The 60,948-nt window shown below is 39.8% G+C and overlaps 4 protein-coding genes and 1 pseudogene across 4 annotated transcripts; all 5 read right to left on the bottom strand.

Moving 5' to 3' along the window:
- Nucleotides 1-2,740: 2,740 nt before the first annotated feature.
- LOC110123542 (olfactory receptor 4D10-like) lies at nt 2,741-3,676 on the bottom strand. The gene has a single exon (XM_070472815.1). It carries the CDS (start codon nt 3,674-3,676, stop codon nt 2,741-2,743), a length of 936 nt encoding a protein of 311 aa, XP_070328916.1.
- Nucleotides 3,677-28,187: 24,511 nt separating this feature from the next.
- On the bottom strand, nt 28,188-31,719 carry LOC110123543 (hyaluronan mediated motility receptor pseudogene; annotated as a pseudogene).
- A 2,901-nt stretch (nt 31,720-34,620) lies between these two features.
- Nucleotides 34,621-35,556, bottom strand: LOC139036967 (olfactory receptor 4D10-like). Its single transcript, XM_070472814.1, has one exon. It carries the CDS (start codon nt 35,554-35,556, stop codon nt 34,621-34,623), a length of 936 nt encoding a protein of 311 aa, XP_070328915.1.
- Nucleotides 35,557-46,189: 10,633 nt separating this feature from the next.
- Nucleotides 46,190-47,251, bottom strand: LOC110122142 (olfactory receptor 4D9-like). Its single transcript, XM_020869542.2, has one exon. It carries the CDS (start codon nt 47,249-47,251, stop codon nt 46,316-46,318), a length of 936 nt encoding a protein of 311 aa, XP_020725201.2. The 3' UTR covers nt 46,190-46,315.
- An 8,437-nt stretch (nt 47,252-55,688) lies between these two features.
- Nucleotides 55,689-56,633, bottom strand: OR4D6 (olfactory receptor family 4 subfamily D member 6). Its single transcript, XM_020869543.2, has one exon. It carries the CDS (start codon nt 56,631-56,633, stop codon nt 55,689-55,691), a length of 945 nt encoding a protein of 314 aa, XP_020725202.2.
- Nucleotides 56,634-60,948: the final 4,315 nt, after the last annotated feature.

The following is a 60,948-nucleotide window of genomic DNA, read 5'->3' as shown; positions in this document are numbered from 1 at the left end:
GATAAATCCACGCACCTATGGACAGCTTATCTTTGACAAAGGAGGCAAAATACATAATGGAGAAAAGCCAATCTCTTTAACAAGTGGTGCTGGGAAAACTGGTCAACCACTTGTAAAAGAATGAAACTAGAACACTTTTTAACACCATACACAAAAATAAGCTCAAAATGGATTAAAAATCTAAATGTAAGACCAGAAATTACAAAACTCCTAGAGGAAAACATAGGCAAAACACTCTCTGACATAAATCACAGAAGGATCTTCTATGACCCACCTCCCAGAGTAATGGAAATAAAGCAAAAATAAACAAATAGAACCTAATTAAACTTAAAAGCTTTTGCACAATGAAGGAACCAAAAGCAAGGTGAAAAGACAGCCTTTGGGATGGGAGAAAATAATAGCAAATTAAGCAACTGACAAAGAATTAATCTCAAAAATATACAAGCAGGTCCTGCAGCTCAATTCCAGAAAAATAAATGACCCAACCAAAAAATGGGCTAAAGAAATAAACAGACATTTATCCAAAGAAGACATACAGATGGCTAACAAACACATGAAAAGATGCTCAACATCACTCATTATCAGAGAAACGCAAATCAAAACCACAATGAGGTACCATCTCACACCATTCAGAATGGCTGCTATCAAAAAGTCTACAAACAATAAATGCTGGAGAGGGTGTGGAAAAAAGGGAACCCTCTTACACTTTTGGTGGGAATGCAAACTAGTATAGCCACTAGGGAGAACAGTGTGGAGATTCCTTAAAAAACTGGAAATAGAACTGCCATTTGACCCAGCCATCCCACTGCTGGGCATACACACTGAGGAAACCAGAATTGAAAGAGACTTGTGTACCCCAATGTTCATTGCAGCATTTTTTACAATAGCCAGGACATGGAAGCAACCCAGATGTCTGTTGGCAGATGAATGGATAAGAAAGCTATGGTACATATACACAATGGACTATTACTTAGCTATTAAGAAGAATGCATTTGAATCAGTTCTAATGAGGTGGTTGAAGCTGGAGCCTATTATACAGAGTGAAGTAAGTCAGAAAGAAAAACACCAATACGGTATACTAACACATATATATGGAATTTAGAAAGATAATAATGATGACCTATATGTGAGACAGCAAAAGAGACATAGATGTAAAGAACAGACTTTTGGACTCTGTGGGAGAAGGTGAGGGTGGGATGATTTGAGAAAGTAGCATTGAATCATGTATTTTATCATATGTGAAATAGATCATCAGTCCAGGTTCATGCATGAGACAGGGTACTCAGGGCTGGTGCACTGGGATGACCCTGAGGGATGGAATGGGGAGGGAGGTGAGATGGGTTTCAGGATGGGGAACTAATGTACATCCACGGCTGATTCATGTCAATGTATGGCAAAAACCACTACAATATTGTAAAGTAATTAGCCTCCAATTACAATAAATAAATTTAAAAAAGACAATGTTCAATCATTCTCCCATTAATTCAATAAGTTTTTGTTGAAGTGGTAGTATGTTTTTGTTGCTGTGCAAGGAAGTAAAGCATAACCTCTCTCCATGAGAAATTCACAGCCCAGTGAGAGAGAGAGAGAGAGAGAGAGAGAGAGAGAGAGAGAGAGAGAGAGCGCGTGAGAGCTTACTTTCTTTTTCTGTAATATGAGCAGAAATGTAAAAATAATGTCTGAGTAAACCTTGATTAAGCATCTTTAAAAGTTGCACTGCAAATCCATATACATTTGCTAGCAGTTTTCCTTCTGTTTCTCCTTTGATGCGTGAAATCTGTTTAAATTATTATTATTTATATCAACTAAATGCTGATAGGAAGTTTGTTACACACACACACATATAATATAAATCTAATGTGGCATATCTAATGATGCTGGGAAAAACTGAGGGTGGGAGGAGAAGGGGATGACAGAGGATGAGATGGTTGGATGGCATCACTGACTCGATGGACAGGAGTTTGAGTAAACTCTGGGAATTGGTGATGGAGAGGGAGGCCTGGTGTGTTGCAGCCCATGGGGTCAGAGTCTGACATGACTGAGCAACTGAACTGAACTGAACTGAATGTTGCATATATTATTCAAGAAAATGAAACATATTTAGCAATCATTTAGTAAGTATATTTAATTAAAAGTGTTTTTAGCTTTTTAAAAAAATCTGATTTAATTAATTAATTGATTCTTGGCTGCACTGGGTTTTCATTGCTGTGTGTAGGCTTTCTCTAGTTGCGGCTAGTGAGGGTGACTCTTCAGCTGCAGTGAGCAGGCTTCTCCTTGTGGTGGCATCTCTTTTTGGGGAGCATAGGCTCTAGGCATGCAGGCTTCAGTAGTTGTGGTCCATGGGCTTAGCTGCTCTGAGGCGTGTGGAAATCTTCCCAAACCAGAGGTGGAACTCATGTCCGCTGCTTTAGTAGGTAGACTCTTAACCACTGGCCCACGAGGGAAGTCGAATATTTAATTTTATAGGCAACATTTTCAAAATGGGAAGGCTTGGGTATAAATATCACAAAATGAATTGTAGGTAGTGTATTAGAAGAGCATCAGTGATCTAGCGCATCAAGATGTCTGGGTACTTTTCTGACCAGAAGCTTGAGCTATCAGTAACCTACTGACTTAAAAAGGAAAAGAAAGGATTACTTAGTAAAGGCACTGGGTTCTTGGACAATGTATTTGAGTCTATGAATAAGAATCTATGAGGAAAATAATAGGAGTCTTTGGTTCTGAGGAGTTGGCAGATTGTCTATTCCCTGTCAGAAGGCCAGAGTCTTGCCCTCAGCCTCTGCATGGCCGCCTTCATCTCCTGGTTCCTCAGGGTGTAGATCAGGGGGTTCAGCAGAGGGGAGATGACAGTGAAGGTCACAGAGACGGCCTTATCGGTGGGGAGGGCGGAGAAGGGCCGGGCGTAGACGTAGATGCAGGGCACAAAGTGGAGGGTGACCACCGTGATGTGGGCAGTGCAGGTGGAGACGGCTTTCCCCCGGCCCTCCCTGGCCTGAGACCTTATTAGTAATAATAGGATCATGTACGATACAAGGAGGAAGACAAACCACAGGGTGGTGAGCAGGCCGCTGTTGGAAATCATCAGGAGCTCAAGGATAAAGATGTCAGTGCAGGCGAGTGTGAGGACCTGGGGGACGTCGCAGTAGAAAGTGTCCAGGACGTTGGGTCCGCAGAAGGGGAGGGGCAGGAGGAGGGAGATCTGCACGATGGAGTGGACGAAGCCCCCCGCCCAGGAGGCCACTATCAACCCAATGCACCGGCCTCTACTCATGACGGTCACATAGTGCAGGGGCCGAGTGATGGCCACGTAGCGGTCAAAGGCCATCACCGACAAAGAAAATACATCTACTCCTCCAATAAGATGGAAGAAAAACATCTGGGTGAAGCAGCCGTTGAAGGAGATGGCCTTTCTCTGGGCCAGAAGGTCCGCTAGGGCCTTGGGGGCTGTGATGGAGGAAAAGCAGATGTCGGCAACAGATAAATTGCGGAGCAAAAAGTACATGGGGGTGTGAAGGCGGGTGTCCCAGGTCACCGTGACCATGATGAGGAGGTTTCCCAGCAGAGTGGTGACGTACACCAAAAGCAGGAGGAGAAATAAGACCAGGCTCAGTTCTCGATTCTGGGTCAGGCCAAGGAAAATAAATTCTTTCACGGTGGTGCCATTTCCCAGCTCCATGGACTCATCCTCTTTTCCTCTGTCTTATTGGAAGCTATTTCCCATGAAAGTGCTCAGCTACTAATTCTGTTTTCCTCTTACACACTATCAGCGTAATTCAGGTGTTCTTCATCTGGCCGCAGTGTTTTCAGTATGTTGAATTATTGAATTGTCCAGGTTTTTAGTATTACCATCAGTATGGTGATGCAACCAAAGCATCGTCTGAAAAATCATTCAATAATATGTTTCCTATTAAACTATTTTTGGAAAGAATAAAAGTTTGTGTTAAGTAGTGACACTTTATATTTACAGCCTATTTTATTCATTTTGTTTTTAAAATATTATTATTTGTAATTTCTCACAAATTTATTGATGTCAGGAGTTGTCTGAAGCATTTCTTATATTCAAACCATACCTGTGTATTTGAAGATAAGCAAGACATAGCCCAGCCTTTGTGTACTTGTAGTCTACAAGTTTAATATTTTTATTAGCAATATTCTGTTGATTTGCTAAAAAAAATGATATCACCTGTTTCTGATTACAGTGTTGATGTGCATGGGTCAATTTTCTTTGCATTGGCTGTTTTATGCTGCATTTCTTAAAATTACACAGTATAATTTTGTGGTGGTAACTTGTCATTGTGGTTACTTTATACTAATGGGATGATTTGTTTAATAATTCTATAAAATATTTAAAATTTGGTATCAGAAAACATTGAAATAGTGTGTAAATCCAGATATGAAATGATATCATAATTTTTAAAATTTTCATGAAAATTCAAACATAAAAACTACCCTCTTAACAAAAATTTAAAGTGCACAATATAGTATTATTAACTGTGACCATGGTCTTGTACAGCAGATCTCTAGAACATATTCATCTTGTATAACTAATGTGAGCTTTGTTTGAGTCTGGGGGGCAATAATAAAAATAGTGGCCCACTTGTGAGCGGTGGTCCAGACTATATCAGGCATGCTCTCCTCTGCCTCTTTCCTTATGTGGATCAAAGATTAAGAGTGGAGGGATCACGGCAGGGAGAGACACTGGTATCATTAGATTAATGCCCAGTTTTTATTTACAAAAGACTCTTGCCCCTTGGAAGGAAAACTATGACAAACCAAGACAAACCAGACTATGTGTGTACCAGCAGAGACATCAAAGTTCATATAGTCAAAGCTATGGTTATTCCAGTAGTCATGTACGATGTGAAAGTTGTACTGTAAAGAAGGCTGGGTGTCAAAGAATTGATGCTTTCAAATTGTGTTTCTGGAGAAAGGGACTCTTGAGAGTCCCTTGGACAGCAAGGAGATCAAATCAGTCAATCCTAAAGGAAATCAATCTTGAATATTCATTGGAAGGGCTAGTGCTAAAGCTGAAGTTCCAATACTTTGGCCACCTGATGCAAAGAGCTGACTCACTGGAAAAGACTCTGACGCTGGAAAGATTGAAGGCAAAAGAGAAGGGGGAAAGAGAGGATGAGGTGGTTAGAGAGCATGGTTGACTCAATGGACAGAAATTTGAGCAAACTCCGGGAGATAGTGGCGAACAGAGGAGCCTGGTATGATGTAGTCCATGGGGTTGCAAAGTGTCAGTCACAACTGAGCCACTGAATAACAAGCTGTTATCAACCATTCTTAAGAGATTTTGTAATTATTATTCGTTCCTTCTTAAACTCAGCAAGTGACCATTTATTTCAATCTTCAAATGCATATAGATAGATTGAACCATTTCATTAGGTTTATAGCCTAATGAAATAAATGAGTTGTATAAATTGATCAATGTAACACATGATGAAATGTGAAATGTATTATGAAAAGAGAAGGAGTAAAATTGGGTGGAACAGGACATATGATAAGTGATGTCATGATTTTCAGCAGGAACAAAATCTGCTTTTTTTAAGGCCAAAATAATTTTTAATGGTTAAAAAAAAATTTTTTTTTAAAGAACATTTAAAATTTTAATTAGTGACTGCAACTCATGGTGGGGGAAGATCTCCTGGTTCTTCAATTAAGGTAAAATTTATATAGAACAAAATGTTCAGATTTTAATGAGTTTTGACAAGAATACAGGTCCATATCATCATTACAATCACAATAGCAAACATTTCCATTGAAGAATGTTCCTTTGTGCACTGTTCCAGCCATCCTCCTGATTTTACCCAAGAGGTAATCACTGCTCTCACTTCTATTGCCTTAAAAAACTACTATTTTTTGAGTTTACTATAAGTGAAGAAATGTTAAAAGTATTTAATTTTACCATAATCACTTAGTAAGTATTAATGTTATTCTTAATTTTCACATGGAATATATTATGAATTTATGTATGGTTGAAAGGAAGGTAGAGATGGAAATAGGATGGGAAGAAACAAACAAACAAACAAAAAACAACAAAAAATCTCTTTTAAAAAAACTTTTAATGATACCTAATCTAATTTTGTATAACAGAAGTGTTTGATAAAATGTCAGAAGATAAACTGTAGGCAGAAAGTAGTTCTGAAAATCACAATGAATGAACCCCATTTCCCCACTCCGCTTAGCACAACATCCCTCTTCCAAACGGTTAAGACCCATCTTTGTTGTCTCTGTCACTGAGAAGACCGTCTTGGCATTGAAACACCTAATATAACTGAGAAATATTAAAGTCAAGCTATTTTTACAAAACCAATAGCAACATCTCAGTTTCACTATGCATGACCTTAAACTTAGCTAGAAGTTTAATGTCTTTACCTAATTCCTTTGATCCTGAAACTCCAAGTGTGAATTGTATGCCATCGGGTTGAATGCGGATCAAAACATGGTGATCTTAGTTCTTGAAAATCTTGTTTCTGAAGGAAAAACTTTTTGGAGACTAAACATCTTTCTCCCTTTTCAGGAGAGAAAGGGCAGTTTCAAAGAATCACATCTAAAAAAAAAAATCATATCTTCAAGGTCCTTTCACTGTCTTACCCCCAAACCCCTCAGCCTATATCCTTGTATAAGAATGGAAAAGGGAATACTATTGGACAAGAAAGGGGGAAGTCAAGTGCCTGATTGTGGTGTTGGTGATGAATTTTCAATGGGATTTACTAAAAAGTCACCAAGATACACAAAGTATGGTAGATGAAACCTAGGCTTTTATCCACAATACATGCCAGTTGCTATCCTCAAGGGACTTAAAGGTCCAATTTTGCTGGGGTGCAAGCTCAGAGGCCACCACAGACAATTGAGTTTTAATTATATTGCCAAAAAAATAGAAAAAATGAACTGGATCTCAAATCCTTTGCTATTAGTCCAGTTTCTGAGTCTACTCAGAATGGTTATAGTCTCATGAGTCTCCTCAGGGAGAGAAACATGACTTAGATAGTGTTTGGGGAACACACAATTTTCTTCTTTCCCCAAACTCTACTCACATGGAATCTCTTATTTCCATACAACATGATAAGTACCTTAGTAAAGCTGTCCACACAACTATAGTAATTTAGGATTAATTCAATGTATTAAATGGTTTCATCTCATGTAGAATATACTTTGTTTACAGAATGCTGATGGATTTGAATTTACCTGCTCTTTGATTTTGTTTCAGTATATTAAGCTACATATGCAATATGTACATTTAGTATATTAACCTACAAAACCGCCTGATACAGGTTGTATGTTTGAGATGGGTATTTTCCCCCACCTTTTTTGAGATATAGAGAATTGATGTCTTCGAACTGTGGTGATGGAGAAGACTCTTGAGAGTCCCTTGGACAGCAAGGGAGGTCAAACCAGTTAATCCTAAAGGAAATGAACCCTCAATATTCATCGATAGGACTGATGCTGAAGCTGAAGCTCCAATAATTTGGCCACCTGATGCAAAGAGCTGACTCACTGGAAAAGACCCTGATGGTGGGAAAGATTGAAGGCAAAGGAGAAGATGGTAGCAGAGGATACTTTGGACGCCTTATGAGAAGAGCTGACTCATTGGAAAAGACACTGCTGGGAAAGATTGAAAGCAGGAGGAGAATGGAACAACAGAGATTGAGATAGTTGGATGGCATCACAGACTCAATGGACATGAGTTTGAGGAAACTCCAGGAGATGGTGAAGGACAGGGAAGCATGGTGTGCTGCAGTCCATGGGGTCTCAAAGAGTCAGACATGACTGAGTGACTGAACAAAACAACGACAAGTGGACAGATGCATTGTGTGTATTTAAGGCCATATACAAGGTTTTGATTGATATCTTTGTACACTGCAAAATGGTTATCCTGGTAGTATTAACTGAAAATTCCATCATCTCACATATATACCAATTCTTTATTGAAGTGAGATCATTTAAGCTGTGGGCTTCCTTGGTGGCTCAGTGGTAAAGAATCCGTCTGCCAGTGCAAGAATTGCAAGTTCAATATCTGGATCTGGAAGATCCCCTGGAGAAGGAAATGGCAACCAACTCCAGTATTCTTGCCTAGAGAAATGCATGGATGGAGGAGTCTGGCAGGCTACAGTCCATGGGATCACAAAAGAGTCAGACATGACTTAATGACTCAACAACAACAACAACATTTAAGATGTACTCCCTTAGAAACTTTGAAGCAAACAATACAATATTGTGAATAGCATCACCTCACTGGGTATTAGATCTCACAAACTTTATTATATTCTAAGAGGAACTTTATGCCCATTGGGGCTTGCCTGGTGGCTCAGATGGTAAAGACTCTGTCTGCAATGCAGGAGACCTGGGTTCAACCCCAATTTGGGAAGATCCCCTGGAGAAGGGAATGGTTATCCACTCCAGTATTCTTGCTTGGAGAACTTCATGGATGGAGGAGCCTGGCAGGCTGCAGTCCATGGGGTCCAAAGAGTCAGACACAACTGAGGGACTAACACTACACTTTATGCATGTTGGCCAACATCTCCTCATTTCTTTCACCCTCCCCACACCTGGCAATCAACTCTGTTTAAATTCAGGTTTTTAGATTCCACATATAAATGAGATCATGCAGTCTTTGTCTTTCTCTGGCTGATTTATTTCATTAGGACTTATTTCACAAGGTCCATCCATATTATTGTAAATGGTAGGATTTCCTTTTTTTTTTAAATGGCTGATCATATATGTATTTATCCACACCTATATCTGTTCATCTGTTGATGGACAATTAGATTATTTCCATATCTTGGATATTATGAAGAATGCTACCATAACCATGGATTTCTGATACCTCTTCTAGATCCTGATTTCTTTTCCTTTGGATGTATACCTAGAGGTGAAATTGCTAGATCATTTGTAGTTCTACCTTTCAATTTATTGAAGAACTTTTATATCATTTTCGATAGTGGCTGAACCAACTTATATTTCCACCAAAAGTGTACAAAGATTTCTTCTTCACCTGTTTCAGGTTTTTCAGTTTTATAGCCTTCATATCTAAGAGTTCTGTTTCATTCTTTTTACAAATCTACTTTTTTCTTTTGTTATCTTTTTAGCTCCTTATTTACATTACATCCTTTAAAAAAATTATCATTTATTTTTTGGCTGTATTGGGTCTTCATTCCAGTGCACAGGCTTCTCTAGCTTCAGCGTGCAGGCTCTCTAGTTGTGGTGCACCAGCCTAAATACACACTGGCTAGGTCCCATTAGCCTATTTTTGTTTTTCATTACTCTTGGAGGTTGGAGAAGGAAATGGCAACCCACTCCATATTCTTGCCTGGAGAATCCCACGTATGGAGGAGCTTGGTAGCTACAGTCAGTCCGTGGGGTCGCTGAGAGTTGGACATGACTGAGTGACTTCACTTCACTCTTGAAGGTGGGTCAAAGCAATCTTGCTATCATTTATGTCAGACTGCTCTGCTTATGTTTCCTATTGGAGTTTTATAGCAGCTAGTCTTGCATTTAGGTCTTTAATTCATTTTGAACTTATTTTTGTGTATGATGTGAGAGAATGCTCTCACTTCAAGGCACATGAAAACATGCTTGACATCATTATTATCAGGGAAATGCAAATCAAAAGTACAATGTGGTATCACCTCACACTGGTTAGAATGGCCATCATCAAAAAGCCTAGAAACAGTAAATGCTGGAAGAGGATGTAGAGAAAAGGGATATGGAGAAAAGTATGGAGATCCTTAAAAAACTAAGAATGGAGCTACCATATGATCCAGTAATCCCACTCCTGGCATATATTCAGAGAAAATCATAACTGTAAAGGATACGTGCACCCCTGTTCATTGCAACACTCTTTACAATAGCCGGGATGTGGACACCAGCCGAATGTTCACTGACAGAAGAATGGATAAAGAAGATGTACATATATGCAATGGAATGTTCCTCAGCCATAAGACAGAATGAAATAATGCCATTTCCAGTGACACGCATGGACCTAGAGAGTGTGACTCTGAGTTATTAAATGACATCACTTACATGTGGAATTGAGAGAAATGGTACAAATCACCCTATTTACAAAATAGAAGTTGAGTCACAGATGTAGACAACACACGTGGTTACCGGGGGCGGGGGCGGGGGGCGCGGGTGGGGGAAGGTTGGGGAGGGATAAATTGGAAGGTTAGGACTGACATACACACTACTATATTCAGTGCCTGCTAAGTGCGATTCATGGGGTCGCAAAGAGTCGGACGCGACTGAGCGACTGAACTGAACTGAGGTCGTTTCAGTCGCATTCGACTCTTTGTGACCCCATAGAGCAGAGAGCCAATGAGAACCTACTGAGGCGCGCTCGGGCCTCAGCTCGTCACGCGCCACACTCGCAACCTCACGTCCCGTGCCACCGGGAGGCCTGGCGGTCAGCGCTGTCCATGAGCCCAGGCAGGAGCCGGAGGAGGAGCATGCGGGTGCTGAGTTGTTCAGGAAAACAAACAACGGTTTAAAAAAGTCAACCCTTAAGGAGAACAAGGCGGCGGAGGAGTAGGTGGACACGGAGTCCACCTCTCTCCAAGGATACATCGGGAATACACCTTCAGACACAGAAGTGCGTGCAGCACCCCCGCTGAGAGCAGACGGAAGGACCTGACCAGTGAAGAAGAATATGTAGAACCACACAAAACTTGGTAGGACAAAGGAACTAGGGGGAAAAACAGGAGTGTTAGTAGGACTGGACCCGCCATTGGTGGGTGGGGCAACTGAAGCAGGGGTCTGATCCCCACATTGGGGCAATTGTCTGAGTCAGAGGAGAAACATTTAAGGCTGAGAGTGAAACAGCTGATCTGTGGCAGCCTGAATGCAATGAGAACTGGACAGTCCTTGCCACAGCCGGGCAGGAATGCAGGTCCGCTGGAAGGCGCAGCAGCTGGGAGCTGGAGTTTAGGGGATTGTGGAGCAATCCCAGGGCGAGGGTTGCTGTTGACTGTGGAGAGACGGATCGAGGGGATGTGAGAGAGGAGATCGTGGTGGGAAATGCTGGTGGAGGAAAGCCGGGCAGCCATGGAAGCAAGGTGATACCGCTGAGTCATGCGTAGCGGGTGGAGCCATCACCATGGCCTCTCTCCCCACAAGCCAGCATTGGCAGCTGAACAATAGAGAGGCTGGCCCATCAAACACTGACTCACTGAACTACGGAGCAGGACCCCACCCAGGGGGCCCCTTTCAGTGACTGATGTGCTGAACAACAGAGGAGGACCCCAGCCAGGATGCCCCTCTAAGTGCCTGACACCCTGGTCTACAGAGTAGGACCCCAGGCAAGGGATCCCTCTAAGTGCCTGAGTGGGTGGAGCTACGGAGAAAGACTGGCCCAAGAGGCCTCTGAGAGCCAGCTACAGGAGGTTTGAAAGAAGACTCTGATGGGGCCCTAACTCCTGCCACGGAGGCGGTCCATGTCCCTGCACACCTGGCGCCACCAGGGTCCCCGCGAGTCAAGCAGCTGTGCCACCTTCATGCTCAGCCCTCACTGGGGCAGAGCTGACACAGGCAGGAAAAAAAAAAAAAAAATTCTTGCGTCTATGCACGCAGGATCGCTTCGGTCGGGTCCGAGTCTTTGCGACCGTGTGGACTGTGGCTTGCCAGACTTCTCTGTCAAGGAGGGGGTTTCTGCAGGCAAGAATACTGGACAGGATTGGCCAATACTGGTTGCCATACCTTTCTAGAGCACTGTATTTCCTGCTGCCCTAGGCGCCAACCGCCCTGAGTACCTGGTGCTGCCGGAACCCCTGCGACCCAAGCGGCTGCAGCACCTCCACACCTGGCCCTCACGGGGCAAACCCGAGTCCTCCAGGGCAGCCTCAGGAGCAAACCCCAGTGGACGACCCACGTGCAGAGGTGGACATAAAACCACACTTGAAACCCAGGGCCAGTGTGGCTAAGGAAGAAGACCCAAAGTCTTCCCACCGGCTGTACAAACTGCAGGTTAAGTCCACACGATCGACTAGGCAGACTGTGTGCCTATGGACTATATAAGAGGACACTGAGAGCTCCCACAAAGGAAAGTGTACCAGTTCTGATAGCTGTGGGCATCAGAGGCAAGAACGCAGGGAGTAGGACCAGACTGGAATCTGAGCTGCCCCCACAGCAGGTCCAGAGACCAGCACAGTGGTGGAGGGCTCCTGAGGAGGCCAGGTGGACTGAGACTCCCAGCGAGGGAGAGGGCTCCGACAGCAGCGACTCGAGAAAAATATCCATTATTAAGCTTTGACTTGTTCTGTAGATTCTTTTAGATATTTTTTCTTTTTTTTCCTCCCCATCCCCCCACTGTTGTAGTTGTCAATTTTATTGGCATTATGAAATTTATTTGAACTTTCGAGCTTTTGTTTTTCCTTCTCAGTCACATTTTTTTTTTTTATTACTGTTTTAAACCTCTGCCTCTATATTGGACTTTTGCATTTCTGTGGAGTTTTCTTTTCTTTTTGTTTTAATTTTAATTTTTAAAAGCTCATTGTTATTTTTTCTACATTATTCCTTTCTTTGCTTTTCCTACTATTTTTCTCCTTGCAGTTAATCTTTAATGTATACAAGTCTTATTTATCTACCTCTATTTAACTTTACCTATCTATTCTTTCTTTCTTTTCCTCAATATATTTGTTAATTTTATTTTCATTGCTTTATTCCTCACTTGGCGCCTTGCTTTAGTTTTGTTTTCCAGTTTGTGTTTTAGTTAGGTTTTTTTCTTAACTGGTAGATATAATTTTTGTTTACCTTTGTTTGCTGGGTCAATCTATTGTACTTTATTTTTGTTGAACTGTTTTGATTTTCCTTATGGGTGTATATATATATGTGTGTATATTCAGTCACACTTTTTACTGTTGTAAAAAGTAAACAACCTCTGCCTCTACTTTGGGTTTTGCAGTTCTATGGAGTGTTCCTTTTATTCTTTCTTCTTTTTTCTTTTCCCTTTTTTAATTTTTTAAAACCTACTATATTTTTTCTACATTTATTCCTCTGTTTGCCTTTCATATTCTTATTTTCCCCTTGCAGTTAATCTTTAATGTATATAAATCTTCTTCATTTACCTTTATTTAAATTTGCATATATATTCTTTCTTTACTTCGTTCCCTTTCAGTATATTTGTTAGCTTTGCTTTCATTGCTTTATTCCCCACTTTGAACCTTGCTTTTTGTTTTCCAGTTTGTGCTTTAGTTAGTTTTGTTCTTAACTGGTAAATATAATTTTTGATTTCCTTTGTGTGCCAGGTCAATCTACCGTACTTTGTTTCTGTTGAACTGTTTTGATTTTGCTTATGAGTGTATATGTATATGTGTATATTCCATTATTTTAATTGTTATTTGCTTGATTTTGTAACTGCCATTTGTCTGGGGTTCATCTTTGGTTTCTCGTTTTTGGTATTTGTTATTTCTTTTAATCTCACTTAATGCCATAACAAACTACTTGTGGAATCTTTGTTCCTGACCAGAGATCAAGCCCTGAGCCTTTGAAGTGGGAACACTGACTCCAAGACCCTAGACTCAGAGAACTCACCCCAGGGAGCATCAGACAGTGAGACTCACACAGAGGAAACCACTTGAGTACAAGATCGCCCAACCACCAGCAGCACCCTGTGCAGGACGCCTCATCTAAACAACAAACAAAAGAAATACAAACCCAGTCATCAGCCGACAGGAGGACCACCTCACTCAGCCTTGCCCATCAGAGGAAAAATAAACAAATAAAAAAAAACTCAGCACAAATCTCACCATATACAAAGTTTACACAAACCACTGGACCAACCTTAGGAGGGCAGAAACCAAAAGGAAGAAAGAATTCAACCTTTAAGCCTGGGAAAAGGAGACCTCAAACACAATAAGTTAAAAAAAAAAAAAAAGAAAGGGCAGAGAAATGCTACACAAATGAAGGAACGAACCAGAAACATAGAAGTCCGAATAAATGAAGAGGAAATAGGCAAACTACCTGAAAAAGAATTCAGAACAATGATAGAAAAGATGATCAAGAACCTTGAAAACAAAATGGAGAAAATGCAAGACTCAATTAACAAACACTGAGAAGAATTAAAGAACATACAGAGACAAACAACACAATTATTGAAATTAAAATACTCTAGAAAGAATCAATAGCAGAATATCTGAAACAGAGGAATGAATCAGTGAGCTGGAAGATAAAATGGTGGAAATAACTTCTGAAGAGCAGAATAAAGTAAAAAGAATGAGAACTGAGGATAGGCTCAGAGACCTCTGTGACAATATCAAACGCAATATCCCTATATTCAAATTATAGGGAACCACTAACACTGAAGAAGCTGAAGTTGAATGGTTCTATGAAGACCTACAAGACCTTTTAGAACTAACATCCAAAAAAGATGTCCTTTTCATTATAGGGGACTGGAATGCAAAAATAGGAATTCAAGAAACACCTGGAGTAACAGGAAAATTTGGGCTCGGAGTGCAGAATGAAGCAGGGCAAAGGCTAATAGAGCTCTGCCAAGAGAACGCACTGGTCATAGCAAACACCAACAAGAGAAGAGAAGACTCTACACATGGACATCACTAGATGGTCAAAACCGAAATCAGATTGATTATACTCTTTGCAGCCAAAGATGGAGAAGCTCTATACAGTCAGCAAAAGCAAGACCAGGAGCTGACTGTGGCTCAGATCATGAACTCCTTATTGCCAAATTCAGACTTAAATTGAAGAAAGTATGGAAAACCACTAAACCATTGAGGTATGACCTAAATCAAATTCCTTATGACTATACAGTGGAAATTAGAAACAGACTTAAGGGACTAGATCTGATAGACAGAGTGCCCGATGACCTATGGATGGAGGTTCGTGACATTGTACAGGAGACAGTAATCAAGACCATCCCCATGGAAAAGAAAGCAAAAAAGCAAAATGGCTGTCGGAGGAGGGCTTACAATAGCTGTGAAAAGAAGAGAAGCAAAAAGCAAAGGAGAAAAGGAAAGATATTCCCATTTGAATGCAGAGTTCCAAAGAATGGCAAGGAGAGATAAGAAAGACTTCCTCAGTGATCAATGCAAAGAAATAGAGGAAAACAATAGAATGGGAAAGACTAGAGATCTCTTCAAGAAAATTAGAGATACCAATGGAATATTTTATGCAAAGATGGACTCAATAAAGGACAGGAATGGTATGGACCTAACAGATGCAGGAGATATTAAGAAGAGGTGGCCAAATACACAGAAGAACTGTACAAAAAAGATCTTCATGACCCAGATAATCACGATGGTGTGATCACTCACCTAGAGCCTGACATCCTGGAATGTGAAGTCAAGTGGGCCTTAGAAAGCATCACTAGGAACAAAGCTAGTGGAAGTGATGGAATTCCAGTTGAGCTGTTTCAAATCCTGAAAGATGATGCTGGGAACGTGCTGTACTGAATATGCCAGCAAATTTGGAAATCTCAGCAGTGGCCACAGGACTGGAAAAGGTCAGTTTTCATTCAAATCCCAAAGAAAGGCAATGCCAAAGAATGCTCAAACTACCGCACAGTTGCACTCATCTCACACGCTAGTAAAGTAATGCTCAAAATTCTCCAAGCCAGGCTTCAGCAATACGTGAACCGTGAACTTCCAGATGTTCAAGCTGGTTTTAGAAAAGGCAGAGGAATGAGACATCAAATTGCCAATATCTGCTGGATCATCAAAAAAGCAAGAGAGTTCCAGAAAAACATCTATTTCTGCTTTATTGACTATGCCAAAGACTTTGTGTGGATCACAATAAACTGTGGAAAATTATGAAAAAAGATGGGAATACCATACCACCTGACCTGGCTCTTGAGAAACCTGTACGCAGGTCAGGAAGCAACAGTTAGAACTGGACATGGGACAACAGACTGGTTCCAAATAGGAAAAGGAGTATGTCGAGGCTGTATATTGTCACCCTGCTTATTTAACTTATATGCAGAGTATATCATGAGAAACGCTGGGCTGGAAGAAGCACAAGCTGGAATAAAGATTGCTGGGAGAAATATCAATAACCTCAGATATGGAGATGATACCACCCTTATGGCAGAAAGAGAAGAAGAACTAAAGAGCCTCTTGATGAAGGTGAAAGAGGAGAGTGAAAAAGTTGGCTTAAAACTCAACATTCGGAAAACTAAGATTGCGCATCTGATTCCATCACTTCATGGCAAATAGATGGGGAAACAATGGAAACAGTGACAAACTTTATTTTTTTGAGCTCCAAAATAACTGTAGATGGTGATTGCAGCCATGAAATTAAAAGACACTTACTCCTTGGAAGGAAAGTTATGACCTACCTAGATAGCATATTAAAAAGCAGAGACATTACTTTGCCAACAAAGGTCCATCTAGTTAAGGCTATGGTTTTTCCAGTGGTCATGTATGGATGTGAGAGTTGGACTATAAAGAAAGCAGAGCACCAAAGAATTGATGGTTTTGAACTGTGGTGTTGGAGAAGACTCTTGAGAATCCCTTGGACTGCAAGGAGATCCAACCAGTCCATCCTAAAGCCAATCAGTCCTGGATATTCATTGGAAGAACTGATGTTGAAGCTGAAACCCCAATACTTTGGCCACCTGATGCAAAGAACTGACTCACCTGTAAAGACTCTGATGCTGGGAAAGATTGAAGGCAGGAGGAGAAGGGGATGACAGAGGATGAGATGGTTGGATGGCGTTACTGACTCGATGGATATGACTTTGAGCAAGCTCTGGGAGTTGGTGATGGACAGGGAGGCCTTGCGTGCTGCTGTCCATGTAGCTGCAGAGTTGGACATGACTGAGTGACTGAACTGAGTGACATTTATATTTACAGAAAATTTTATTTATTTTGGTTTTAAAATATTATTATTTTTTAAAATTTCACACCAATATTTTTTCATTAGATGTTCTTTTTTCATTTGCATAATGCTTTTCTTTATTTTTAAAAAACATTTTATTTTATATTGGAGTTTAGCCCAATTAACAATGTGATTATTTCAGGTGGACAGCAAAGGGACTCAGCCATAAATATACATGTAACCATTCTCCCTTAAACTCCTCTCCCATCTGACAGCCGGGTGGCTGCCCAGTAACACTGAGCAGAGTCTCCTGTGCTATACAGTAGGACTTTGTTGGTTATCCACTTTATATATAGCAGAGTATACATGTCAGTCCTAAACTCCCTAACTATCTCTCCCGCCATCCCTCCCAGCAATCCTAAATTCATTCTCTAAGTTGGCTTTACACAAATGTATTGATGTTAGGAGATGTCTGAAGCATATTTGTATTCAAACTGTATCTTTGTATGAAAAGATAAGTAACACAGCTCCAGGCACTGTGGAGTGATAGTCTACAAGTTTAGTAATCTTTTTGCAAATGTTCTGTTGATCTGCTGAGGGAAAGATATCATTTGTTTCTGATTACAATGTGGCTGTACATGAGTCAGTTTCCTTTCTCTTAGCTGCTTGATGTAGAATTTCTTAAAATTACAGCCTGTTACCTTGTGCAGGTAACTTGTCACTGTGATTACTTACACTAATGACATAATTTACAATTCTTAAAAATATTTAAAATTTGCTATTGGAAAGCAGCTTGAAACAATGTGTAGATCCAAATCTCATAGAGTATCATAATTCTTTTATTGCAATAAAAAACATAAACATGAGAGCTACTGTCTTAACAAAAATTATAAATGCACGATACAGTATTGTTAACTGTGGCCAGTCTTGCACAGTAAATCTCAAGGACGTATTCTTCTTGTATACTGATGTGACCCTTGCTTGAGTCTGGTGGAGACATTAAAGATAGTGGCCCCTTCTGAAAGGTGGTCCAGACTGTATCAGTCAGGCTCTCCTCTGCCTCTTTCCCTTTGTGGATGAAAGATAAGAGTGGAGGGTTCATACAGTAGGGAGAGACATTTGTACCATCAGAATGATGCCCATTTTTACATAAGCTGCTGTTAACTAATCTTAGGAGATTTTATAATTATTACTTGCTCCTCCTTATATTCAACAAATGACAATTTACTGCAGTCTTCAAATGCATGTAGATTAATTGGGCCGCATTGTCAAAGTGTTTACACCCTAATAAAATGAATGATTTGTGTCAACTGATGAATGTAATGCATGATGAAATGTGAAATGTGTTATGAGAAGAGAAGATGTAGAATTGTGTGGAATGGACATATGATAAGAGATATCATGATTTTCAGCAGTAACAAAAGGTACTATTTTTTTTAAAGCTTACTCTATGGGGAGAAGTATTAAAAATATGTAATATTACCACTATCCATTGGTAAGTATTAATGTTATTCTTGGTTTTCATATGGAATCTATTATGAATCTATGGTTGAAAGGAAAGAAGACATGGAAATAGGATGGAAAGAAGCAATAAATAATTATCAATGTCTTTTTTAAAAACCTTCAATCATAAATATATATACTATATTCATATATGTAGTCTAATTTTGTATAACAAAAGTGTTTGGTATAGTCTGTCTGGCAGTAAGGGGCTCTGAAAATCACACTAAATGAACCACATTTCTTCTTTCCTGTTTACACAACGTATTTCTTCCCAATGGTTAACACCCACTTTGTTGTCTCTGTCACTTAAAAGACCATCTTGTCTTTGAAACATTTAATATAATTAAGAAATATTAAAGCCCAGCTGTTAATACAAAATTGATAACGATGTTTCAATTTCACTATGCATGACCTTAACCTTAACTAGAAGTTGAACGTCTTTACCTAATTTCTTTGATCCTGAAACTCTAAGTGTGAATTGTATGCCATTGGGTAAGTGCAGAAAAAAAATGCTGGTGATATTAATTCTTGAAAATTTTGTTTCTGAATATGAAGCCCTTTGGAGGACTAAACATCTTAGTGTCTTTTCTCCCCCTTCAGGAGACAAGGGGCAGTTTCAAAGAGTCACATCTGCAAGGCTCTTTCACTGTGACTTATGCACAAATTCCTCAGCCTCTGATCTCATATAAGACTTGAAAAGGTAATATTATTGGACAAAGAAGGGAAGTCAAGTGCCTGAGTGTGCTGTTGGTGATGAATTTTCAATGGGAGTAATTAAAAAGTCACCAACACACACACACACACACACACACAGAAACATACTCACATACAGATGAACACATTTTAATTGGTGTCCAGATTATTTAGAGGCAGTAGATGAAATCTGTGCCTTGGCCACAGCTCAGTCAGAGCTTTGTTAACACACGGCAGTTACTGTTCCCAAGAGACTTTAAAGGTCCAATTATGCTGGCATGCAAGCTTCAGAGGACACCACAGACAAGCGAGTTTTAATTATGTTGCCAAAAACTAGAAAAAGAAAATGACCTCAAATCATTAGTCCAGTTTCTGAGTATACACAGGATAGTTATAATCTCGTGAGTCTTCAGGTAGAGAAACATGACTTAGATGGTGTTTGGGGAACACATAATTTTCTTGTTTTCCAACACTCTACTCACTTGGAATCTCTCAATTTTCATACAGCTAGAGTAATATGTTAGTAACGCTGTCCACAGAATTAGAGTAATTATGTAGGATTACTTCAATTTATTGGATGGTTTTATCTCATTAGAATGTGCTTTGTTTCCAGAATGATGATACCTGCTTTCAGTTTTGCTTCAGTATATTAAACTAGTCTACAAAAAGAGAAACTGTATGATACAGGTTTTGTGTTTGAGATGGGCATTTTCTCCCACTGTTATTGAGATATAATGGGCACATTCATTGTGTGTGTTAAAGGTATATACACTGTGTTGATTCATACATTTTAATACTGCAAAATGGTTGTCCTAGTAGTATTAAATAGAACTTCCATCTCTCATATATACAAATTCTTTTTTGAGGTGAGATCATTTAAGATGTACTCTCTTAGAAACTTTGAAGTATATAATACAGTATTGTGAACTAGCATCACCACACTGGGTATTAGACCCCCAATCTTATATATATTTTAACTGAAAATCTATACCCTTTGATCAACATCTCTCCATTTCTTTCAACCCCAGCATCCAGCCACCAACTCTGCTTAAATTCAGATCTTCAGATTCCACATATAAATAAGATTGTGCAGTACTTGTCTTTCTCTGTCCAACTTATTTATTTCATTAGGACTTATTTCACAAAGTCCACCCATGTTGTTGCAAATGGCAGGGTTTCCTTCTTTTTTATGGCTGATGATATTTATGTATTTATCCACATCTTTATCTGTTCATCCATTGATGGACACTTTGTTTGCATATCTTGGATGTTATGAAGAATGCTACCATGACCATGGGATTTCTGATACCTTCTCTAGATCCTGATTTCATTTCCTTTGGATATATATGCAGAGGAGGAATTGCTAGATCATTTGTAGTTCTACTTTTAATTTCTTGAACAACCTCTATTTTGTTTTCTGTAGTGGCAGTACTGATTTGTATTTCCACTAAGAGTGTACTCCACATCCTTGCTGACACTTGTTATCTTTTGTCTTTTTGGTTATAGCCATTCTTTATTTTGTCTTTTTAGTTATAGTCATTCTAATAGATGTTGAGTGCTATCTCATTGTCATTTTGATTTGCGTTTCTCTGATGCTTAGTGATATTGCTCACCTTTTCAGGTACCCATTGACCATTTGTATGCCCTTTTGGAAAAATATCTATTCATTTCCTCTGCTTTTTTTTAAGTTGAAATTTTTTTTCTGCTATTGAGTTGTATGAGTTCTTATACATATTGGATATTAGCTCATCTGTTTATGACTTACAAATATCTTCTTCCTTTCTGTAAGTTGTACTTTCATTTGTTGATTATGTCTTGGTGCAGAAGTTTTTTTAGTGTGATGTAGCTTTTTTCTGTTTTTAGTGTCAGATCCAAAACAACATTGCGGAGACCAAAGTCAAGGAGCTTTCTCCTGATGTTTTTCTTCTAGATGTTTCATGACTTCAGGTCTTATGCTTAAATAGTTGATCCATTTATGTGAATGTTTGTGATTGGTGTATGATATGGGTCCAATTTCATTATTTTGTAAGTGGTTATCCAGTTTTCCAGACAACAGTGAAGGGAATATCCTTTTACTATCCTGTATTCTTGGCTTTTTCCTCATAAACTGATCGGTTGTAATTGTGTGGTTTTATTGCTGGGCTCTTGTTTCTGTCCATTGGTCTCCATGCTTGTTTACGTGCTATTACTGTGCTGTTTTGATGACTATAGCTCTGCAGTATAGTTTGAAGTAGCGAGTGTGATGCCTCTAGCTTTGTCTTCGCTCAGGATACTTTGGTTCTGTAGGGTCTTTTGTGGTAGCACACAAATTTAAAGATTGTTTTACTATTTCATTATTTTTGGAATTTTGATGGGAATTGCATGAAATCTGTAGCTGTCTGAGTTGAACGGAAATTCTGTAATATTAATTCTTACAACCCATGATCATGGACTATCTTCCCATTTATTTTGTATTTCCTTCAATTTCCTTCATATTATATAGTTTCCAGTGAACAGAACTTTCACCTCCTTAAATTTTTTCCTAAGTATTTTAGTCTTTTGATATGATTGTAACAGTATTGTTTTCTTAATGTATCTTCTGATAGTTTGTCATTAGTGTATCAGTTCAGTTCAGTTCTGTTCAGCCGCTCAGTTGTGTCCGACTCTTTGAGACCCCATGGACTGCAGCACGCCAGACTTCCCTGCCCATCACCAACTCCCAGAGTTTACTCAAACTCATGTCCACTGAGTCAGTGATGCCATTCAACCATCTCATCCTCTGTCATCCCCTTCTCCTCCCGCCTTCAATCTTTCTGAGCATCAGAGTCTTTTCCAATGAGTCAGTTCTTCACATCAGGTGGCCAAAGTATTGGAGTTTCAGCTTCAACATCAGTTCTTCCAATGAATATTGGCTTTAGGATGGACTGGTTGGATCTCCTTGCAGTCCAAGGGACTCAAGAGTCTTCTCCAACACCACAGTTCAAAAGCATCAATTCTTTGGTGCTCAGCTCTCTTTATAGTCCAACTCTCACCTCCATACATGATCACTGGAAAAACCACAGCTTTGACAAGACGGGCACTTGTTGGCAAAGTAATGTTTCTGCTTTTTATTTATTTTTTTTATTATTTTTTTTTGTTGACATCATAATCTTTCTGCCTTTTAATATTCTGTCGAGGTTAGTCATCACTTTTCTTCCAAGGAGTAAGCATCTTTTAATTTCATGGCTGCAGTCACCATCTGCAGTGATTTTGGAGCCCAAAAAAGTAAAGTCTGTCACTGTTCCACTGTTTCCCCATCTGTTTGCCATGGAATGATGGGACCAGATGCCATGGTCTTAGTTTACTGAATTCTGAATTTTAAGCCTGCTTTTTCACTCTCCTCTTTCACTTTCATCAACAGACTCTTTAGTTCTTCTTCACTTTCTGCTATAAGTGTGGTGTCATCTGCATATCTGAGGTTATTGATATTTTTTCAGGCAATTGTGACTCCAGCTTATGCTTCATCCAGTCCAGCATTTCTCATGATGTACTTTGTATATAAGTTAAATAAGCAGGGTGACAATATACAGCCTTGATGTACTCCTTTTCCTATTTGGAACCAGTCTGTTGCTCCACGTCCAGTTCTAACTGTTGCTTCCTGACCTGCATACAGGTTTCTCAAGAGGCAGGTCAGGTGGTGTGGTAGTACCATCTCTTTCAGAATTTTCCACAGTTTATTACAGTCAAAGGCTTTGGCATAGTCAATAAAGCAGAGATGTTTTTCTGGAACTCTCTCACTTTTTTGATGATCCAGTGGATGCTGGCAATTTGTTCTCTGGTTCCTCTGCCTTTTCTAAATCTAGCTTGAACATATGAATACCTTTGTCTTTAGCTTCTGTTCTTTTCTCAGCTATTTGTAAGGCCTCCTGAGACAACCATTTTTCCTTTTTGCATTTCTTTTTCTTGCAGATGGTCTTGATCACTGCCTCCTGTACAATGTCACGAACCTCTGTCCATAGTTCTTCAGGCACTCTGTCTATCAGATCTAATCACTTGAATATATTTGTCACTTTGACTGTATAGTTGTAAGGGATTTGACTTAGGTCATACATGAATGATCTAGTGGTTTTCCCTACTTTCTTCAATTTGGCAATAAGGAGTTCATGATCTGAGCCACAGTCAGCTCCTGGTCTTGTTTTTGCTGTATAGTGTTTCTCCGTGTTTGACTGAAAGAATATAATCAATCTGATTTTGCTATTGACAATCTGGTGATATCCATGTGTAGTTTTCTCTTGTGTTGTTGGAAGAGGGTGTTTGCTATGACCATTGTGTTCTCTTGGCAAAATTCTGTTAGCCTTTGCCCTGTTTCATTTTGTACTCCAAGGCCATATTGGCTGTTACTCCAGGGATCCCTTGACTTCCTACTTTTGCATTCCAGTCCCCTATGATGAAAAGGACATCTTTTTGGTGGTTTATAGTTTTGCCACAATATGACTATATGTGATCTATTTCTGATGTCTTATAGGATGACATAAGATGGTTCAGATGGTAAAGAACCTGCCTGCAATATGGGAGACTGTTTGATCCCTGGGTCAGGAAGATCCCCTGGAGCAGGACATGGCAACCTGCTCCAGTATTCTTGCCTGGACAATTCCATGGACAGAGGAACCTGGTAGGATTGCAGAGTTGGGCACCACTGAGCAACTAACACTTTCACTTTCTTTTCTAGGATGACATATTATGAATCTGAGAACTTATAGTTTTCATGAGTTGTGGAAATTTCCCCATTATATCCAGTAAAATATCAACCCTTCCTCCTTCATATTATTTTTTCATTCCCATGGGTCACATACAAACAAAGAGATAGAATACTCAAGAAGAATGGTTAAGAGACTTAGAAAAGAAATGAACAAATCTAATAAAATCAACATGACCAACCTAGACAGCATATTAAAAAGCAGAGACATTACTTTGCCAACAAAGGTCTGTCTAGTTAAGGCAATGGTTTTTCCAGCAGTCATGTATGGATGTGAGAGTTGGAGTCTAAAGAAAGCTGAGTGCCAAAGAATTGATGCTTTTGAACTGTGGTGTTGGAGAAGACTCTTGAGAATCCCTTGGATTGCAAGGAGATCCAACCCATCCATCCTAAAGGAAATCAGTCCTGAATGTTCATTGGAAGGACTGATATTGAAGCTGAAACTCCAATACTTTGGCCACCTGATGTGAAGAACTGAGTCATTGGAAAAGACCCTGATAGTTGGAAAGATTGAATGCGGGAGGAGAAGGGGATGACAGAGGATGAGATGGTTGGATGGCATCACTGACTCAGTGGACATGAGTTTGAGTAAACTCTGGGAGTTGGTGATGGGCAGGGAGGCCTGGCGTGCTGCGGTCCATGGAGTCACAAAGAGTCAGACACAACTGAGTGACTGAACTGAAACTGATAACTGTCATATCTAGAATTTGTTTCATTCTTTTTACAAATGTACTGGTTTTGCTTTTTCTTGATCATTTAAAAATCTGTTTTGTAGCTTCTTGTTTACATTACATTCTTTTTAAGAAAATTATTATTTACTTTTTCGCTTCCTAGGGTCTTCACTGTGTTGCATGGGCCCCTCTAGTCCCAGCATATGGGCTCTTTAGTTGTGACCCACAGGCCTTGCTGTGGCATGTGGGAGCTTAATTTCCTGACTCGGGATTGAACCTGGACCCCCTGCAGTGGGAACTCAGAGTCTTATCCAGTGATCCACCAGGGAAAAACCCACTTTATAATCTGTATCTTATTAGCCCAGGATTCAAAGTCCTTGAAAATCTGTTGTGCTTTGGTTGTTTCTGTTGATTCTTGCTAATAATGGCTTGTGCATGCATTTTAAATTTTGAATTATGAATTTATGCTCAGTTATTTGTGTTGAGATCTTGGAAGACTCAACTTCAGTGTGATTTCCTTCAGGGAATGTAATTACTTATTTCTTCCAGGTATCATAAGACATTATTATCCCCGCATTACTCTCAGTTCATTTTTCCTTTTTGTAGTCTCCTATTTCATCTAGGCAGTGCAAAATGGAATCCCAGATTCATGTCAGGGTTTTGAGGTCTCAGAAGAGATGACTTTTTTCTCACTCAAAGCTCAGGTTGAGGCACACAGGTTTCATTGTGATCTTTGCTGGTGGGCTGATTTTTATCCAGTTTGCCCTTTCACTGATGGAGGAGTATTCAATTTGCTGGTTTTCTGCTTTACATTTATTTTTGGTCCTGAGCCTTTCCCTTCTCTTTTGTGAATTCTGATATGCACTTAAGTGGATGTTTGCAAGAAGTAAGGTGTATGCATCTGTTCATGTTTAAATCAGGACTTTATTTCAAGCCATGTGGTCTTTCATTTTGCCTAAAACAGCTCTTATTACATTTTTGCCACGGATATTGGTGGTGCATAGGAAAACAATGATATGTAGAATTTGATTTCGCATGTTGTCACTCAGCTGAAATCATTTATTGATTCCAATGCTGTATCAGTGGATATGTTACAGCATTTTGGGCGTGTCGTCTCACTGTCTGAGAATAGTGGCTTTTGTTTCTCCAACTTTCCCACTGGTGTACACCTTCTCGTTGTTCTTGCATTAATGAATTGAAGTATGATAATTAATATTAGTGGTGATAGTGGACATTATTATCTATGGACAGTAATAAACACTTTTAATGTTTAATCATTAAGTACACTGTTTGCTATATAGTTCTTGTTGATAATCTTTATTGAGGTGGTCATTGTTTTCCTCAGTTCCTGGTTTCTCTTTTTTTTTTTCTTGAATGATTCCATTTTATTAGATAGTTTTTCTAATTTCTACATTTCCTTTGAACTTAACTATATATTAAGATCTAATTAAATAATTAAGACAAGTTATCCTGATTAAAATAGTCTCTGTTGGTCCATCAATGGAGAAACATGACAAAAAGTTGGCTTGTAATATACCAACTGTGTAGATCAGGTATTTTAGGTGGAGAATGACCACTTTCTAAGTAGTATACTATTAATACCATTAGTGATTTTGGAGACAATATAGGGAGAGGAGGGCAGAGACAATAAATGCGTCTTACCAGAAACTATAAAACTCCTAGAGGAGAACGTAGGCAAAACACTCTCCGACATAAATCACAGCAGGATCCTCTATGACCCACATCCCAGAATTTTAGAAACAAAAGCAAAAATAAACAAATGGGACCTAATGAAACTTAAAAGCTTTTGCACAACAAAGGAAACTATAAGCAAGGTGAAAAGACAGCCCTCAGATTGGGAGAAAATAATAGCAAATGAAGCAACAGACAAAGGATTAATCTCAAAAATATACAAGCAACTCCTGAAGCTCAATTCCAGAAAAATAAATGACCCAATCAAAAAATGGGCCAAAGAACTAAACAGACATTTCTCCAAGGAAGACATACAGATGGCTAACAAACACATGAAAAGATGCCCAACATCACTCATTATCAGAGAAATGCAAATCAAAACCACAATGAGGTACCATTACACGCCAGTCAGGATGGCTGCTATCCAAAAGTCTACAAGCAATAAATGCTGGAGAGGGTGTGGAGAAAAGGGAACCCTCTTACACTGTTGGTGGGAATGCAAATTAGTACAGCCACTATGGAAAACAGTGTGGAGATTTCTTAAAAAGCTGGAAATAGAACTGCCATATGACCCAGCAATCCCACTTCTGGGCTTACACACTGAGGAAACCAGATCTGAAAGAGACACATGCACCCCAATGTTCATCGCAGCACTGTTTATAATAGCCAGGACATGGAAGCAACCTAGATGCCCATCAGCAGACGAATGGATGAGGAAGCTATGGTACATATACACCATGGAATATTACTCAGCCATTAAAAAGAATTCATTTGAATCAGTTCTAATGAGATGGGTGAAACTGGAGCCCATTATACAGAGCGAAGTAAGCCAGAAAGATAAATACCATTACAGTATACTAACACATATATATGGAATTTAGAAAGATGGTAACAGAAAAAGAGACTCAGATGTATAGAACAGACTTGTGGACTCTGTGGGAGAAGGCTAGGGTGGGATGTTTCAAGAGAACAGTGTTGAAACATGTATATTATCTAGGGTGAAACAGATTACCAGCCCAGGTTGGATGCATGAGACAAGTGCTCGGGCCTGGTGCACTGGGAAGACCCAGAGGGATGGGGTGGAGAGGGAGGTGGGAGGGGGGGGACCGGGATGGGGAATACATGTAAATCCATGGCTAATTCATTTCAATGTATGACAAAAACCACTGCAATGTTGTAAAGTAATTAGCTTCCAACTAATAAAAATAAATGGAAAAAAGAATACGTCTTAAATAGAAGAATTAATGTGATTTCATATAATAGAAGTTGTATAATTGGGTCAGTGACATGTAATTTTATTTCATGATACATAAATATTAATCAAACACCCAGCAATCAGGCAGATGTCAAGCAGCTAGACAAGTTCTCTAAGGAGGTTACGAGCAGGGACCTCCCCAGCAGTCCTGTGGTTGTGACTCCGTGTTCCCAAAGCAGGGAGCATGGGTTCGATCCCCGATCAGGAACTAAGATCCCACACTTGGTGTGTGGTGGGGCAAAAAAGAGGTTACAAGCAGAGTTTCTAAGGACTAACTGCTGTTTATGAAAGAAAAAAAAAAAAAAGCAGATTTCTAGACCAAACCACAGATTGTAATTTAAGAGGTCTGGGATGGGGTCTAGAGATCTGCAAATGATTAACCAGCTCAGTGGCTTTGGTAAGAGATAACTACGGAAAAAAGCTTGCCTCTATTTCGTATTTGACCTGGATAAACAGATGATGGGTGGGACAGAATGAACATTATTAGGAGAATTAAAGTAGAGGCAAGAAGAAGCCAAGGTGTTTTAGCCTAGCGTAAGAGGTTCAGACTAGAAAAGGTCTTCAGCATCAAACTAAAAAAACCCTAAGGTTTCAGAATACGGAAATGATAGTATGAGAATGATTTTTAAAAGACTATTGATTTGATGGGATGAGTGAGCAGGGCTGGAAAGCATCAGAACATTTAGAATGAGGTAATAAGGGTGAGCATCAAGGAGGAAGTACTGACAAGAGTAACTAGAGTGTCAGAGAACACTGGTAAAAACAGTTAAACTTCCTATCACTTATGTAAGGACAGAAAGTTAGTATTAAATAAGAGATTAACAAATATTATAAACACAATAGTAAGCAATAATAATAATAAAAAACATAGTAAGAAAAAATAGTCTTCAACAGGTTTTTCAGATGTTTATTTGCATGATTCTCGAAACTCCACTACGAGCTCAGGAGCAGTTTGTATTGCCTTCTTTTAATGGAGTTTTGGGAACAAAATTTTCTTTACTTTCATGAAGAAAAGCCTTTGAAGCATCAAAGTGTTTGATACCTAGAACTTTATTCAGTTCCTCCTGAAGTTTTGCTTCAATTTGTTTTCTTTTAGTAAGCTGAGCACGGAGTTTTAACACCTCCGATTTGAGATTGCTATTTTCATCTTTCAATTTCACAACATGCTTGATTTTTTGCTTTAGATTTTGAGGACCCAATAATTTAGCATATGAATCTCTTAGATTATTTAGTTGTTTCTGAGCCGCACCATGTTCTTTCAACAAAGCCTGTTTCTCTGCTTCAAATGCATCCAGTTGTAGCTGAAAAGGCTTTGTTTTATTATATAATTCTCATAGAGGAGATGCCACTTATTCATTTCCTCAGTTAATTCTGCTATTGAATTTTCTTTTCCAGCAGTTTTTCTTGCTTCTTCCTCTTCCAGTTGTTTCTTAAAGTCTTTGCTTTGTTGCTTGAGTTGGTTCTGCAAATCAGTTATTCTTTTAAGAGAAGAAACTGTAATTTCTTTAATTTCTGCTTCTTTAAGTGCTGATTTGGTCTGCAGATCTAGAAGCATCCTTGCATATTCTTGATTTGAGTTCTCAGTTGCCAATATCTGATCTCGGGCATCCTCTGCACTTTGCTCAGCCTTGGCCAGTTTTTCCTTAAGTGACTCATTCTGCACCTTAAGATCTTCTAGCTCACTTGCTGTTGATGTTTTATAGCTTTCAAATTGAGCAGTAACATCTTCCAGGTTCTGCACTGTACTGTTATGTTTTTCTTGCAAAAGCAGGGTGGCCTGAGTATGAGCAGCATTGCTTTCCTCCAGTTCGGCTTCTTTCCCTTTCAGCTTTTCTTCGAGGCGTTTTAGTTCTGCAGCTCTAGATTCTGCTTCCTCTTCCAGTTGCTTAAGCAGGTTTTCAGCTGGTTCCTCCTTTTGCTGTAATTTATCCAGCTCATCCAGGGCTTGCTCTAATTCTTCCTCAAAGAGAGCTCTCTCTTTAATCATTTCTTCTTGAAAAGAACATAGCTTCTGCTGAAGCCCAGAAGACAATTCCTTCTCTTGTTGCAGAAGTGAGTCCATTTGCAGTACTTTTTGTTGTAGCTCTTCATGTTCTTGGTTTTCAGTTCCTGGTTTCTTAGGTGAGTTTTGTTTTCCTGGGATATGGATTGAATTATAGTGAATATTTTCTGCTGTCACTGAGATAGTTGCATTGTGTCTTCTTTTAATCTGTTATTGCAGTGAATTATATTACTATTTCTCTTTGATTTCTGGAACAAATTCCACCTGATCTTGTTGTTGCTATGTAACGTATTGCTATGCAATTTAATAATGTTTTATAAGAATTTTACATTTATCTCTAAAGATGTGATTGATATGTGTACCTATATGAGATATGTGATGTTATTAGATCTATTAGGTGCTATTATCTAGTTTTTCAATAGGGTTATGCTGTCTTTATAGGATGTGTTGATAAGTGTTCTAAAATTTATAGAAAACTTGGAAATCATTGGCTCCTTGTATATTTATTGGACTCTTCCACGGGATCTTCCTGATCCAGGGATCAAACTTGGGTCTCCTGCATTGTAGGAAGATTTTCTTTTTTATCACTGAGCCACCAGGGAAGCACATATTTATTAGAAATAACCCACAAAACAATTTGGCCCTAGCATTTTTTCAGAGGGTTTATCTTTGGCCATTTGCTCAATGCATCCACAACTATTGATTCGTTAAATTTTTTTCTTCTTCTTTGCTTTAGTCAATTTTTATAGCCTTTATTTCCAATAGAAATTATATGACTTCTTCTATCCTGTAATTCTTTTTTCATCCTGTAAATTTTTGAAACTACATTTCAATGCTTTGAGTCTTTACTTCTCTTCCTTAGTAGGCTACAAGTCCCTAGTGTATATTTGTTTATGTGTCCCATCAAGACGTGCACTCCTGAATGTGACTGGGTCTTTGGGGAATAAAAAGAACTTTCCTTTGATGTACCTTGTCAGGTGCCCATAAGGTAAGAGGACTATTTTCCTTACTTCACAAATGAGAAACCATAGTAGCAGTGTCTTTCCTAAAGTAAGGAAAAATTGAAGTTTCAAGAAAAAAATTCCCCCCCCCCCCACTGGAACACAGGCACAATTTGTGGGGTCTTAGCTCCCTGACCAGGGATTGAACCCAGGCCTGTGTAGTGAAAGCATGGAGTCTAAACCACTGAGAATTCCCTCAAAATTTCTTTTAATACCAAGATACAAATATAAATAATAAACAAACATAATGCATATAAGTAATGTATTATAGAGGGATGGTATGGGGAAGCAGGTGAGGGGGGCGGTTTGGGACAGGGGGACACATGTACACCTGTGGCTGATTCATGTCAATGTATGGCAAAAACCACCGCAATATTGTAAAGTAATTAACCTTCAATTAAAATAAATGAATTAATTAAAAAATTATAGTCTAAAACAATAAAAAGAATTCGGTTAGAAAGTCTGTCTTGTACTAGTGAATTGATGGCAGTTTTATGTGCTCCTAAAACATAGGATTGACAAAATAAAAACCTGTTTGCTTTTTATCTGTCTCTCTTTGGGAAAAGAGTGTGTGTGTGTGTGTGTGTGTGTGACAGGGATTGACCATCTTGTATCTTTAACTACTGAGTTTCTTAAGTTCTAAGATGAATCTTTCCTTCCTCCACATTTAAATGTCCCTGAAATTAAGATGTAACAGTGCCAGGACCGGGGAGCCTGGCGTGCTGCAGTCCATGAGGTCGCAGAGAGTCGGACACGACAGAGCGCCTGAATAGCAGCAGCAATCATGAACAGATGTAATATGGCTGTGCTTCTTTTCACTACCTAGCTGTTACGACTGGCAAGTGCGTTTTACAGTCAATGACATTTTCAATTAAAATGTGATAAGTGTAGTTGCTATACAAAACAGTTGAAAGTCCATCTCTGTGTCTCATTTCACGACGTGTAGCAGCGATTCACTTGGTGTGACATGGGAGAAGTGGTGTAACCTACAATATATGCATTGTATTATCTTTCTAAAATCTAAGAACCTAAACATTACAAAGCCTATCTGGTCCCAGGAAATTCAAATAAACGGAGGTGGCCCTGTATAAAGCCTGCAGTGTAAGAGCATAGTATACTCTGATTCAATCATTTCCTTCTCCTTTGACTTTCAGAAAGGAGTTTCTGTTCAAGAAGTAAAGCCAATCTTAAATACTTAAAGGCCACAATTAGGTAGAATTTATCAACTTCTTACATACATTCATTCATTCATCCCTTTCCACATGTTTGAAACACTTACTTACAGCTTCTTATGGGTCAGGCACTATTCCAGACCCTGAGGCTATAAAGGAGCATTAGATCTACTAATCCGAAGTTTGAAATACGCAGTGGGTTGGTTCCTTTAGTGTATTTTTGTTTTTATTTTCCTTACTCTCACACATGGATCAAAAAAACCTTGCTGGGCTTTGTCTCACTCTAGAGTGTTCTGCTTATGTTTTCCTCTAAGAGTTTTACAGTATCCAGCCTTACATTTAGGTCTTTAATCCATTTTGAGATTATTTTTTGTGTGTATGGTGTGAGAGAATGTTCTCATTTCCAGGCACGTGAAAAGATACTTGACATCATGAATTACTAGAGAAGTGCAAATCAGAAGTACAACGAGGTATTTCCTCACACTGGTTAGAATGGTCATCATCAAAAAGTCTACAAACAATAAATGCTGGAGAGGATGTGGCAAAAAGGGAGCCCTCCTAAACTGTTGGTGTGAATGTAAATTGGTACAACCACTATGAAGAACAGTATGGAGATTTCTTTAAACACTAAAAGTAGAGCTACCATATGATCCAGCAGTCCCACTTCTGGGCATAAATCTGGAGAAAATCACAATTGGAAAGCATATATGTACCCCTGGTGGCTTCCCTGGTGGTTTAGGCAGTAAAGAATCTGCCTACAGTGCAGGGGACCTTGGCTTGATCCCTGGGTTGGGAAGACCCCCCGGAGAAGGAAATGGCAACCCACTCCAGTATTCTTACCAGGGAAATCCCGTGGACAGAGGATCTTGGTGGGCTACAGTCCATGGGAACACAAACAGTCAGACACAACTGAGGGACTAATACTTAGGCTTTGACTTTTGACATGTACCCCAAGGTTCATTGCAGCTCTCTTTACAATAGCCAGGGCAAGGAAGCAACCTGAAAATTCGCCGGTAGATGAATGGATAAACAATATGTACATATATACAATGGAATGTTACTCAGCCATTAAACAATGAAATTATGCCATTTACAGCGACCTGAATGGATCTAGAGATTGCCACACTGAGAAAGTCAGAGAAAGACAAATATTGCTTGTCAGTTCAGTTCAGTTCACTCAGTCGTGTCTGACTCTTTGTGACCCCATGGATTGCAACACGCCAGGCTTCCCTGTCCATCACCAACTCCCAGAGTTTACGCAAACTCACCTCCATTGAGTTGGTGATGCCATTCCACCATCTCATCCTGTTGTCCCCTTCTCCTCCTGCCCCCAATCCCTCCCAGCATCAGGGTCTTTTCCAGTGAGTCAACTCTTCATATCAGGTGGCCAAAGTATTGGAGTTTCAGCTTCAGCATCAGTCCTTCCAATGAATATTCAGGACTGATTTCCTTTAGGATGGACTGGTTGGATTTCCTTGCAGTCCAAGGGACTCTCAAGAGTCTTCTCCAACACCACAGTTTGAAAGCATCAATTCTTTGGCACTCAGCTTTCTTTATGGTCCCGCTCTCACATCCATACATGACTACTGGAAAAACCATAGCCTTGACTAGACAGACCTTTATTGACAAAGTAATGTCTCTGCTTTTTAATATGCTGCCTAGATTGGTCACAGCTTTCCTTTCAAGGAGCAAGTGTCTTTTAATTTCATAGCTGCAGCCACCATCTGCAGCGATTTTGGAGCCCCACAAAATAAAGTCTGCCATTGTTGCCCCAGATGTGGCAATAGATGTTCCCCATCTATTGCTTGTATGTGGAATCAAAAGAAATGGTACAAATCAGTGTATTTACAAAATAGAAGTTGAGCTACAGATGTAGAAAGCAAACTTGTGGGGAGGGAAAATTTGGAAGACTGGAATTGACATATGCTATATGTAGAATAGATATATTCTGTCTATAGAATATAGATATGTATAGAATATCTATATATATGGAATAGATAACTAATATATATAGAGAATAGATAACTAATAAGAACTCTACTGAAAAGTACAGGAGACTATTCAATGTGCTGTAATGACGTATATAGGTGCAGCGTCTACAAAACAGAATATACATGTATATGTGAACTGACTCACTTTTCTGTACAGCAGATACTAACAGAGCATTGTAAATCAACTGTATCTCAATAAGAATATTAGAAAGAAACAAATAAAATACACAGTGGTAAGGGGAATGATGAAGAAGGACACATAGGGAAAAATAAAAGTACTTGTTGGATTGGTATGGCTTTTTCTTTTGTCAACCAGTTGAACTAGTTTATGCCTGAGAAAGTGATGTGAACAGCAGGGCAGGTAGTTGCAGATGCTTGCCATGGCTGTAGTTACATACGGAGACTTTACAAAATCAAACGGTGTAAGACCCAGGTCCCATCCAAGCCTGACAAAGTCATGAGGAGTGAAAAGCAATGGAAATCCTTAAAAACGAAGACTCTTTACATATACCGAATGATTGTGGAGGGCTCTGCTGGTGTGTTTAACAGATGAACTGACTAAAAAGAAGGCCCAAAGTGGCTGAGAAAACAGAAATGATAGAGAAGATTTACAGTGTTTGGTACCTGTTGTTGCTTAGTCACTAAGTCATATCCTACCCTTTAGGGACCCACTGGACTGCAGCCCGCCAGGCTCCTCTGTCCATGAGATTTCCCAGGCAATAATACTGGAGCAGCTTGCCATTTCCTTCTCCAGGGGATCTTCCTGACCCAGGGATTAGTAAACAGTTTTAGGGTAACGATTGTTGAGCTGGGCCCAGCTGCTGGGCCCCTGCTGTGTTGAGACAAGGGTCCCTGTGGCCTTCTCCCGGCCTGGACTTTGCAGTGCTGTCCACGGTCCGGAGCCCCCCTTCCATTACTGCTCTCGTTTGCGCCTGGCTTGCTGTCAGCTGCATCTCAAGGACTCTGTTCTTCTGTGTGTCTAAATTCCTGCTGATGCTCCTGTTCCATACTGATGTGCTGGGTCACTGATCCTTTGTATCTGTGCCACCCTGGTATAGTGAATTGTCTATGTACGGTTGAGCCTCAATATATGACAGCTAATATTTAAAAAAATATTTCAATTGCATACTTGCATCTTGGTCCTCTGCCTGTAAGGAGACTATTCCTTTTCAAACAGCATGAATCTTCCCCTCAGCCTCCGCATGGCCGCCTTCATCTCCTGGTTCCTCAGGGTGTAGATCAGGGGGTTCAGCAGAGGGGAGATGACAGTGAAGGTCACAGAGACGGCCTTATCGGTGGGGAGGGCGGAGAAGGGCCGGGCGTAGACGTAGATGCAGGGCACAAAGTGGAGGGTGACCACCGTGATGTGGGCGGTGCAGGTGGAGACGGCTTTCCCCCCGCCCTCCCCGGAGTGCGACCTTATTAGTAATAATAGGACCATGTACGATGTAAGGAGGAAGACAAACCACAGGGTGGTGAGCAGGCCACTGTTGGAAATCATCAGGAGCTCAAGGATGAAGATGTCAGTGCAGGCGAGTGTGAGGACCTGGGGGACGTCGCAGTAGAAAGTGTCCAGGACGTTGGGTCCGCAGAAGGGGAGGGGGAGGAGGAGGGAGATCTGCACGATGGAGTGGACGAAGCCCCCCGCCCAGGAGGCCGCGATCAACCCAATGCACCGGCCTCTACTCATGACAGTCACGTAGTGCAGGGGCCGAGTGATGGCCACGTAGCGGTCAAAGGCCATCACCGACAAAGAAGCTACATCCACTCCTCCAATAAGATGGAAGAAAAACATCTGGGTGAAGCAGCCACTGAAGGAGATGGCCTTTCTCTGGGCCAGAAGGTCCGCTAGGACCTTGGGGGCTGTGATGGAGGAAAAGCAGATGTCGGCAACAGATAAATTGCGGAGCAAAAAGTACATGGGGGTGTGAAGGCGGGTGTCCCAGGTCACCGTGACCATGATGAGGAGGTTTCCCAGCAGAGTGGTGACGTACACCAAAAGCAGGAGGAGAAATAAGACCAGGCTCAGTTCTCGATTCTGGGTCAGGCCGAGGAAAATAAATTCTTTCACCGTGGTGCCATTTCCCAGCTCCATGGACTCATCCTCTTTCTGTCTGTATTCTGAAGTCTACTTCATATGGTAGTGCTCAGCTATTTATTTATTTTTTCTTCTATGAATGCAATTCAGGTATTCCTCAGGTTGCTGCAGTGTTTGCAATGTGTTGAATTATCCAAATTTTTAAGATTGCAATCTGTTTGGTCATTCAATCAAATTATCAAATGAGAAATCATTCAGTTAATTGTTTTCCCATAAAACTATTTTTGAAAACAAAAAGCACTTGTGTTAAGTAGGGACTTTTAATTTACATCCAATTTTATTTAATATGCTTTTGTTTAAAAATATTGTTATCATTTTTAATTTCCTGCCAATTAATTTTTCATTAGATGTTCTCTTTTTTATTTGTGTCATGTCTTTCTTTATTTTTTAAAAAACTTTTTATTTTATGTTGGCATATAGCCAATTAGCAACGTTGTGGTAGTTCCAGTGGACAGCAAAGGCACTTACCCATGTGTACACATGTGTCCGTTCTCCCCTAGACGCAGCTCCCGTCTAGGGTGCCAGGTAACTCAATTCCTGTGCTATACGGTGGGGCTTTGTGGGTTGTCCATTTTAAATACAGCAGAGTGTGCATGTCCACCCCAAACTCCCCAACTATCTCTTCCTGCCCTTCTCCCCCTCTGGCAATCATAAGTTCGTTCTCCATTGGTGTCAGGAGCATCTGAAGCATTTTTCATATTCAAACCATGTCTTTGTATTAAAGGACATGGTGAACTGATAGTCTACAAGTTTAACACGCTCTTAGTAAATGTTCTGTTGTGCTTAGCAGCTCAGCCGTGACCGACTCTCTGCGACCCCATGGGCTGTAGCCCGCCGAGCTCCTCTGTCCAGGGGATTCTCCAGGCAAGAGTACTGGAGTGGGGCGCCATGCCCTCCTCCAGGGGGTCTCCCCAACCCAGGGATTGAACCCAGGTCTCCCATATTGCAGGCAGATTCTTTACCATCTGTCACCAGGGAATTCCCTAAATATTCTGTTGACTTGCTAAAAAAAGAGATACCACCTGTTTCTGATTACAGTGTTACTGTGTATGGATCAGTTTCCTTTGACTAGGCCATTTTATACAGAATTTCTTGAAACTACAGTTCATTATTTTGTGTAGGTAACTTGTCACTGTGCTTATACTGATGAGACAATTTACTTAATAATTCTTTTAAAACATTTTATATTCGCTGTTGGAGAACAGACTGAAATGATGTTCAGTTGCTCAATTGTGTCTGACTCCATAAACTGCAGTACTCCAGGCTGAAACAGTGTGTAAATCCAAACCTCAGAGGGCGTTTTAATATTTCTTATTGTGGTAAAAACATGAACATGAGAGCTACCCTCTTATCAAAGGTTTCAAATGCAGACTTAGTTATTGTTAACCATGGCCACAGTCATGTACAGCAAATCTCTGGCACATATTCATCTTGTATAACTGACGTGATTCTTGTTTGAATCTGAGGGAGACAATAAGGACAGTGGCCCAGTTCTGAGACATGGTCCAGACTGTATCAGGCAAGCTCTCCGTTGCCTCTTTCCTTCTGTGGGTCAAGGATAAAGAGCAGGGGACCACAGCGGGGAGAGACACTGGTATCATTAGAATGATATATATTAAACACACACACACACATATATATACACACATACTAATTTTGTATAACAACAGTATTTGATAAAGTCTGTCTGAAGATAAACCATTGGCAGAAAGGGGCTCTGAAAATCACACTGAATGGATCACACTTCTGTATTCCTCTTAACATAACACCCTTCTTTCCAATGGTTAACACCCACCGTTGCTGTCTCTGTCACTGAGAAGACCATCTTAGCTCTGAAATATTTCATAGAACTGAGAAGTATAAACATCAAATGATTTTTGTAAAATAAGTAATGACATCTCAATTTCTCTATGCATAATCTTTAACCTTAGCTAGAAGTTAAATGTCTTTACCTAATTCCTTTGATCCTGAAACTCCAAGTCTGACGTGTATGCCATTGGGTCAAGTGCAGAACAAAATGCTGGTGACATTAATTCTTGAAAATTTTGTTTCTGAAGGTAAAGCCCTTTGGAGACTAAATATCTTACTGTCTTTTGTCCCCTTTCAGGAGAGAAAGGGCAGATTCAAAGATTCACATCTTCAAGGTTCTTTCACTGTGTCTTATGCACAACTCAACATCTGGCCTCATATAAGGATGGAAAGGGAATATTATTAGACAAGGAAGGGAAGTCAAGTGCCTGAGCGTCTCTTAGTGATGTATTTTCAATGGGAGCTATTAAAAAGTCACCAACACACACACACAAACATACACACATATGCGTGGACATATTTTAATTGGCGTCCAGATTATTTAGAGGCAGTAGGTGAAATCTGTGCCTTTGTCCACAGCTCAGTCAGAACTTTGTTAACACAAGCCAGTGACTGTTCCTGAGAGACTTAAAGGTCCAGTTTTGCTAGGGTGTTAGGCTCAGAGGACACCATAGACAAGTGAGTTTTAATTCCATTGCCAGAAACTAAAAAAAGAAAACTGGACCTCAAATCCTTTGCTCTTCGTCTAGTCCCTGAGTCTACACAGGGTGCTCAGAGTCTCACGGGTCTCCTCACATAGAGAAACATGACTTAGATGATGTTTGGGGACCATGGCATTCTTGTTTCCCAATAGTGTATCCACATGGAGTCTCTCAGTTTCCACACAGTAAGACGAGTACATTACTAAAGTTGTCCACATAATTATAATAATTTAATGTTAATTCAATTTATTAAATGATTTCATTCCAAATAGAATGTGCTTTGCTTTTGAATGCTGATGGGTTTGAATATACCTGCTTTTGATCTTGTTTTTAGTGTATTAAACTAGTCTCCATGATAAAAACTATATGTATACTTGTTGTGTGTCTGAGATGAGTATTTTTTCCACCTTGGTATAAATATATAATTGACTTATGCCCTGGTGGCTCAGTCAGTAAATAATAGTAATATATATGTATTATTTATACATATATAAAAATACATATAAAATAAAATATTTTGTTTTGTAAATAATGTCATTTGTATAATTTTTTTTAAAGATTCCATGTATCAGTTATATCATATATATTATATATATGTATATATTATATATACATATATACATATGAAAAAACTTCATATATATAACACATCTATTATATACATTATAATTATATAATTATAACTATATTATAAATATTATATTATATAGATTAGGTTATCCATATTATATGGAATATAAACTACATAATAGATATAATAAATAATAAATATATAATTATATATAATATAGTATATTATATAGATCATATTACATATATTATATATATTATGTATATATTATATATTATGTTTATATACATAATATATGTATTATGTATATACATATATGTATATGTATACATATATGTATATACATGTATATATAATAATCTACATAATATATATAATATATAAATAACAATTATACATAATTATATAATATATTTTATAGTATATATAATAATATAATATTTTATATATTATATTATTATATGGCATACAATGATATAATCATTATACTATATACAATAAAATAATATTATTATATAATATAATTATATAATATATTATATTATAAATATATTATATATAATATAACATATGTATAAAATATACATAATTATATATTTAAATGTATATTCATTATTTATATTTATTTATATTATCTATATCTTTACCCATTCATTCACTAATGGACACTTAGGTTGTTTTTCTATCTTGTGTATTATGAATAAGCTACAATGACCATGGGAGTTCTTACACTGCTTCTAGGTCCTGATTTCATTTCCTTTGGATATATACACAGAGGTGGAATTGCTAGATCGTTTGTAGTTCTACTTTCAATTTCTTGAAAAGCCTCTATATTGTTTTTCAAAGTGGCTGTACCGATTTATATTCCCACCGAGAGTGTCCAAGGATTCCCCTTCTCCATGCCCTTGCCGCCCCCTACCTCGTGTCTTTTGGTTGTAGCTATTCTAATAGAGGGCCTCCCTTGTGGCTCAGCGGTAAAGAATCTGCCTGTAAACTAGAGACCTGGGTTTGAGTCCTGGGTTGGGAAGATCCCCTGGAGAAGGAAATGTTGAGTAATATCTCATTGTGATTCTGATTTGCATTTCTCTGCTGTTTTGTGATGTAGAGCACCTTGTCATATACCTGTTGACATTTGTATGTCTTGTTTGGAAAAAGATCTGTTCAGTTCCTTTGCCTGTTTTAAAATTGAAAATACTTTCCCTGTTATTGAGTTTTATGAGTTCTTTATACATTTTGGATATTAAGCCCTTACCCGATATATGGTTTATAAATATCTTCTCCCATTCTTTAGGTTGGTTTTTAATTTGTTGATTATGTATTTTTTCACATACTTTTTAGGTTTTTTTTCCCCATGGAAATGCATTTCATTGTATTTTAGCACTGTGTACATGTCAATCCCAAATTCCCAATCTGTCCCCTCTCTGGACTCTTCCCCCACTAGTAATCATATGTTTGTTCTCTAAATCTGTGAATCTTATTTTGTTTTGTAAATAATGTCATTTGTATAATTTTTTTTAAAGATTCCATGTATCAGTTATATCATATGATATTTGTCTTTATCTGATTTACTTCACTTGGTATGATATTCTCCAGGTTTATCTATATTGCTGCAAATGGCATTATTTCATTCTTTTTAATGGCCAATTAATATTCCATTATATATATGTATGACATATTCTTTATTTATTTACCTGTTCATGGACATTAGGTTGAGAAGCTTTTAATCTGATGCTGCCCCGTTTGTTAATTTTTCCTTTGTTGCTTGTGCTTTTGGTGTCAGATTCAAAAACCACTGCCAAGACCAAAGTCAAGGGTTTCCCCCCATTTTCCTTCTAGGAGTTTTGGGGTATCAGGTCTTATACTTAAATATTTAATCCATGCAAGTGAATTTTTGTGAGTGATGTATGATATGGGTCCAATTTTGATATTATGCACGTGGTTATCCAGTTTTCCCAGCAACATTGATTGAACTGATTATCCTTTCCCCATTGTATATTCTTGGCTTCCCCCCACCTCTGGCCCCATAAATTAAATGATTGCAATTGTATGGATTTATTTCTGGGTTCTTGATTCTGTTCCATTGGTCTCTATGTCTATTTTTATGCTAGTATTATGCTGTTTTGATTATTATAGCTCTATAGTATAGTTTCAAATGCTAAGTGTGATGCCTCTAGCTTTTTTGTTTCTCAGGATTGCTTTGACTATGGAATCTTTTGTGGTAGCACACAAATTTAAGGATTGCTTTTCTATTTTTGTGAAAATTGCTTTTGGAATTTTGATGGGGATTACATGGAATCTATAGCTATCTTTGAGTAGAATGTAAATTTTGTAATATGAATTTTCCCAGTCATTAGCTTGGATTATCTTTCCATTTATTGGTATTTTATTCAATTTCTTTAATCAGTATTTTAAAGTTTTCAGTGAATAGATATTTCATCTCTTTGGTTAAATTTATTTCTAAGTATTTTACTCTTTTGATGCAGCTGTAAATTCAGTTGTTTTCTTAATTTTTCTGATAAACTTGTTAGTATATAGAAGTGATGCACGTTTTGAATTTTGTGATTTACAGTTTTGTCACAATGTGACTATATGTGATTTTATTCCTCAAGTATTCTAGGATGATGTGTTATCAATCTGAGAATTTGTATTTTTAATCAGTCGTGGAAATTTCCCCATTGTATCCCATAAAATAGTGACCCTTCTTATTATTTTTTCATTCATATTATTTTTTTTCATTCTGGAACTCATGTCAGATATATCATTTATTAGATTTATTCATCATCTTTCCTATGTATCTTAACCATCCCTCTTGTGTATTCTATCTCTTTGTCAATATGTGTCCCATTTCAGGGAGTTATTCACTTCATATTCAGCTTTCACTTCTAGAAGTTTTATTTTATTCTGTTTACAAATTTACTTTTCTCTTTTATTATCTCTTTTCTTGCTCATTTAAAACCTTTAATTTTTGTTTTTAGCTTTGAATTTACATTGCGTTCTGTATCTGATTACTTCAGTACTCAAAGACTTTGAGGGTCGCATTGTGCTTTGGTTGTTTTATTTATTTATTTGAGTGTGTTGGTCTTTGTTGTGGCCTGCTGACTCTTTGCTGCTCACAGGCTTAACTGCCCTAGGGCATGTGGGATCTTGGTTCCCTGGCCAGGGATTGAACCCTTCTCCCCTGCATCAGAAGATAGATTCTGAACCACTGGACCACCAGGGACGTCCTTGGTTGTTTCTTTTGATTCTTGCTAATTATGACTTGTTTCTGCATGCATTTAAAATTTTGTTCTATGAATTTGTGCTCAAGCTATTTATGTGGAAATCTTCAAAGGCTTAGGTTTAGTGTGCGTTCCTTCAGATAAAGGAAATACTTGTTTCTTTCAGGCATCACAAGGCATTATTAACCCTGCATTGATGTTAATTCTTCCTTTTGGTGTTTCCTATTTCATAGATAGTGCAAACTTGAACCTGAGACTTGTGTCAGGGTTTTGAAGTCTCAGAAGAGATGATTCTTTTTCCACACGATGTTCGGGTTGAGGCAAAAAAGTTTCACTGTGGTATCTGCTGGTGGGATGATTTTTTACCCAGCTTACCCTTCCACTGGTAATACTGGAGGAGTATTCAATTCTCTGATTTTCTGCTTTATATTTATTTTTTTGTCCTGAGCCTTTTCCTTCTCTTCTTTTGAATTCTGATACGCATGTAAGTGTGTGTTTGCAAGAAGCAATGCACGTGCATGTTTAAATCAGGACTTTGTTTCATGATATGTGCTCTTTCATTTTGCCTAAAATAGCTATTACTTTTTCTCTACGGATATTGATGGTGTATTGGAAAACAATGATGCATGTAATTTGATTTTATATGTTACCATTGAGTTGGATTCATTTGTTATTTTCAGTAATATTTGAGTGAATTCCTTATAGAACTTGTGGTGTAGCATTTCAATATCTGAGAATAATGACTCCCCCCACCCAGTTTTCCCACATTTTTATGCTTTGTCATTTTTCTTGTGTTTTTGAATTATAAATTAATTGAAGTGCAATAATCAATATTAGTGGTGATAGCAGGTATTATCCTCTATTTAAGGACGGTAATAAAAACTTTTAATATTTAGTCATTAAATATAATATTTGGACCTGCTTGGGTTGGAAAAACTGGACTGGTAGATCTCCTAGTGATCACTGGGGTCTTCTGTGCAATTTAGATGTAATATTGTGAACTGCTTTTCAAATATGTGTTTTAAACGTTCTGAGCAATTTTGTTCTGTGTTTTTGCAAGCATAATTCCTACCTGTCTGCCAAGGTAGTTTAATATGGAGGAGTTATCATACTGGATCTTTGTAACAAAAGAAAATACTATGATTTTATCTTGTGGATTGTGTGCTCAGATTTCAGAACTAAATCTTACTATCTATCTAAACTAAAGCACCCTGTGTTCACAACATGAAGCCTCTTAATGGAAGGTCATAACAGCTACCAGGGCTTGTAGTGGTGCTCCACAGCTGCTGGCGGGATTACAAGAAGGCCCATTTTGCCTGTGGACTAGTCTTTATGTTAGATTTATTTTTCAAATCAGGTACCCAAATAGTTAATATTTTCAATAAACCTCCCCCAAAAAAAGAGGTTACTGAATCCATGGGGTTGGATCTTTTAATAATATTTCATAAATCCAGATCATTTTAATCTGATAGCTATCCTACTTCAGACTTTTTGTCAATTAACAGTTTTGGTGGCTCAGATGGCAAAGAATCTAACTGCAATGCAGAAGACCTGGGTTTGATTCCCAGGTGGGCAAGATCTCCTGGAGATGGGACTGGTTAACCCCCTTGCCTGGAGAATTCCAAGGACAGAGAATTCCAAGGACAGTTCCAAGGAGCCTGGTGGGCTCTTTTCTATGGGATCCCAAAGAGTGAGCACAGACATAATACTTGCTATATAGTTCCTGTTAATATTCTTTATTGAGGTGGTCACTTTTTTTTTTTTTTCCAATTCCTGGCTTCTTAAGTATGTTTTGCTTTCCAATGATGTGGGCTGATTTCTGATGAATATTTTCTGAGCCACTGAAATAACTGCACCTTTTCATGTTTTTATCTATAATGGCAGTGAATTATGTTAATATTTTTCTTTGAAACTAGAATAAATTCTACCTGACCTTGCTGTTATTACATAATGCATTGCTGTGGAACTTGCTAATGTTTTACAGGAATTTTACATCTATCTCTGAAGATGTGATTAGTGTGTTTACCTATGTTAGATATATGATATTATTAGATCAATTATATGCTATTATCTAGTTTGTCAATAGGGTTATGGTACCCTTATAGAATGTATTAAGAAGTATTCTAAAATTTATAAGAAAATTGGAAATCACTGGATCCTTAAATATTTATTGGAAATCATCCACAAAGTTATTTGGGTCTAAAATTTTTTCAAAGTATCTGTCTTTGGCAATTTTTTCAGTCTATAATTATTGATTTGCTAAGGTGTTTTCTCTTTTATCCAATTTTTGTTAACTGTATTTTCTATGGAAATCATATGGTCTCTTCCATCCTGTAAATTTTTAAGACTACATTTCAATGCTTTGAGTCTTCTCTTCTTTAGTAGGCTACAAGTTCATAGCATGTATTTACTTGTTCCACCAAAGAAGTATAACTCTTGAATGTGCCTGGGTCTTTGGGGAATAATAGGATCTTTTCAGAAGGGAATATCTTATCAGGTTTCCATAAGATAAGAGAAATATTTTCCTTATTTCCACAGTGAGGAACTGTAGTAGCAGTATCTTTGGTCCCTAAAGTGAGGAAACACTGGAGTTTCAAAATTTAATACTAAGAAACAAATATAAATAATTTGTAGACATAAAGCCTATAATAATAAATGTGTTATAGGTGGTCAGAATTTGGTTAGAAACAGTCTGTTTTGTACTACTGAATTAACGGCAGTTGTTTGTGCTCCTAAAACATAGGATTGGCAAAATAAAACTTGTCTGCTTTATATCTGTCTCTCTTTGGGAAAGTGTATGTATGTGGGTGCATGAGACAGGGACTGATTATTTTGTATTTTTGAATATTGAGTTTGTTAAATTCTAAGATGAATCTTTTCTTTCCTTCACATTTAAATGTCCCTGAAATTAAGATGCATCTTAAAATCAATGAGTATGTGTAATATCTTAGCTCTTCTTTTTTACTACCTAGCTGCTATTAGAGTGGCAAATGTATTTTACAGTGGATGACATTTTCAATTAAAATATGGTAAATATAGTTGCTATAGAAAATACTTGAAGTTTCATCTGTGTCTCATTTCATGAAGTATAAACAATTCACTTGGTGTGACATAGGAGAAACAGTGTAATCTACAATACATGCACTGTATTATCTTTCTACACTTTAAGAAATTAGAAATTGGAAAACCTACCTAGTCCTAGTAAATTAAAATAAAGGGACGTGGTCCTGTATAAAGCTTACAGTGCAAGATCATAGTATACTATGATTCAATCATTTCCTTTTCCTTTGACTTCCATGAAGGAGCATCTGTTCAAGAAGTAAAGTCAATGTTATTTTATTTTTTAATTTTTTTGGCTACATCATATGACATGTGGGATCAGATTCCCAACCAGGGATCACACCTATGCCCCTATCAACCTATGCAGTGGAAGTGAGGATTCTTAACCACTGGACCACCAGGGAAGTCCCTGAAGAAGTAATGTCATCTTTAAATACTAAAAAATCAAGATTAAGAAGAATTTGGTATCATATTCTTACATACATTCATTTCATCCCTTTCCACATATTTGAAACACTTATTTAAAGCTTTTATGGGTCAGACACTATTCTAGACCCTGAGAATATAAAGGAGAATTAGATGTACTAATTTGAAATTTTGTAGAATTTTTAAAACACAGTGAGAAGGGAAATGATAAACAGGTACACATAGGAAAAATAAAAGTATTTATTGGCTTGGATATGCATTTTTCTTTTTTCAACCAAACTAGCTTATGCCTGAGGCAGTGTTATAGACAGTAGGACAGGTAGTCTCATTGGCTGTATTTATATGTGGCCACTTCACAAAATCAAACAGTGTAAGTCCCAGGTCATGTCTGAGTCTGACAAAGTCACAGAGAGTGGCAGGTAATGGAGATCCTTCAAAACTAAGACCTTTACATGTAACAGATGGTTGTGGGGGGCTGTGCCGGTGTATTTACAGATGAGCTGATGGAAAGAGTAGGCCCAAAGCTGCTGACAAAACAGAAATGATAGAGAAGAATGTTCCCAGACGGTGTCTGGTATGTAGCATAAGCTTAGTAAATAGTCATAGGGTAACTATCATTGAATTGGGACCCAAAACCTGTATCCCTGCTGTGTTGAGACAGAGGTCCCCGTGGCCTACTGCCTGCCTGGATGTTCGAGTGCTATCCTTTACCCATTGTCTGGACACTCGTTTCTAGTAGAGTCCGCATCTGTGCCTAGCTTGCTGTCAATTACTCTTCAGGAATAGGTTCTTCCCCGTTACTTCCTGCTGGAGTTCCTTTCTGATACAGGTGTTCCAGGTCGCCAGTCCTTTGTGCCATCCTGGTCTAGTTAATTGTCCATGTACAGTTGAGCCCCTGTATGTGACAGCTAATATTTTAAGAAAGTATTTCAATTATATAGTTACATCTTGATCCACAATCTATAAGGAGACTATCCCCCTTCAGAAAGCATTAATCTCCTCTTCAGTCTCTTCATGGCCGCCTTCATCTCCTGGTTCCTCAGGGTGTAGATCAGGGGGTTCAGGACAGGAATGATGACAGTGAAGGTGATGGAGACAGCTCTGTCCATGGGGAGGGCAGAGAAGGGCCGGGCGTAGACGTAGATGCAGGGCACAAAGTGGAGGGTGACCACCGTGATGTGGGCGGTGCAGGTGGAGACGGCTTTCCCCCGGCGCTCCCCGGAGTGCGACCTCAGCATGGTCAGGATGACTGCGTAGGACACGAGCAGGAAGACGAACCACAGGGTGGTGACCAGGCCGTTGTTGGAAATCATCAGGAGCTCAAGGACAGCCGTGTCAGCGCAGGCGAGCGTGAGGACCTGGGGGACGTCGCAGTAGAAACCGTCCACGACGTTGGGTCCGCAGAAGGGGAGGGGCAGGAGCAGGGAGATCTGCACGATGGAGTGGACGAAGCCCCCCGCCCAGGAGGCCGCGATGAGGGCGGCGCAGCGCCCCCGACTCATGACGGTCACGTAGTGCAGGGGCCTGGAGATGGCCACGTAGCGGTCAAAGGCCATCACCGAGAGGGAGAAGATGTCCGCGCCCCCGAGCAGGTGGAAGAAGAACATCTGCGTGAGGCAGCCGCGGAAGGAGATGGTCTTTCTCTCCGAAAGAAGGTCCACGAGGACCTTGGGGGCGGTGATGGAGGAGAAGCAGATGTCCAGGACGGAGAGGTTGCGGAGCAGGAAGTACATGGGGGTGTGGAGGCGGGACTCGCAGCTCACAGTGACCATGATGGCAGCATTTGCTAACACAGTTGCTACATAAACTATAGACAAAAGGAAAAATAGGAGCGCACTCAGCTCTTGAGATTGGGTAAGTCCACAGAAGATAAATTCCGACACCCTGGTATGATTTTTCAAGGCCATTGGATGACATTTATTCCTTCCTATACAGCTTTGACGGAGAAGAGAATGGCAACCCACTCTAGTGTTCTTGCCTGGAGAAATCCAGGGACAGAGGAGCCTGGCAGGCTACAGTCCGTGGGGTCACAGTGAATCGGACACGACGGAGTGACTAACACACACGTACAGCTTTGAAGGAAATAATGACATTACCGAGAAAATTAAATCAAGCAGTTTTACTTCTTATGCAAAAATTGCACATACATAATTTAAAAAGACCATATATCTTGGGCTTCCCCAGTGGCACAGAGGATAGGAATCCATCTGCCAATGCAGGGGACCTCAGTTCAATCCCTGTTCCTGGAAGATTCCACATGCCACAGAGCCACTGAGCCAATGGACCGCAGCTACTGAACCCCACGTGCCTAGAGCCTGTGCTCCACGACGAGAGAAGGCCCTGCAATAGAAGCCCGAGAGAAACTCTCTGCAACTAGAGGGTAGCCCACACGCAACAATGAAGACCCAGTGCAGCTAGAAAGAAAGAAAGTAAAGAAAGACAGCAGTGTGTGCACATAAAAAAATAAATAAATAATCACACATCTTATTCTATGTGAACTTGCTCTGTTACCTGGAAAAATCACTCGGTTCTACTTGCTCCAGCTCCCCAACTAGCATAGGTGGTAGGCCCGTTTCCCTCCTGTTTTCTGTGAGGAGTCTTTGGGTTCTGTTCAAGTCGATTATAGAAGTTTCTGAGGAAAGGAACTTAAGGAAGGTTTTATATGAGCAGTTGTGGATTCTCTATATCTTCATGAGTCAGAGCCACAACTATTGAGCCTGTGCTCTAGAGCCTGGGAACTGCAGTTAATGAGCCCAGGTGTTACTGAGGTGTGAGCACCCTGGAGCCCTGCTCCATGCCGGGAGAAGCCACGCACTGCAACCAAGAGTAGTCCCCCCACCGCAACTACAGAAATGCCTGCACGGCCATGAAGCCAGCACAGCCAAAAATAAAAATCAACTAAAAAAATTGAAAATAGTTAACTCAGATTTTGAGAAAAAAGCCATCCTCAGCCTAGCTGAATTATCTGAAACCACCATAGAGATACGTGGTCCCTAGGTTACTGCCCAGCTGAGATGCATCGCACTTGGTTTGTGTTGAAACCAGCTTTCAGAGCCTTGAGAAATTATGTGGATAATAAAACATACGTTGCCTCTCATTTGCTCTGGAGGATATGACTGCTTGTTGGGCTTCTCTGGTGACTCAGCTGGTAAAGAATCCTCCTGCAATGTGGGAGACCTGGGTTCCATCTCTTGAGTTGGGGAGATCCCCTGGCGAGGGGAAAGTCTACCCACTCCAGTATTCTGGATTGGAGAATTCCATGGACTGTATAGTCCATGACGTTGCAGAGAGTCAGACACAACTGAGAGACTTTCACTTTCACTTGGTTTTCCCAGTTTATTCTGTCTTTGCGGGGATCGTTCCCTTTACAGCATGTACTGATTAAGTAGTGCATTTCATCCAAGAGACTTACCTGAGTCACCCATCTTGCAAGGAATTTAGACACTTTGTCGAGTCTCTTCTGAAAATGCTACTTTCTTCATGTTTCTCATGCATTCCCTTAACTTCATCCTCAGTTAAACCCTTATCATTTCTGCTTAGATTGTTGCAGGAATTCCCTAACTAGTCTTTTCTTTGGTGGAGTTGTCTCTAATTCATCCTCTTTGTTGTTTCAAGAAATATTAATATATTAATATTTATAAGTCACAAATGGGCTCATTTATTCCTTTGTGGGAGACCTGGGTTTGATCCCCATGTCGGGAAGATCCCCTGGAGAAGGAAATGGCAACCCAGTTCAGTATTCTTGCCTGGAAAATCCCATGGACAGAGGAGGCTGGTAGGCTACAGTCCATGGGGTCGCAAAGAGTTGGACATGACTGAGCGACTTCTCTCTTTATTCCTTTGTTTGAAAATTTTCAGTGGTTCCCTATTATCTACAGAATAAAGATCAAACTCCTCTTTTTTTCTTTTTATTGAAGTATCGTTGGTTTACAAAGGTTGCGTTAGTTTAGCTGTACAGCAAAGTGATCCAGTTATACATCTATCTATCTATTCTTTCTCAGATTATTTTCCCTCATAGATTATTACAAGATAAGGCTCAAACTCCTCTTATAGCATCCAAGACTTTTTTCCATCTTGATTATTATCTTGTGCTCTGTTTTCTTTGATCATATTTCAGGTCTTTATTTATTTACTTATTTTTTCAGGTCTTTAAGCATTATGTAAATTCTTTCTGGCCCACAACTTTTTTTTTTAAATTCAATAAGATACTTTTAATTCACCCACTTTCATTTCCTATTATCAGAGAAATGTATATCCTTTTCTGACCACCAAAAACTCCCAAATTATACAGACTTTCAAACTCCAAAAAATGAAATCAGCTCTGAATTATTCTGCAACATTTAACAAACGCCTAAAGCTGAAACCTATACGTGATGACAGGATTTTATTAAATCTTGGCGAAGGCCCATGAGTAAAACTTCAGATTAGCTTTCAAAAGCCAACACACATACAAATCAGATTTCCTTATGCCTAAATCACCGCTGAGTTTTAAATCTCGTCTGGCCAGTCTTGGCTGTTTCAGTGTTGGTTCCTTTAACCTGTAAATGTCAAGGCCAGTCAGAGGTAAGGGTCATGTGGTCTTAGGGAAAGAGAATAAGAGAATGAGAAAAATATTTCCAAATCTCAGAGGACAGGTACTTGAGGAAAAAGTAAAAGAACTGCATGATGCATACTTTTTGCCACATTTTGGAATATAAGCTCAAATCCAAAGTCTTCTAAGAACACTGAGCACAGGAAAAAGATGAAGTGTTTAGAGATTAACAAATAGTTTACAAATTTCAAGGGAAATTCACTCCCTTGTGGGCAAAGGAAATCTATATCCTGCAGCCAACAACATAGAACATCGCTTTCAGTGTGTTAGGGGAGATTTCTTGGAATAGGTGACATCAGAGTTGATTTTGAAGGACTGGTAGTACTAGAAGGGAAGGCCCACAGTTTTGGATCTGTATTCCTCTTGTTCTCCCCACCTGCTATGTCCTCCCCACTCTCATGATCTTCTCATTGATGAGCAGTGATCTTTCAGACTCTGGGAGTTGGTGATGGACAAGGAAGCCTGCTGCAGTCCATGGGATTGCAAAGAGTCGGACACAATTGAGTGACTGAACTGAACTGATCTTTCAACATTCAGGTCCAGAGTCTCCTCTTCTGTGAACATTTTCCTGATATCCTTTTATGACTCATAATTCCCTGCACTGACTTCTCATCTGGCACCTATAACAGGTTATTCCATCTAATTTCTTCTGTCTCTCCTAAGTTCAGTATATTTCCTTGTTATACCTCAAGTCCATCCTGTCTGCTCAGTATTTCATTTAAACTAATGTCATCAGAGCTTTCCTTAGTCTGGGACACATGTTAGGTGCTTAGTAGTTTTTTTAAATTAATGAATAAACTTCACTGGTAAGTGCACATTTGGATTTACAAGCCTTGGCTTCGGATTGGGTGAGAATGAGGAAAAAGGATCTAGACAAACATAAGAAACCATTTTGTTAATGTCTTTGACTTGGCCTTAGGGATAGCAGAGATTTGTTTTCTGCTCCAGGCTATAAAATAGCTCTGTGACCTTGAGAAAGTTCTGTTGCCTTTCTGTGACTTGGATCCTCAGTTCTAAAATGTAAGAACAGTCTAGAATGATGCAATATGTACCATCTAGTGTGATGTAGTGTAAGACAGTCTTAAGAGCTTTGGAGGAGCATCAGGATTGGAATTCTATCACTTCCTCCTTTGTCACTTGGAGCAAGTCCTTTATTTTCCTTTAATTTTCTCCTCTGTAGACAGGGAAGCAGAACACTTATTTCAATGGGCAGCACAAGTAATAAACTGTAACCGTCTTTGTGTAAAGTGCCCGGGACTTTCCGGTAATAGGTGTTCCAGTTACTTGTTTCTGCCACCCCACTGCCTCTGCCAATCCAAACATATCTTCCCTGAAGGGTTAATTATGAGGTAGGTGTGTGTGTGTGTGTGTGTGTGTGTGTGTGTGTGTGTAAACGCTATTCAATAGAAGAACAGCTTCTCTTTGAACCAACTTGCTTATTATTGTTCCAATGATCTTGTGTGAAAACAAGCAGACAGAGGCCTTAGTTCTGGGTCATCAGGTTTGGAAATAAAGCTGCCTCCAGAGCAAAGACAAAAGAGACCCATTGAGCCACTGGCAATGTACAGATATGAGGCTGTTTGAAACCTCCATAGTTTTTTAAGAGAATTTGGGGTTAAGATCACCTTTTTAAAGGAAGCACCCATCTTGTGGAAAGAAGCTCTGTGGTCCCTATGGACAAACCCTAAGCTGGAAAAAATTCTACTCCTTTTATGCGACTCAGTCATTCCATCGAACACAAACTGCTTTCTCTCTTACCATGGTGACCTCATCTCTGTAACTTCTTAGGAAGAGATTCCTGCTTTCCCAATATTTAACATAACTTATTTTTGTTGCTAAAGTTTTCAGCTATTTTTGCAGCATATGATACACCAGGTATATTTTGCATGCTCATACCATCTATGTGTAATCCACAGTGCTTCACACTCTGATGGCTCAATGTCCTTACCTAAATCCTTCAGTATCCAAGCAGGAATCCACACATTCTGAGACTGGGTGGGTGGGCCTCAGTGTCTATGCTGCTGGGGAAATAGCACATTAGAAGGCAAAGTTCCTCTAATGGTTAGTTATTCTGGATGTCAACCTCTTCTCTTCAACCTTCATGTTGGAAAAGGCAGCCTCAGGGGGTCACGTCATCAGGGCTCTTCTCCTTCCCCCAGAGTGCCCCTGCTGTGCTGACTAGTCCCTGAGGACCAAGCCTGACATGAGAATTAGTAAAGGGAGTGTTATCAGATGTGAGTGTGGAAACAGAATGGACATTCTTCTGCTAGTGCTGGAGTTCCAGTGGGCGTTATTATACAGTTCCCAAGTCATTACTGCACACAAGTGCACACATACATGAAAATGCCCAATTTCTACTACACCTTCCAAATTCTTGCAAGACCCCAGACACATAACTCTCAGTTCAGTTCAGTTCAGTTCAGTCGCTCAGTCATGTCCGACTCTTTGCGACTCCATGAATCACAGCACGCCAGGCCTCCCTGTCCATCACCAACTCCCGGAGTTTACCCAAACCCATGCCCATCGAGTCGGTGATGCCATCCAGCCATCTCATCCTCTGTCGTCCCCTCCTCCTCCTGCCCCCAATCCCTCCCAGCATCAGGGGCTTTTCCAATGAGTCAACTCTTCCCATCAGGTGGCCAAAGTATTGGAGTTTCGGCTTCAACATCAGTCCTTCCAATGAACACCCAGGACTGATCTCCTTTAGGATGGACTGGTTGGATCTCCTTGCAGTCCAAGGGACTCTCAAGAGTCTTCTCCAACACCACAGTTCAAAAACATCAATTCTTCAGCGCTCAGCTTTCTTCACCGTCCAACTCTCGCATCCATACATGACCACTGGAAAAACCATAGCCTTGACTAGATGGACCTTTGTTGGTAAAGTAATGTCTCTGCTTTTAAATATGCTGTCTAGGTTGGTCATAACTTTCCTTCCAAGGAGTAAGCGTCTTTTAATTTCATGGCAGCAATCACCATCTACAGTGATTTTGGAGCCCAAAAAATGAAGTCTGACACTGTTTCCACTGTTTCCCCATCTATTTCCCATGAAGTGATGAGACCAGATGCCATGATCTTAGTTTTCTGAATGTTGAGCTTTAAGTCAACTTTTTCACTCTCCTCCTTCACTTTCATCAAGAGGCTTTTTAGTTCCTCTTCACTTTCTGCCATAAGGGTGGTGTCTACATACGTTAATATTGTGTGAGTCTCCAAGTTTCAGGGAAACATTTTTATAAAGGTCTAATGTCAATACTTTGGCCACCTGATGCGAAGAGCTAATTCATTAGAGAAACCCTGATGCTGGGAAAGATTGAAGATGGGAGGAAAAAGGGACAACAGAGGATGAGATGGCTGGATGGCATCACCTACTCAATGGACATGAGTTTGGGTGGACTCCGGGAGTTGGTGATGGACAGGGAGGCCTGGCGTGCTGCAGTCCATGGGGTTGCAAAGAGTCGGGCGTGACCGAGCGACTGAACAAAACTAATGTCATATGATCATTCATTCTCAATGTGGGTATGATGCCCATGGGTGCAAAAACTGGTTCTTGAGAGCCAAAAAAATCTGGGATGTTTTAGTGAGGTGTGCTTCTTCAGACAGCTTCAGAACACAAAAAGATTTCTGGTGTATCTTTGGTATTAAATTTTCTTGAGGGAGAGTAATTAGGAAAAATATCTAAAAAAGCTCTTTTGGGGGGCAATAATTTTAAAAAGCTTGAGAAGCACTGGCAGTATGATTAGGATTCCTGACCCAATGTCTCTGTCTTTTAAGGCTCAGAGAAGATCACAGATGTGTGGTCACCTACGGAGACCTTTTTAGCTAAATATTAACCGATCATAAGCATTTGCAAAAAATTGCTGTGTGTTGCAATTTCCTCAGCTTCCTTATTTCTATTGCCCTATTGCTTTTAAATTGGAGTTTAGTTGCTTTACAACGTTGTGTTAGTTTTTGCTATAAAGCAAAGTCAATCAGCCGCATGTATGTATATATATATATATGTCTCCTTCTGTTACCACATTGAGTAGAGTTCCTTGTGATGTACACTAGGTTCTTGTTAGTGAACTTCTCATTAGTTATCTATTTTGTACATAGTAGATATGGCAGTCTCAATCTCAGTTCATCCCACCTCCCCTTCCCCCCTTGGCATCCATAGTTTGTGGGTACAAGTGAACTTATTGGTCTATTTTTGAATGACTATTGGAGGCAGAGGGGTGGAATTTGATGTGAGCATAGAAACAGAAAGGAGATTTATTGTCTCCTTATAGATCTACTTTCTTGGAACCCTATTCTTGGAAGAGAGGTTGTTTGTAACACAGACCCAGTGGCTGTTCTTAAATGGCTCTGCATGCAATATGTTATATTTTTTTTCCTTTCCTGGTACACAAAATGGGTCTTGAGTGAGTCAAAAGTTACTTCTTAGGTAATTTTTTTTTGTACCGCACAGATTTGTTCTAAATTGTCTGTGCTACGTAGATGAAAACGATACCTTTGCTCCAGCTCTGAAAGCTCTGGAGATGAAACGGAAAGTGGGGATGGAAGAAAGCAGGAAGTTCAGGTTAACATAAAATAAATGTGCATTTTGTGCAGGTATATCCCCAAACTATACAAGTATTTTTGAGATTAATTTCAGCGTAAAGAAAGTAGAATGAACCAGAGGACAGGGAATATTTGGTCTACTTCTAGATTTGTTCATGCATACATCTGACTCAAAATGTATTTCTTCTCTTTTCACTAACTGGTGAAATATATTGAAGATTTGGTACTCACAATATCAAATCAAAAAAATAAAATATCAATTATTTTAATACTCAACTGGAAATAGCAGTCGTTAGAGAGAAAATATACGAAATGAATGCATCCACATTCTATGTGTTTGCTCAGCTGCTTCAGTCAAGGCTGACTCTTTGCAACCCTACGTACCATAGGCTGCCAGGATCCTCTGTCCATGGGATTCTCCGGGCAAGAATGCTGGAGTAGATTGCCATGCCCCACTCCAAGGGATCTTCCTGACCCAGAGATTGAACCCTCCTCTCTTTATGTCTTCTGCATTGGCAGGCGGGTTCTTCACCACTAGTGACACCTGGGAAGCCCCCCATTCCATCATATATATATATGTATATATATACACATTTGGAGACATAAGAGACACAGGTTCAATCCCTGGGTCGGGAATATCCCCCTAGGGGAGGGCACGGCAACCTACTTCAGTATTCTTGCCTGGAGAAACCCATAGACAGAGGAGCCTGGCAGCCTACAGTCCATAGGGTCACAAAGAGTCAGGCACGACTGAAGCGACTTGGCATGCATGCGGCACAGGCATATTTAGGACTAGAGATGTGGATCATAGGGAACATAGACTGTATGCCTGATTAATGCCAGGAGCGGTGTGAGCCTTTACAACCATAATCCTCTCAGCATTGAGCATGTTTCATCCTCACAACAACCTTGTAACTAGACAATGTCATTTCCATATCACAAATGGTAAAAGTGAGGAAAGATAGCACTTAGGTTATTGATTTCAACTTTATACCTCATACTTCTCCCCAGTCCCCAGTCCAAGAGCTGATGTTCAATCTCATCTCTCCCTTTTGTTCTTAGAATCTCTCTAATAGAGACTCTCTAATAGAGCTTAGTGGATGTGGGGATATACAGAAACGACTGTGGACAAAGAGATAGCTGTCTCTAATTCTTAGGCTAGTAGTTTGAGAAAACCTCAAACTAGGCTCAAATTAGATTTGCAGTCTCAGTCTGAGCGCTCATCCTAGTTTATTGCTCTCAAAAGGCCCAAGCCTCCGCTGCAGTCTCTTCATGGCCGCCTTCATCTCCTGGTTTCTCAGGGTGTAGATCACGGGGTTCAGCATGGGGGTGATGACCGTGTTATTGATGGACACAGCTGTGTCCATGGGCAGCGTGGTGAAGGGCTGGCAGTAGGTGTAAACACAGGGCACGAAGTGAAGAGTCACCACCAGGATGTGGGAAGTGCAGGTGGAGAGAGCTTTGCTTCGGCCCTCCGTGGTGTGAGACCTCAGCATCGCCAGGGTGACAGTGTAGGACCCCAGAAGCAGGAGGAACCACAGCAGGGTCAGCAGCCCATTGTTAGAGATCAGGAGGAGCTCCAGAGCAAAGGTGTCCGTGCAAGCCAGTCTAACCACCTGGGGCACGTCGCAGTAGAAGGCATCCAGGGTGCTGGGGCCACAGAAAGGGAGTGGAAGCATCAGAATAATCTGAACAGTGGAGTGCAAAGTGCCACCCACCCAGGAAGCCACCACCAACCCCACCCACACCTCTCTCCTCATGATGGTCACGTAATGCAGGGGTTTGGAGATTGCGAGATATCTGTCCCAGGCCATCACAGAGAGGAAAAAAATATCCGCCCCTCCAGCAAAGTGGAAGAAAAAGATCTGCGCCATGCAGCCATTGTAGGAGATGGCTTTCCTCTCTGATAAGAGGTCCACCAGGAGCTTGGGAACGGTGACGGATGAAAAGACGATGTCCAGGATTGATTTGTTCCGAAGGAGGAAGTACATGGGGGTGTGGAGGTGAGACTCCCAGGTGATGGTCACCACGACGAGGGCGTTGCCCAGCACGGTTGTGATGTATACAGCTAGGAAGATGACAAACAGGAAAGGCTCCAGTTCCCGGAAGTGAGTGAGTTCCAGGAAGACAAATTCCCTCACGGTGCTGTGGTTGGTCTGGCCCATGATGGAGAGCGCGTTCTTCCAGCTCTCCCTTTGGAAAAGATGCGTCAGGGTGAGCAGCACGGAGCCCTAAGGCAGCAACAGCATTGCTCACATATTGGGGTTTTGTTGTCGTTGTTGCTTTGTCTTGTTTTTAAACTTTTTATTTTGTGATGGAGCGTAGCCGATTAACGATGTTGTGATAGCTCTAGGTGAACAGCAAAGGAACTCAGCTGTGTGCATACACAAATTCATTCTCCCCTCAAGTCCCCTCCCATCCAGGCTGCCACCTAACACTGAGCGGAGTTCCATGTGCTCTACGGTTGTGGTTTAGTCACTGAGTCATGTCTGATTCTTTTGTGACCCCACGGACTGCAGCCAGACTCCTCTGTCATGGAATTTTCCAGGCAAGAATACTGGAGAAGGTTGCTGTTCCTTCTCCAGGGGATCTTCCTGATCCAGGGATCAAACCCATGTCTCCTTTGTCTCTTGCATTGCAGGTGGATTCTTTACCACGCGCCACCTGGCAAGCCCTTAGTTGGTTTGGTTGGGCCCCAATTATTATTTTCAAATAATGCTGCTCTCAACATTTTGTAAATCCATTTTTGTGTGCCTATGAAAAGCCAGACATAAACATACTGGGTCAAATGATATGCTAATTTTCTAATTTTAAATGATAACTAAGATATTGTAAAGAAACAGACTAGGGGCCGAGGGGCAGCTGTCTACGCTGAAGGACACAGGTTCCCGAGTTTGTGCCTTCTGGAAGCTTGAAACTGGCAGTCCAGAAACAGATACCCAATCCATTTCACTTGTATGAAAACCTATTTCATCCCTTACACTCTCACAGGGACAATGAATTGTGTACTGGCCAAGTACAGAATGAGGCTTCTCTGATGACCGAAGTGATGGAGAATCTGCCTACAATGCAGGAGACATGGATTCAATCCCCTGGAGGAGGAAATAGCAACTCACTCCAGTATTCATTCCTGGGAAACCCCATGGACAGAGGAACCTGCCTGAGCACACATGGGCATGCACGCATTCATATGCACACACACGTATGGAGGTACTGTTTTGATAGTCTTATACTTCAAGCTTTGATAGTCTTATACTTCAGGTTAAGATCTAAAATGAAAACTCCAGCAGTGAAAACAAGTTAATCAGACTCTAAATTGTACCTCATCTGTTAAGTTCTGACGCCTGAAGAAGCTAATGTCAACTCATTATGTAACACTCAATTTGTACAATAAATTATGAACCTGGGAAAAAACCAAACAGCCTAACTCTATTGTAATTGTGTTTGAATACTTGATTTCTTTTTATAAGTAGATACTATGAGCTGAAGTAAATGATAATACTTTTTAACTTCTTAGGGAGACGGAATACTAAATATTTTGTCATCTTAAGAACATAAACATCAAAAAATAAGCTAAAATATTAGAATAAAGTCTAAGTAACTTTTGTTTTATTTTGGGAGAAGAGAAGAACTTTGTAAGCATTACAAAGAATATGATTAGATTTGGCTAATTAAAATATGAGGACGAGTTGAGAGAGTGGTATTGACATATATACACTGCCATGTGTCAAACAGACAGCTGGTGGGAAGACGCTGTGTGATGCAGGGAGCTCAGCGGTGCTCTGTGATGACCTAGGGGTGGGGTGGGGGCTGGGAGGGAGGCTCGGGCAGGAGGGGGCATATGTATACAGATAACTGATTCACATGGACAGCAGAGACTAACACAACAATGTAAAAAAATCAGACTCCAGTAAAAAATAGAAATTTCCATGTTTTGGAAAATAAATAAAAAACTTGACAAAACATATGTAAAAAATATATAAAATAGGCTTAATATTTTAGATATATAGGGCTCTAACCATTTAGTAAGAAGTAGATACTTTAAAACAAAAATGAGTCACGATTCAGAGGGAAATAGAGTTGGTCAAACCATTCATCAAATAAGCACAAATTAAAAGTGTAATGAGATACCACTTCTCATCTAGAAGATCGGCCTAAGATGAAGCAGTCCATTGTCGGCACTGATGTGGAGAAAGAGACACCTCCATCTATGGTTAATAGGAGTGTATACAGGGACACACTTTCTGAGGTCATTCTGGAAGCATGTGTCAAGACTGAAAATCTGCAGATCTTTTGAGTCAAAAGTTCTACTGCAAGAATAAATGCTAATAAGTCAATAAACAAAATAATGTCATGAGTACAAAGAAAGGGCATCACAGTGCAGTTTAGAAGAGACTAGAATTTAAATTACTATCTGATTTGTGAAATTGGTTCAATAAGTTATGGCACAATAGAGTAATTCAATATTTGCAGCCATTCATATTTATGATGTAGAACTTTATTCTTAGACATTGTAAGATTCTTTTTTAACAAAAGGTTGAAGCACTGACTATATCACATAATGTTATTTTTTGGAAAAAAAAAAAACTACATGCCTAGAAGAAATTTGGAAAGATGTATACCATTATCTGTGGGTAATTGGATTTTGGTAGTTTTACTTTAAAAAGACATTCTATTGTTTCCTATATGGACTTTAGAAAGATGGTAACGATAACCCTATATGCAAAACAGAAAAAGAGACTCAGATGTATAGAACAGACTTGTGGACTCTGGGAGAAGGCGAGGGTGGGATGTTTCAAGAAAACAGCATTGAAACATGTATATTATCTAGGGTGAAACAGATCACCAGCCCAGGTTGGGTACATGAGACAAGTGCTTGGGGCTGGTGCACTGGGAAGACCCAGAGGGATCGGGTGGAGAGGGAGGTGGGAGGGGGGGACTGGGATGGGGAATACATGTAAATCCATGGCTAATTCATTTCAATGTATAACAAAAACTACTGTAATGATGTAAAGTAATTAGCCTCCAACTAATAAAAATAAATGGAAAAAAAAAAATGACTGTAGGCTCTCTCTTGCCTTCAAGATGCCCCATACTCTGCTTGTGGAGTGTTTCTAAATATATCCACTTCTTACCTGTCAAAAAACAAAAAGACTGTAAATGGCTTCTAATCTTAAAAATCAGGAAAAAACCCCTCATACACATAATTACAACTTGAAGTAAAAGATTTTCCCCATTAATTTGAGCTCTGATGTTATGCTTCTTGTATTTTTCTTTTCCTTCTCTGTAAAATTGTCCTAAGAAAGATACCTTATTAAGGAAAGAGGGATGGGGGCGGGGTGACAGGTCTAATCACTCTTTGGGGTGTTCTGGCTCCACGAGGCATGGGCTGGAGGCATCCAGGAATCTAGCACCCACCAAATCAGATCTCTGGAGAGTGAGATCAAAGATACTTACTGCTGGCTTCTCTTTTGGATTAAAATGATTCCCCTTGTTCCTTTTAAATGGTTTTGGATGGACAATCAGGCCCAAGATCAAGTTAACGTTGAACAGTGGCCTTTCTGTCTTGCTACCTCACAGATTCCTTGTAGAACTCAGTTATTCAACAATTCTTTCTGAACAGATGATTGAATGAAAAGATGGCCAGTGCCTGATACGAAGTAGTCACCCAACAAGAAATTGTTCTTTAATCATCTCCAGTCTCATCTAAACTTCCCTCTATTACCCCTTATTCACTTTTGCTTCTGTGCAAATCAATTAAATGCCAACTCACAAGGCAGTACATTGTAAACTTCAAAGCATTATATAATATCATCATAATGCTAATGTTGTGATATCATTGTGTTTCTCTCTCTGCTCCCAGCTAACTTTTAATCACTATTTTTTTTTTTTAAAGAAAGGCACTGTGCTGGTTACTTTCCTACACTTTGTAGATACTCAGTAAATGTTTTTAGAATTTTTTAAAAAAGAATTTCACACTAGCATCTCTTTAAAAAATTTAATTGAAGAATAATTGCTTTGCACTGTTGCGCTGGCTTCTGCCATACAGCAGTGTGAATCAGCCGTGAGTATCCGCGTGTCTCCTCCCTCGTGAGCCTCCTCCCCACCCACTTCCCCATCCCACCCCCCAGGTCATCACGGGGCACCAGGCCGGGTCCCCACAGCTCTCTGCCTTACACACGGTTGGGCGTGTATTTCAACGCCACTCTCCCAATCGGCCTCATCGTCTCCTTCCCCCACTGTGTCCACAAGTCCTTCCCCTCTGTCCATCTCTCTATTCCCGCCCTGCAAGTAGGTTCTACAGAATGTTTTAATACAAAAAATAGTCCAATTAGAATGCGTCTTGATGAAGCCTCATATTCTACCTGAGAAGCAACAGATTTTAATCAGCCTGAGGCTTCAGTTCCCAGTGACACCCCTACTTCACGAGTCTCACGCGCAATATGTGTGGCTGAGTCCTTCACTGCTCACCTGGAACTA

Source organism: Odocoileus virginianus, chromosome 10 (assembly GCF_023699985.2).
Source record: "Odocoileus virginianus isolate 20LAN1187 ecotype Illinois chromosome 10, Ovbor_1.2, whole genome shotgun sequence".
Taxonomy (NCBI): domain Eukaryota; kingdom Metazoa; phylum Chordata; class Mammalia; order Artiodactyla; family Cervidae; genus Odocoileus; species Odocoileus virginianus.
This window is presented reverse-complemented; position numbering and strand designations above follow the sequence as displayed.

Coding starts and splice junctions, on each gene's coding strand:
- LOC110122142 (XM_020869542.2), bottom strand. CDS start 47,251: ATGGCCTTGAAAAATCATACCAGGGTGTCGGAATTTATCTTCTGTGGA.
- OR4D6 (XM_020869543.2), bottom strand. CDS start 56,633: ATGGGCCAGACCAACCACAGCACCGTGAGGGAATTTGTCTTCCTGGAA.
- LOC139036967 (XM_070472814.1), bottom strand. CDS start 35,556: ATGGAGCTGGGAAATGGCACCACGGTGAAAGAATTTATTTTCCTCGGC.
- LOC110123542 (XM_070472815.1), bottom strand. CDS start 3,676: ATGGAGCTGGGAAATGGCACCACCGTGAAAGAATTTATTTTCCTTGGC.